We start from the raw sequence: 72089 nt of genomic DNA, 5'->3' as shown, positions 1-72089 counted from the left end.
AATCGATCAGCAATAAATCGGCATCATCTGGGATATATTATCATCAATATCTCTTTCTTATGACCCATCTGACCAATATGTTACTACATGTCTTTTGCATTTTGTAGCTCGGAGCCAGCAACGAGCGAGCAGTCGTTGCGCGCAGTTGGACAATACAGTACCTGTCAGATGCATGCTCAGCAGCGACTAATCTACACCCTCCATTCCAAAATACAGATTGTTTTAACTTTTTTAATTTTATTATGCAGATAGACATACATTATATATAGAGATATAACAAATACTATGAATCTAAAAATTCTAAAACAATCTATATTTTGGAACGGAGAGAGTAGCAGGCTGCTACGCTCCTGACCGGGAGCGAGTGGTAACTAGACGGCCATATAAAAATGTGGTTAGCCAGCTTGGTAATTCGACCCCAGTCAGCTGCACACAGTTTTTTTTTACCGATTGAACTGTAGCAAGCAAGCAACTGCATCTGGCCGTGCATGTGGAGACCAAGTAATTAATCCACGAAACAAATTACTGTAGGCGCATGCTTGTGTCCGAACCGAACCGACGACGGGGCATGCCATGCACCGAGGGGCCGGGGCCCCTACTTATAAAAAATGATTGCTAGGAGCAGGTAAAATAGCATTTGTAAAGGTGGGTATGGTATTCGTCTCTATTTCTCGCAGGTAAAAATAGTTATTCGTAGGACATGCCCTAATCCATCCGTGGAAATCGATGTTCAGGGGCAGCTCACGGAGTGAGCCGTCCTGAAAATCAATTTCCATGGGTGAGTTAGGGCATGACCTAGCCCGTCCTAGAAATTGATTTCCAGGAGCAGGTCATCTCCTAGAAACATCCTTCCTGCCTAAAATTTTAATAATTTGAATTTAATTTTTTCAAATCTATTTCCCGCTACCTTTTAAAATTTTGTTTCCCATCAATTTTAACCAATCAAACTAGTGCGCGATCTAATATCATAATGATCGACATGGAATATGTTTCGTGAATATAAATAATTGTGCACATACAAAATTAAATCATATAGAAATAAAGTATATATATATATATATTATTAGAGTGCATCATTAAAAGTTCTACTTGAATACATATTTTTATCCTATTTTCCAACGCTACTTGAGGCGACACGGTGCTGCTGGTTCTTCCACTCACGAAGAACAATATATTTAGAGTCCGTTGCTAATTCGTGGTCTTCCTTAAAAAATCTACCCCTTGGGTTGATCACTTCATGCATAATAAAATGACATAAATCGACTACAATTTCTAGGATTGTTTCTCATGGAGTTGATACTCAAATCTTTTTGAATGAATCTGCAATTAATGGATCAATGGAACGATTAAGCAAATGTCAGATAGATGCAAAAGTAATGTGCAGATATACATCTATCTCTAATAAAGAGTAGTCCCTTACGTGTTCAGGATCAATTGTGTATCTCCCTTGCACCCGCATATGCTCGCACATGTAATACCCGCAGTACACGGAATTTGCAGGTTGCTTGTGGCACGGAAAGTTTGTGCGTATAATCATTTCTTTATTTTTATCAACTGGATGAGCACCTCCATTTTTAATGTAGTGACTGTAAGCCCTGTTTAAAAAGAAAGAAATGAGAACTAAGTTTATAATATTTACTTTTGTGGAAAAATTAGAATGATGTAGGTATGGAAGGTAATAAATTCGCTTACATTTTGAGGATGAATAAGAATTCCGCGTATCTCTTCTTTGGCCGATCCAAGGAGTCCAATATGAGGACTCTTCCAATCTTTGGTTGTATCACAAAAGCAATCCAGTGACCTCTGCAAAAATATTATATACAATTTTTAGCCATACATCACAAAAGTATGTGTATATTGTAACAAAAGATTGAGATTAGACTTACCCGATGTGGTATAGCGTCATAACTCCTATATAGACTGCAACCCTCTTCATGGCTTCTCTTTCTTCTCCTTGGGCGTTTCACACCCAGCTAGCATGTCATCGTTGTCCTTCCACTTACTTGGCCCAGCGTGCCTGGTCTCACAAATAGCTGTAGGATCAAGATACCTCACCTTTTCACCTAAAGTAATGGCATCATTTGTTTGCAACCAGTAGAATTGAATGTATGACAATTAATTAGATATGCATACATGGTAATTAAGGCCATAGCATACAAGATATTAGTATTGATGAGGTATTTACATGCACCAAAGTCTAACCATTTTGATGTCTAGTTCACTGAGGTGGAATATATTGTGAATGTCTCAAAAGTAGAACATGACATCTATGATGCCATTACCTTGAAGTCCGAATAATTGCAGATGGTATGGAGTGCATAGGGTATGGAGCCCAAGTCTACATGCCCTCAGGTACCAATTATGCATCCTCTGCATTTCACTTGGAACCTTTGTGATAGACCACTCGGGTAGAAATGGTTTACTATACTCAAATCTTTGAGGACAATCCGCAGAATCTATAAGTGTATCAACCCCAACATCCTGTTTGAAGTCCATGTCAGTGCAGGGCAAGGAAAAGCTCCATCGTCTACTGGCACTAGAATTGGAATCATCCTTTGACTTAGATTTTGACCCTCCCTTTTTATTTGCGGCATGCCATAAATCTGCAATCTCTTTCCCTTTCGGATGGTCTCCGTTAGCCTGTTTCACTCACGGAACAGGCAACTGTGGAGCCATTAGCGGAGCCGCTGGCGGAATGGTGGAGTATGCTGTTGTGATCAGGCAGCCTGAGCCGGTGGTGATAGCGGGGTCGGTGGTGATGGCTCTCGTGATCGAGCAACCTGAGTCGGTGGTGATAGCGGGGTTGGTAGTGATGGCTCTCGTGATCGAGCAACCTGAGCTGGTGGAGATAGCAGGGGCGGTGGTGATGACTCTCGTGGTGGTGGAGATGGCGGGGCTGGTAGAGTATGCTCTTCTGCTGCCCCCTCTCATGGTGATGGTGATGATGGCGGGGCCAGTAGAGATGGCAGAGTCGGTGGAGTATGCTCAGGTGCTGCCCCCTCTTGTGGTTGTGGTGGTGGTGGCGAGGTACGATCTGGAGCAGCAATAGGTTTTGCACCAAGCAGTACGATATCTCGTTTATGCCATAGAATGGTACTGCCGACGCATTTTACAAGGCAACTCTTCCCATGTGTAGTGGGAATGTCTATCTCGTTATCCTCATAGCTTGATTTCAGGAGTTGCTCCACTTGTACGCATGCATATAGGGGCGGGATCGGTTTTCCCTCAAACAAAACTCCACCCGAATACACCTGGGCCTTGGCAACTTCCTTAGTCTTCCCAGCCCTGCCGATAGGATAAAGCAAAAAGCAGGGAGTAGTAACAGATATGCAATCTACCAGGTATGGCTGTGTTGTGGTAGATGCGACACTGCTCTGAGCACATGCCGTATTCACTTGGGCCAATACCAGAGGGGGCATCATCACCATCTGTTGTTTTCCCACCTCTTGCGACAGGTTAATCCATAATAGCTCGGACTACTGCTCCTCTACAATTGCTTCCCGGAAATATTGCCTAAACTTACTTTCTAGTGCTTTATCTGCTGCTTCTTTCAATTCTTCCTTGTAGCAGTCATGCTTCTTGTAGCTAACCCGGTCTTACTGGAACCCATCCTTGATGGTAAACTTAGAGAACAAGCCTCTGACACGGCCTCCATGCTCTTTGGACCCAATGGCTGTACTGAGCACATCCTTGTCCCTCTTGGCTTTGAACTTTCCTTGCTTCTGGAGCTCGTTAAGTTCGTACATTTTTTGCCACTGCTTCGGTCTAGGGTTGGTCAAACTGTGGCTTGCCATCCACTATCTTAGGCTTCCTAGCTTGAAGCTGTAACATTCCATGTTAGTATTTATAAGGTTTGTTTAACAAAAATTGTTGATTTCAAAAAAATTTTGTGAATGGTCTTGGTTTGAAGGGTTATTGCATTTTAATTGAGTTGGATTTTCGAATTTGTTTGATTCAAATGGTGTGGGATTTGAATTTGAAAGGGCCAATCAAATTCAAATCCAAAGAAACCACCCTCTAATACCCCTGTGGGCCACCGGCCCACGCAACCGGCCCAGCTGCACCCTTTCTCTTTTCCCCTTTCTCTTTCTCTCCCCCGCACGCGAACCGGCCCGCACGACGGCCCAGCCCAACGTTGCGAAGCGTCTCGCGCTCTCTCCCCTTCCCTTCACCCGGGGCAGCAGACGGGCGGACCCCACCCGTCAGCTTTCCCCTTCCTCTCGCCCGCGACTCCCGGCTCCCGCTCGCTCACCTCGCCCGCGTCGCCGCTCGCCCCGCCTCGCGACAAGGCGCCGTAACCGCCGCTCCCTCTTCCGCCCGCACCTTTTCCCCTTTTCCCCTCCGCCGCGGCCCCGCACCCTCGCGTCAGCCGCCAGCCCGCGCACCGCTCCGCTCCACGACAACCGGCGCAACCGCCCGCCCGCGCGCGCCTCTTTTCCCCCGCGCCTCGGCCGCCGCGCTGCCAAGCCCTAACCCGTGCTGCAGCCGCCCGATGCCCACCGCGTGGCCGTGGCACGGACGCCGGGCATCGCCGCCCTCGGTGTCCGGGCCCGCGCCGCAAACCCTAGGACCGCTGCCCCATAAAACCCCGAGATCGCCACCCAAAAACCCTAGCCACCCTCGCGTCCCTGTTCCATTCCGCCGCCGCCGCACCTGAGAGAGAGAGAGAGAAGGAGGTGGAGGAGAAGAGCCGCGCGAGGAGGAGGACGACGCCACCCGGAGCCGCGCGAGGAGGAGGACGACGCCACACCGGAGCTCCACAAGGCCGGCGACCCGTACGACGACATCGACGCTGCTGCTCCCCCTGCATGGCCTCGACCCACCGGCTTCGCCTCACCGCTGCCTCAAGCACCCTCTGCTCCAGCCCCGCCGGTGAGCGCCGTCGCCGCCGCCCTGTTCCTCCGTTTCCCCCTCTGCTGCCGGCGTGAGCCATGGGCCGCCGATGAACCCTCGGTAGTAACCTGTAGGATATCCCTTCCCTCCGGCCGCCGTGCCGTCCTTTCTTGCAGGGGCCCGACGCGCCGCTTTGCACCCCGCAGCTGCCATCGCCTTACCGCCGCCGCGTCGTGCCGCGAGCCCGGGATGCCGGTGCCTCGCGCACAGCACGGCCACGCCGCGGCCTTGGGTTGCCAAGACCCGCGCGCGTGCGTGCGCGCCCTTGCCGCGAAACCCGACCGTGCCCGCCTCCTTGCTCGCCACGCCCAGCCTCGCCACGGCCTCGCCGTGCACGTTCACCCCCGCGACACAGCCGCGACGCCTCGTTCGCGTCGCGGCCATGTCGTTGAGGCCTTTTCCCGAGCACCCTCCGGGTGCTCTCACTCGCGCACGCGCTGCGGCGCCCACACGCCCACACGCACACACGCACACTCGTCTGCCACACCGGACCCGAACCCCGCCACACCGGATCCCGCCGTGACCGACACCTGGGCTTGTCCTGTCAGTGATGAGAAGGAGAACGACGCCGCCGGCCCGAGAGGAGGAGAAGGCGAAGGGGCAGCCCAGCCAGAGGAGAAGAGGGGAGAAAGGAGACCCAGCCCATGGAGGAGAAGAAGCCGGCCCGCGGAGGAATCAAGCCGAGCTGTTCTTCACGCATAGCCAGCCCGCTGCCCGAGCCGGCCTGCTGAGCCGCAGGCCGAGCTGAATCCCGAGCTGATCTGCGAGCCTAAGCCGAGCCGATGGGCCTTGAGCCGGCCCAACACCACTTTCGGCCCAGAATCAAACCGTGACCCTTTTTCTTTTTCCTTTCCCAGACCTGACCCGAGGGGCCCACCTGTCAGCCTCGTGCCGAGGCTGACCAGTGGGGCCCGACGACCGCTGACCTGACCCTTGACCGTTGACCGTTGACCAGTCAACGCTGACGTCAGCAGGGTCCACTGCTGACGTCATCATCCAGGACCCCCTGATGATGTCATGCTGACGTCATGCTGACGTCAGCATGCCACGTGGCACGCCCTGGTGCTGCCACGTATCGCTGTTTTCAGGCTTTTCTTTTCTGGAACTCTTTTATTAATTTCAGAAATAGATTTTTCCTTAGAAAATTCATAATAAATTATCCGGACCTCCGAAAATTATGAAACCAGTTTCATAATTCTTCTAAAATCATGAACCACCAGTTAGAGTAGGCATTGTGGTGATTTGGATCTTATTTGCAGCATTTTGTGCATATTTGCACTTTGATCCCTACTCTTACCCGTATTTATGAATAGGCCCCGTCCGCGAGGAGCTGACCGACGACCAGGACTACCCGGAGGCTCAGGAGGACTTCGAAGAGACGCCAGGTTCACGCCCATCTATGATTTGAATCCCTATTAGGCATTTGCTTGTAGATATGCTATCGCTGTATGTGTATATATGTATGTCGAGATAAACCTGCATGGCCTCTTTACGAACCATACTCCTTGCCAACCTATCTTACTTGTTTATTATATGAAATGCCTTGTAAATCCTTGAATGTGTATGTGTGGGATATGGATGGATAGTCTTGGCGTGTGTAAAGTGGTTCTCTTCAGGAGTTGGTGATTAGGGTTTAGCCGGGAGTGGGCAACCTAACTCGATCGTGGATCGAGGGCTTGGGGTGTGTATCTTGGCACACCCTACGGAGTACCTGTGGCGGGTACAGTTCTGGTTACGTGTTTGAGGTGTTTGGGGCGCCCGTCAAGGGTGCAGTCGCGGACCACCGTGGTGGATACGCTTTTGACGAAGATGCCCGCTCCGGCAGATAAGGACCGGGTGAGAGTAACCATGACTTGTGGGAATTTGTTAAGCGTGCACACCACTTACCCATTATGAGGGTGGGCCCGGTCCGGGGTTAGCAAGCGCGGTACCAAGCCGGTAGGAGGATCGAGTATCGGTGCAGGGGGGAGGAGGTGCTGACCTCACGTTCCCCGAGACGCATGGGAGGCTTCACAGTCCCGGGGCGACCTCTCGTGGGAGGATGCGCCCAAGACCCGGGAAAGCCGGATGGTGCCATGGCTCCTAATTCCGTTTCAGTAGACCGGTGTTTCGTATACTAGTCGGCTAATCTCTGACTAGTGTCGATTCGAGTGGGTCCAGGTGTACAATCCCTGCAGGGTGAAAACTATACGTATAGCCGCGTCCTCGGTTATGGACATCCCTACTCCTCTGTTGCTCTTATTAGTTAGTGTTACTCATGATTTCTACCTCCCTCTAGAATATCTCCCTGCCAGGGGGCAGTTGAGATGCGAGGAGAGGGAGTCCTCGCATCGACTTGGTGGTTTTGGAAGGTGTGTGTGACCGGGAGTCCGGAATGCCGGAAGAGCCCGAGTCGGAAGCGACAGGAGATGTGTATTCTTATATATATATATTGCATACATAGGGAAACCCCAGCTTTACTCCTTGAACTCTTGTATATCCGTAGAATAGACCACAATAATGCTTGCATACAGATGGTGACGTGAACCTATCCCATTCCTTGGGGATAGTCTGGTACGATGCAGGATCCAATCCGGAATTCGACCCCAACGACGATGGATGGTACGACTGAGGCCGAGCTACGCTCAAGTCGCCTGTGGAGGTGGTTCCCGAAGATGGAGGACGGCCGAAGACCTAGCTACCGCTATGCGCCTTCTGCTTGTTCGATCTAGCCGAGAGGCTTGTAATAAATTCCGTACTACAGATCCTCTGGATTTATGTAATAATTAAACCCGTGGTTGACCTCTTAATGAGTATGACTGTGATATTATGCCTGAAATGAGTTCTGTATGTGATAGCGCTTGATCCAGGGACTATCACGACGATACAGGGAGTCGGATTCCTCAATTCGAGAATCCGGTTCATTTCAGAAGCCACATCTAGGCACGTTCGTCAAGGCTATTAAAAGGATCAGGTTGCCTGGCGGCTATTGCCACCTCTCTTTAAAGCTGCCACTTCTTGAGCTACCTTTGGTATCCACCCGGCCCAAGATAAACTTTATGTATATTGCTCAGTGCAAGTTCTGTATTCCTCTGGCGTAAGGCTAGAGCTTCCTCAGAGGCCTTTTGCCAAACAAACTCCTCGAATTGTGCCCTTGTGATTTTCCCGTAATCCGCACATGGCTCGGCCCTTCTGGACATACTTGGTATTCAGATCACTCTTCCACCGGTGGAAAGTTTCACCCAGCATCATCTTAGTATAATGCTTAACTCTTTCTGGAGTTTCTCGTGGGAAAATAAATAAATGTTTTGCTCAACAGTGCCCACATCGCTTCTTTCTTCCCCTCAGGAACCGTTAGCCGATCAGGTATCATTGGATCCAAAACCATCTTTGTTCTAATTATAGAACCAATTGCATTTTGAAACTTTGCACGCACCTCAAGGGGCTCTATGGGCTCGGCTGCTACATTAACTGCATTGACCGTCCATTGGCCTTCGGGGTAATGGTTTCTTCCTCGTTGACCCCGTTTCCTTTTACTTTGGCTGCCAGAGGTCGTAGTTTGACGTTCCGGACCGGAGCTATCATTGCCTTCAAGTTCTTCCTCTGTGGGTTGGGGGTCAGTGTCGGCGTTTACTCCTTCCTTTTGGAGCCACCTACACGGATCACAGCATTTCGGCTAGTCATTACGCGTAGTTTATGAAAAACATATACTAAAAGCTAGGTGGCAGTTAATCGCGTGTAGTCATTACCTGAACTGGATTTGGAATGTAATCTGGATCAAACTCCAACCTTGAATGGCGTTCTCTTGGAGCGATAGGATGTGGATCTATCGGATCATGCTATTGACCATCCACCCAACCCCCATGTCCAATCCTAGGTCCTTTGTTTTCCAGGTTGTCAGAATCATAATCCCCGGATTGCACACCGTCGTCGGCATCATCGTTCCCAACGTCGGCCAGGTCGTCCCACGACATCTGGGATGCAATTCGCTTGACCTCATCAATTTCTAGTGTTGCATCCTCCCTGTGCAGGGATGATGACGACGGTTGATCCATTTTTGAGTTCTACATATTTCAATAGAAATATATTTGAATACCAAATCTCAATAGAATCATATTTGAACACAAATTTTGAAAAGAATCATTAGAGTGTCACAATAATTCATTCATAATATAAAATAAACTAAGCTCAAAACCTTTTCAAAAAAATGCTTGAAATATACACTATCTCAAAATATTTGAATAAAACTATGGTATTTTCAAATTTTTACATTGAAATCAAAAAGAAAAGAAGTAACAATAGATAGACCTTGTTCTTTCTTATAAGGACTCCGCAATATCCACATTATCACTCTCTCTATGTGTCTCTCTATATATGTGTCTATGTATTTGTCTCTTGGAAAAGAGAGAGAGAGAGAGAAAGAATGGATTCAAATGAATTCACTATTCAAATGAATTCACTAATATTACAGTACTAAAGTTTCACCTTTTTTTGATGTGTTAAGCTATATTTTTTGAATTAATTGAAGTTTTTGAATCATTTTGAAAACAACTTATAGGGGCGGGTGACCCCCCACCCACCCCTGAAAATGATTTTTCAAAATTATACATTTAGAATACATGATTTTATTTAATGTCATATTTACTACCTTAAAAAAATATACCTATATGGATATAGGAATTTCACTCAATAAGTGATGATGCTAGAACATAAAAATTGAGTCCACATGTCATTAATAAGTCTCATATACATAATTCATTCAGAATACATTGATGCATGAGATATTAAGAGAGATTACATGAATCCAAAAATAATTTACTAGCTGCATATTTAAGCGGCAACAATTCTCGATTCTCCATCCTTGCATGCCATAGCTTGTCGTCTATTCTTATGCTTGTTTCAATAATCCTCATCTTCCATGGTTGGTCTATGAAGAGGTTTATTTCATCGTATTGATTATATTCTTCCACATCGTCAATACCATCAACTCCAATGATATCTTATTTTCCAGGGACAACAATGTGCTTTCTCTTCTTTGCGGGATCAGCTACATACAATACCTATGCAACTTGTGAAGCTAGTACCCATGGATTATCTTTGTAACCAACATTGTTGAGGTCAATAATCATGATCCCATAGCTGTCCACCTTAACACATCTTGGGTGTTTGACCCAACAACACCGAAACACTGGAATTTGTATATTGGAACCATAGTGCACTTCCCATATATCATCTATGACGCCATAGTATGTGATACTTTGGCATGTTCTCTCGTCTAAGGCCTCAATGCGAACACCACTATTCTGAGACACGGTCTTCTTATCCTTTGCAACAGTGTAAAATAGATATCCATTAATATCATACCCTTGCCATGACGTGACCTAGCTAGATGGACCAGCTGCCAATCTTTTGATCGTTTGTTCTTCCACGGTGTCCCCATCTAGTAGATCCAAGTCCTTTAGCCATGAAGTCAATTGACGCTTGTGCTCTCTCATGATCCAATCATCCGAGCGGCCATTACTTTCTGCACTAATCATGCTCAAGTGTTGATCGACTAAAGGTGTCATATCGTGAGATGCTGCAAGATGCTATAATGTGCTTGTTGCACACCTCTGAAATCCTTGTCGATGAAGGTTTTCCTCCCAACTGTGCCAACCCCTTCTAACCTCCCAAAAAAGCATGGAATAGGCAAACCAATGCCTACTTCATCCTTTAGGTAACCTAGGCAACACTCAATGATTTCCTTGGTACCTATATCCCTCTATCATAGACCCCTCAGGTTATAAATGATTCAGTATGTACCGGTTTAGAATGGACATGAAACTCTCATACGTTCACAATTTGTGTAGGTAATGATGTAGCAATGTGAGGGCTCAATTTGTTGTTTGGGTAAAAGTGGATGGGATAGTGGCGGAAATAAAAACAGCGACGGGGCGATTGAACTACGACCACGAACATACTAAACTAGCAACAACGACTCGACCATGGACACAAACTCAACAAAGCGAATCTAAAACGAAATTGCAAAGGCTAAAACAAGTGATAGTACAGTGGAATGTGTAATTTGTTTAGGCTTTTTATGGACGGTAGGTAATGCAAATGAGATGAATCTAAAGGGAAACACAAAGGTATACCTCATGGTTAACCTCAATCCTGATACCACTTGATGTAGCACTGGTCCAATCTTCTGATAGGTATGGTAAATTTAATTGATGGAGTCACGACGTTGGTGATCCGGACTTCAATCAATCATGATTCGAACCCTTGCAACTATTACGCTACTGCCCGGTTGGTTATGAACCGAGCACAACTTGATTGACCTCGCCAAGAAGGCTTTCCCTGCAAGCGAATCGAAGAACACAAGCAAGAAAGGGTAAACTCGCAATCTGCAATTGCAGATGTATATGAAGCAAAGAACAAGATGGGGTTCAAGCTCTGATCACAAAAGAACTAATCGCCACAATGGTGTAGAACAAGAACGGGGGCCCTGATTCATAGCAAAAGAACTCGACGTCACAGTTACAATGAAAGAGATCTGTTTCTTGATGTAAAACTAGAACTAAACAAAATCCAAACCCAAATGTGGCAGCTGCTACTGAGTTTATACCAAAGGGGGAACATTCTAGGGTTGAGGGTGAGCAAATGGGGGCATCCTGAACCTGAGCTTAAGGCCCGACACGATACAAGGTTGACTTGGTCCAAAATAAGTGATGCAGCAAACTTGTCATGGTCACATAGAATGATCCACGAATATTCTGGAGCTCACACCAGAACCAAAAGAAAGCTTTCATCATCTTCTTTCCAATGCATCAAAGAACGCCTTGTTTCAACATTGTATGAAGGAGATATCAGTGTTTTTGTTCAGGTGGTCGGCTGAGTCTGAACCAGACGTGAAGACCAAGTTGGAGACGACTTGTAACTCGTAGAAGACCAAATCTCAGGTGTATCTAGTATGGTGATGTCCTCATCAGGTAATGTGGACCAAGTGCACATATCTTGTCAACCATGTGAATCATTAGGTGCTCCATTATATCAAAAAATTCCGGAGCGAAGCACATCTCGAGCTGCGCCATAGTCTCGCCAATAAATTCTTGGTGATACTGCAATTCATCTTTGTCGATCACATTTTGAGAAATCTTATTGAAGAAGTAACACAATCGAGTGATTACCATTTTCAGGTATACTGGCTTGATCACTCTGATTGCAATAGGGAGGAACACCATCAGCAACACATGATAATCATGACGGTTATAGCCGCATAGCAAGAGGTCTTTCATCGAGACTAGTTTCCTAATGTTGGATGAGAAACGACTTGGGACTCTGATCCCCCGTAAGCTCTCGCTCATTGGCTTCTTCTCATCTTGTGTCAAGTTGTAGCTAGCTGGGGGAAGTTTATATTTTTCATTTTCTTTATCCACAGGGTGAAGATCTTGTCTTATCTTCATGGCTACCAGGTCTTGACGTGACTTCAAGGTATCCCTTGTCTTTGCTGATGTCTCCAGAAGGAGCCCAATTGTGTTACCAAACACATTCTTCTTGAGGTGCATACCATCAATTGCATGGCGGACCTCAAGATCCACCTAATACGGCAAGTACTTGTAGAAGATGGACTGTTTCTTAAATGGTACGCCTTCGATAGGTGCCTTATCTCTATTTTCCTTCTTCCTATCTTTCGTCATCTTCCCATAACTGACCTAGATGGTCCTGACCATTTTGTAAATATAGTGCCCATCTCGTTTTATTAAAGCAGAATGTAACTCAGGCTTGCCATTAAAAAAGTTGTAGAACTTCTTACTTCGGTACCGATATCCTTCCACCAAGAAGCGCCTGTACCCAAGGTAAACTACCTTTCTAAAACCTTCCAGGAAAGATGATACAGTGCCATCCACGCAGACAGTGCATCGTGTCCTACCTTTGACCTGTCCTAAAAGGACAAACAAAGCTGGGTAATCATGGATGGTGACCAAGATAATGGCTCTCAGATTAAAGGGCTGCCATGTAAAACCATCAACGATATCGATACCCTCCTTCCATAGAGTTTCCATCTCTTGCATCAGAGGCTCAAGAAAAATATCTATATCGATGCCAGAATGCTTGGGGCCTTGTATCAGGATCATAGCAAAATATACTTTCTCTTGTGGCACAACCATGTAGGAAGGTTGTACATCATCAAGATCACTGGGCATGTGCTGTGAGTGCTAGTTCTATCACCAAACCGATTCATTCAATCCATACTTAACCCAAACCGAACGTTCCTTGGGTCCTTTCCAAATTCCAGATAATACTGCTTATCGAACTTCTTTGATTGGTGAGCATCAGCTGGATGTTGGAGCTTTCCGTCGCCCTTCTTGCGCTTATCCGAATCCCACCACCGCATCAGTTCAGCATCCTTCGGGTTGGAGAAGAAACGCCTGAGGCGATTAGCAACTGGAAGGTACCACATAACCATCGCAGGAATTCTGCTCTGCTTCTCAGAAATGTCTAATGTAGTGTCTGCTGGCTCAACAAAGGCAACACTATTCTTTGCACCCTTCCTCTTCCTTTTATTCCCATCACCTGGACCTTGAATATCGCCACCACAATAGCCGGAATTGTTTTTGTATCAACTAGCAGAACAAATAGAGTATTTGTTCAAGTCTTTGAAAGTATCCCAACGATACAAAATATAATGATTTGGACATGCATAAATTCTTTCCACAACCATCGTACACGGACTGACAAGCTTCTTTGCTCGATGGGTGTTGGCGGGCACTTTATTTGGCTTTGGAAGCAACCAAGCCAACATACATAGGAGATCATTGAAACTACTATCTGACCAACTGTGCTTAGCCTTTAGAGTCAACTGTTCAAGTATGAAATGAAGCACGGTACAGTGTTTCGGACATCCCTTTGATTGCTCGTATATATTTTCCTCCGCTGATTTATTCACCATCTCAAAGTTTGCTAACCTCCTTTGCAGTACCTACCAATAGCTCTGCTTTGGTATGGCACAACAAATTTTTAAGGAAACCACCATCAACACTACCACCATCAATGGGCCCCTTGCCGACAACATCACCATCATCATCGCCGACATCCGCACAAAATTCATCATAAGTATCAAACTCAACGTCTTCTATCATTTCATCGAGTGTATTCTCCGTCGGAGGGGGGTGCTTTCTCGTCATGATACATCCAGATCATGTAATTCTCAACAAAACCGCCCACCAACACATGCGATCTGATTGTGTTGTGTCGCTGAATACTCTCATATTCTTGCATATTTTGCACGGGCAAGGTATCCTCTGTGTGTTCTTATTTCTTGCGTGGTTTTCCGCAGCTTGAATGAATTTATCAAGTTCTCCACGGAAATAGGCATCAGTCATGCGTGGTTTGTACATCATTGTCCTATCCATATCTGAACATCAACAAATAATTTAAATGGATTAAAACAAGCTCTACAATAATTTTGAAAATATATACCTTTATATACGCATAGATATGCATATAAAAAAAATTCAAATCTTCTTCTATCTCCTCCATGGATCTAGGAAATTGGTTAGTTAGAAATAAGTAAAACATAAAGATTGAATCCAAATGATTACATAATTTTGTTGTCCTACTAAAATAACATAACTTCATCCAAAAGTTTGAGACAAATAGAGCCCAAAATGACCATAAATATATACTTGTATATATATATGATATTCGAAAAAATCAATTTAACATGTAAAAACTAAAAAAATCAAAACCCAACCTATTATTGAACAACTAAATTTTGTTGAAAAAACTATCATGCATATATGTAAATATAAAAAAAGTAAAGCTTCCTCTCTCTCCTCCATGGATCTAGGAATTTGTTACTTAGAAATGAGACTAAAACATAAAGTTTGGACCCAAATGATTACATAATCTTGTTCTTCTACTAAAATAACCTAACTTCATCCAAAATTTTGAGGCAAATGGAATCTAGATCTAGCTAGAGTTAAGAGAGCTCCATTTGAGCCTAACACTATCCAAAAAGCTAAGAAACGACATGGGATTAGCATCAACTTATCTCATAGAGCCCCCAACTTGAAAGAAATCAAGTTTAAAACCTTCCCTCCCCTTTTTTCTTTTTTTAGATTTTCGGGCAGCACCTCCTTCGAGCAAGCAATGGATTGTCGGGAGTAGAAAGAAGGGTTTGTGCCTAGAATTTTATGAGCATCTTTAGGGGCAGGTGACGGCCTCATCCAGTGCTAAAAATGCATTTCTAGGGGCAGGTGGCGCCATCACCCGCTCCTGAAAATATACAGCCCTCTAGGGTCGGGTGGCACCATCACCCGCTCCTGAAAATACCTATTATTTTCAGAGACGGGTGATGGCGCCACCCGCCCTGAAGATGCATTGCCAGGGGTGGGTTAGCTGCTACAGTAACCCTGCTATTTTTGTAAAAACTGGTTATATTTTGATCCGTCCTAAAAAAATTGGTACTTACTGCAAACCATTTTTGCAGCAGTGCGCGGCGCACTCCGTGACTCAAAAGTGGGCACCGTCCGATGCTGACGGCACGGTTTTTCTCAACCACCCACAACCCCGTGTTCCCGTCGCCTCTCAAGCACAGTCCGAGCGAGCAAGTTTACCAAGCAAACGAGCACTACATGCACCAGCTGGAATGAGGTCTCGCCCAGACCGAGAGCACAGAAATTAATAAGCCAGCCATGCATGCCGGTTTGGGGAACACGAAGGAGCCGGGTTGCTCAACTCAAAAGTGCTGTTACCGTGCACATTCAGTGTTCTACTATATTGATCGAGGCTCATCGATCGTTGTCCCGAGGTCTCCACTTTGAGTCTCTTTCACGAATCTGCCTGCGTCGTCATCCGTCAGTCAGAGTCGTTCCAGCTTCGTGTATGTCGGTCATACTCATGCACTAGTACGTAGCTTTAATTGTTCTTTCCTTGGCCAGATTGGATCCGCGCGTGTGGATCCTTTGAGGTTTAAGTTTAATTAATTGACGCAAGAAAAGTAGTCTCCCGTACGTGGCAGAGGCATGTACTGGACCGCAAGTCTCTTGCGTGCGTGCGTACCATGCCGTGGGAAATCGTGCGTTGGGTTGCATTGCACTGCATGCACGTGAATTGTGCATCAGTAAAGAAAAAAATGAGGATGACAAGAAGGGCGATTAATCTTACGGCCGGTTGAAATGATGGCAGCCGTGTGGTACCCCTGAAAAGAGGAATAAAACGTTGTTAGCTCTTATCACACACAAGACCGGCTGGTTGTTCTCGCCAAATAATCTACAACAACTACTGATGTGCTCCTGCAGTACGTTCGTATTATATGCTCATCCCTCGCCCATGCGTATAGGCATATACTACGAAATAAACGCCAGGGAATGATATGCACGGGAATCTTGGGGTACAACACTAGGACTACCCTTCCTGCAAGTGCCTCATTATTCCCGCCAGCAAGTGCCTTTGTGTAATACTAGACTATATGGACCAGAAAGTTAAGTTGATGGTGATATTTTGAAATGGTGATCAAGATAGATGCTAAAGGTGTGATTAATTGGTAGCTCCAGTCTACAGAGTAGTAGCAGAAAAGGTGTCTTTGCCAGTTGGCTTGCCCGTTATGGTGCAAGATTGCAGGTTACTTGTCTGCAGCGATAAGTTCAATACCCATACTCTGCAATTGATTCTCGTCACCCACCTGAATTAATCTACGCAAAATCTGATGTGGGGGATACCAATAAAAAGGAGCTTGCATGCACCGCATCAGAAAAAGAATTAGGCCAATATAAACTTTCCAACAAATCGCTGTCAGGTAAGCCGAGGTGATGAGTCATCGTGAAGTGGATTCTTAACACTTAAGAACAAAGGAAAGCAAAAAGGCCAACCAGCCCTCCAAAGTCCCACCCAACATACCCATGTGACGCTGCATCCATCTCTCTCTCTCTCATCAGGGTGCAGGATGCAATGGATGTCGCCTTTTCCGAAATCATCTCGACCTCTTCGTGCTCCAAACTCTGAGCTAACATTGAATATTAGGGAGTTAAAGGAGAGAGAGAAAGGAGGTATCTGGGCTGCTGTCCATGAGAAAGTTTATCCCCTCCTGTCACACAAAAAGTAGTATATCGAATTGCACTTTCCATACATACTTGGCAATCACTTCTTGCCGAAGTATTTCAGGACATCTAACTAGAAACCATCGACCAATCCTAATTTCGGAGTACTTTCTAGAAGTTATCGACGACCGCTGATCCTCCAAAAAGTGGAGAAAAGTAACCATTTCCTTGCCATTAAACTTTGTAAAGTTCAATCCAAATGCTTCAATTAATTTGAATGCAAAATTCTCCAATCCAAATTCTATAAGTCATTCATGGAGCCTATATAAGCGTGCCCCCTCACCACATATTTCCTCCCCCTCTACTAGGTCCACCACTCATGCCACGCACAGCTAGGAGCGCACAGACTCGTAGCATTGCCTGCGTTGCGGTTTACTAGGTTCTCCTTGCGGACAGAGCCAGAAGCTGCGAGAAGACCCAAACTGCTGCTGCTGCCACTGTAAAAGAGAGAAACAGTATAGGTTGTTGCCTTAATCACAAGCTTTTGCTTGGATCTATAGAGATACAGTACTCTCTTAGCTTAGGGGCGAGTATTCAGTTGGTGGGTGGATCGATCGGGCTGCATGCGTGAATGCATGTGCTTGGGAATCCACGAGACCCTATTTTATTCCGGGCACACTGATTGCCGCAGGCAGGATCTAGCTACCTACTATCTCCCTTCACCGTCTGTAGTGCTGGTATAAGGAGCAGCACCTGCCCATTGGTCATATAGACTCTCCTGCTCGAGGACGATCGAGGCGTCTTCTTCCTCAATTGATTTCTTATTCGGTTTATCAGCCAAATTAGTTACTCATTATCTCCCTCCGAACTTTGAGTCACATACCACTACCAGAGCTCACAATTCTTCAGCTTGATCACCATGGGAGAGGAAGTTAAGAAGGTAAATATAAATACCACAATGAATATTAGGCAATTATTTTCGAATTATGCATATTATGAGCTTGGTTGGTTGTTTGGTCCGTGAGAACTTATGTATTCTGTACATGCAGGTGGAGGCGGCGGCAAAGGTGGAGGACCAGAAGAAGGAAGAAGCACCAGCGGCTGTTCCGGAAGCAGAGAAAAAGGACGAGGCAGCTGAAGCAGAAGGCGAGGACAAGAAGAAAGAGGAGGCAGCAGCCAAGGAGCCGCCCCAGCTACCTCACCCTTGCATCCTCGGCATCAACTTGCATTGCACCGGTTGTGCCAACAAGATCAAGAGATGCATCCTGAGATGCAAAGGTAACTAACCTTTTTTCCATTTTCCTATTGATAACTTTTTTCTTTGTTTTGTTCTGCACTGGGCAATTGATCACGATTAATTAATGGACTAATTAAAAATTTTCTTGATCCGGCAAGATGCTAGAAAGCTGATGTCTTACTGATTAACTGCTGACATGTAGGAGTGGAAGGCGTGGAGGTGGACATGGCACAGAACCAGGTGACAGTGAAGGGCATCGTGGATCCGCAGGGCATCTGCGAGCGCCTCCGCAAGAGGACCATGCGCAACGCCACCGTCATCTCCCCGCCGCCGCCGCCGCCTCCAACAGATGCCGATGCAGCCGCCAACCCTAAGGAGGAACCAGTCGTCGTCCATTCGCAGGTGAGCGAGGTCACGACGATGGAGCTCCACGTGAACATGCACTGCGAGGCCTGCGCGCAGCAACTGCAGAAGAAGATCCTCAAGATGAGAGGCGTGCAGAGCGCAGATGCTAACTCCGGTGACGGCAAGCTCACTGTCACCGGCACCATGTCAGCTGACAAGCTCGTCCAGTACATCCACCGCCGCACCGGCAAGCTAGCCACCGTCGTGCCCCCGCCACCGCCTCCCGAGGCCCCAAAGGAGGAGGAGCCCAAGAAGGAGGACGGCGAGAAGAAGCCCGAGGAACCGCCTGCAGACGGTGCCAACAAGGAGGATCAGGAGAAACCGCCTACGGAAGACGCCACCGAGAAGAAAGACGCCGAGGGACAAAAGAAAGAAGAGGAGGCCGCCAAGTCGGAGGATGGCACTGAAAAGAAGGAAGGGGGCGGTGACGAGGAGAAGGGCAAGCCTGACCTGCTGGCCGTGGACGGGTTTCCGCCGGAGGAGATGATGAAGCGGATGATGTACTGGCCATACCCTCAAAAAAACTACTACAACCCTCAGGTGGACGAGGAGGCTATGATGGCGAGAAGGATGACCGTGGTGCACCCCTACGCCATGCCCATGATGCAGTGGACGCCTCCACCTCCTCCCCCGCCTCCACCAGCGCCCGTGGCTCCTCCGATGATGTACCAGTACTACAACTATGGCATGGTGCAGCCACCACCTCCGGCACCGCAGTACTTCAGCGACGAGAACCCCAACGCGTGTGTCATCTCGTAGCTCCATGGATGACAATGGAAGTAATGATTAACGATGGTGGCACGGCATGCATATCGCTTGTATACTAGTATAATTAGCTACTAGCTTGAATGGAGGCCAGCCCTGGCTTACGGTCCAAATATTCTTCTTCCCATGATATATATGTAGTATATGGTATCAATATATGCGGTCGCGACAATAAACGATCACAAACCAATCTATGTATGGCATGTAGCATGTTGCACAGATAAATTAATTAATAAACTGGAAGTTTTTTTTCTTGTCCATGCAAAAGAGAAGAAAAGGCAAAAGGGCCTTCAGGATCCCGGACAGAGCAAGGCATGGCAGAGCATAGCATGCTTGCCAAGGGAGAATGATGCGATTTCAATCAGATGGCTCTGACACAAGCAGGAAAATGTAGTGCGGTTCATACAAAGACCACCCACCACAAGGCACCAAAGAAGAAAGGGCTTAGAAAAAGTCAGGATCCAATAATCAATATTAATGGTTTTACTTATTAATTTTTTATAGAATACATACAAAATATTGAACGAACAAACTGAAAATGAAATTGTCAGACTTGCCATCAACAACACTTGCGTACAACATGACGCATGCTTCTCGGCTTTATGTTATCCACATCCAGTCATATATAGTAAAAAAACTAAAAGAACAGAATACAGGGAGACTTGTATCCCTAATAGTTTGCGAGACCAAAATGACAGTAAATGCGTGAGAAGTGAGTCTCTCAGAGGACTCAAGCACTTGGAACTTGATGACTGAAATTAAACGATGATTTGTACATTTTATTTGTAAGTGAAGAGCAGGGAGGCCCCTTCTGAAATATATAAATTTTACAAGAAATATGTACAGGTACAGAAGGCCATAGACTCAACAAGAAACCCTAATGGAAAATGTTAAGTGAAATTATAAACCCATGAATCTAACATTTTCCTGAGTCTATTGCTGGTTGTAAGGACTAATAGAGCCAGCTCCTCGAAGGCAATAGGTCAATAGAAGTGTTACTGCGTCTCCTAGTAACACAAAGATGTTATTGTTCCTATTTCCAACGTTACTATAGTCTGATCTATTAGAACACAAGATATATGTTCCTTTACATGCAAAAAAAGTGTTACTACTTTGTAACACAATTACTTATCTACTGGATCATTTATCAAGTGTTACAATAATTATCTATGTAACACATTTTTATAGCTCTAGTAACACTTCCAGCTTGTGGTAGAGCATATAATTTCGAACATTGGAACATATGGTCCGTAACACATATCTTACCTATTGTAACGCATTCAGAATTTAAAATAAGTATTTATTTTACACTTGCATGTGGCATATAATGTATGCATGGAATTTTAGAGTAAACATAACATATTGCACGAACCAAATATTTTAAAAACCATAGAACCTTGCATTGGTTGTAGAAAAGTTTCAATTGTAGTACTCGTTCACATCACGTAATTACCTGATTGCTTAATTACATCTCTTATATTTACATGTTTTCTTAATTAAAAAATGATGTGAATCCTCCAAGTTGCTTGATTACGTAACTTATGTGTACTTATTTTTTATTTAAAGTTACTTATTTTTTATTTAAAGAAAAAACACTATATGTAGACTGTATTGAACGTCTTGGTACGGATGTTCATGTCATCTGCATACATCGAATCCAGATTCAAGTGTATGTTTTGGAAATTTCTGAACTTGATTCTAATTACCAATACTTTGACACTGTCAGGCTGAGAAGATAGCATCTGGGATGACACTTTGACACTATTATGCAGCAGCTATTTTTTTTAGCAGGCGCCTAGTATTTTCGTCAGCTACGAAAGCCGACGAAACTAACTAGTATTTTCGTCGGTCTTTGGGACTGACGAAACAAACTGTATCATTTTCGTCGGTTGTGCCGGCCGATGAAAATATGGTCTGTATTTTCATCGGCTGCTTTGGCTGACGAAAATGCGTTCATTTTCGTCGATTTTATTCCGTCGGCCTATTTTCATCGGCCGACCGACGAACATATGTATTTTCGACGGCTTTCTGGCTATTTTTGACGGTTTCTGGCCGATGAAAGTAAGCTATTTTCTTTCTGTGCACGTGATAGTATATATACATAACAATATGATTCAATAGAGCAACATAGTAGTGAACAGTACAAGTCTACACTACTGGAAAGCAAAAAATTTAAATATAAACATCTACTAGTATTCTTGAACTTCGTTGCTTCTGATTGGTAATTCAAACCTGCATAGAGAAAGCAGCTTGTAACATTAAATATTATACTATCCATATATGCTTCAAAAAACATAAACATAGCTGTATCAAACATAATTCGAAGGCCAAGCAATTGGTACTCCTTTGGTATGGGCATCACCACTGATGTTGTATCCGGTCATGGGCCTTACTGATAGTTCATCTTTTGCAATAGGGTGATGGCACACTATCTAGAAATGGTTTTTGATGACACCACCAACTATAGATTTTGGACTAGACCGTAATACGGCAACAACCTTTACTTATGGATCCAACCCACTTCAATTGACAGTCACTAAACGGCAAATGAGCATTAGTTATGTTAAGATCATGAAGTTAGAATAATTGCTATATATATGTTCGTCCATCTTAATTGGAGGTTGCATATGCTTTGAACGCTTGTGGCTCTTGTGTCAAGATTGTAGTAGCTCCCGGCAATCCTTGCTGATCCTTATCATCTCAAATGAGAAATGAAATAATATAAGGTACAAATATTACTAAATGAATGAAAAAATATCCTCCTTACATAGCTTTCAGTTTTTTGTTATTCTACCACCACTTGAATTCCTTGTATGTGCATCAAACTGAAAGAAAGAAAATGTAATTGCATTTATAAAGTGGTAAAATTGTGCAACATTAATTTTGAATAAATTGACCAGTATATCTTCTTCAATGATTTAGCTAAGGAGTACCTCTTTTTGTCTGGAATCATTAGCTAAGAAGGAACATCTTGGGGGTGATCCTTCTGCTTCCTAGATTTATAATTCCCTGTAATATAGGATCTTGAGCATCTTTCAAGGCGAAAAGGCGCATAATGGAATCTGAATTCAAGCTACTCGCAAGGATCACAACTGCAGTTCAAACGCAAAAAGATTTTTACTACAATTCAACAACATAAACCAAATTATGGACACGCATAGATTTTATTTGGAAATAGAGAATCTGGATTAAATTTGTAGTCGCTCCAGGTTTGGAATCGTTGCTACGGAGAAACAATATAAGCAAGCCACAACCAACCAAGGTGATAAAATAATGAAGCATACAACTGATTATCAAACTTGAAGCACTGACATTCGCATGGTAATACAATTTCATTTCTCTTGTATGCAATAAAAAAGAAGAAAACTAACAGTAGTTCCTGAAAGTGGATGAGAATTGGGAGAAATAGTAGATTGATTAATGGGGAGCAAAGGCTCGAGTACATATAGGCAAGGGTGTCCACGGGAATAAGAGATCAATCCTATCAGGGGAGATCCTTGCCTAATTTAACCAACTAACCAAACCAAGGAGTGGGCGCACATGGCAATATGCATGTGCTGCCGCACCTCCCTAAACCCAAAAGGGCTTGCCAAAGATAGCAAGAACCCTGCCTAATATAGACCATGCTAACACGCCCCCGCAGTCTGATCGTCAGCCACTGCGCACATTCAGACTGGTCCTGAACTCCGTAAATAGCGAAGAAGGCAGCCCTTTGGTGAAGATGTCGGCGTACTGTGAAGATGTCTGAACATGCAGGACGCGGAGATCACCAATGGCAACACGCTCGCGGACGAAGTGTAGATCAATCTCAATATGCTTCGTGCGTTGATGCTGAACCGGGTTGGAGGACATGTAGACGGCACTGATGTTGTCACAATACACCAGTGTGGCACGGCGAAGGGGAGCGCGAAGCTCCTGGAGGAGCTGGCGCAACCATGTCGCCTCGGCGACTCCATTAGCCACTGCGTGATACTCAGCTTCAGCACTGGACCTTGATACGGTAGTCTGACGCTTGGAAGACCAGGAGATGAGATTGTCACCAAGAAACACAGCATAGCCCGAGGTGGACTTGCGCGTATCCGGACAACCTGCCCAATCGGCATCAGTATACACCACAAGGTCGGTGCACGAGGAGGGTCGCAACAAGAGACCAAACTGAAGAGTCCCGCGGACATAGAGAAGAATGCGCTTGAGAGCCGCAAGGTGAGGCTCCCGTGGATCATGCATGTGAGGACAAACTTGCTGGACAGCATATGCAATATCTGGCCTGGTGAAGGTGAGGTACTGCAGAGCACCAGCAAGACTGCAAAAATCCGAAGCATCAGCTACTGGGGCACCATCAGTGGCAGACACTTTGGGGTTAGTGTCTACCGGAGTGGAGCACGGCTTGCACTCTGCCATGCCTGCTCGGTCAAGAATCTCTAGCATGTACTGCTCCTGAGATAGAAGAAGGCCATCACCACAATGCTGAACATGCATACCAAGGAAATGATGCAATTCACCGAGGTCTTTCATAGCGAACTCCTGCTGCAAGGCTGAGATGATCCGCTGGCGAAGACCGGTCAAGGAGGCAGTGAGGATGATGTCATCGACATAAAGAAGCAGGTAGGCCGTGTCGGAGCCACGCTGATAGATGAATAGTGAAGTATCCGACTTGGCCTCAACAAACCCAAGAGAGAGCAGGTATGTGGCAAAGCGACTGTACCAGGCGCGAGGAGCCTGCCTGAGCCCATACAAAGACTTGTTGAGCCGGCAGACATAGTCAGGATGAGCAGCATCCTCAAAACCACTGGGCTGCTGGCTGTAAACAGTCACTGTCAGGGTGCCATGGAGAAACGCATTCTTCACATCAAGCTGGTGAACAGGCCATTGCCGTGAGAGAGCCAGAGAGAGCACAGTACGAACTGTCGCCGGTTTGACAGCCGGGCTGAAAGTCTCCGCGAAGTCGATATCGGTGCGTTATGTGAATCCTCGAAGAACCCAGCGCGCCTTGTACCGTTCCAGAGTGCCGTCGGTGGAGAACTTGTGCTTGAAGATCCACTTCCCAGTGACAACATTGGCCTGGGGGGACGTGGCACCAAGTCCCAAGTGTGATTCTTCAATAGAGCATCATATTCTTCCACCATGGTGGACCACCAGGCAGGATCGGCAAGACCCCCGCGGTACATCTTCGGAACCGGAGACAGGTGCGTGGCGGTGAAGAGAGCGGGAACACGGAACCCGCGCTTGACCCGAGTCGCCATGGAGTGCTGGTTGATGACGGGAGGCACGGCGACGGCACCCTTAGGCAGTGGTGCCGGCGCAGGTGCAGGAGCTGGCGCCGGTGTAGATGCTGGCACAGGGCGAGGCCGGCGCGAGAAGACCTGCGTGACGACACGCTCTAGCGGCGGAAAACCAAGTGGCGGGCCGCGAGGGCCAGGCGACGAGGTGCCCCGGCCGGCACGGAGTGCGGGCGGGACGTAGCGCTCGGTGGAGGATGGTGAGGCCATGGCCGTGCGTGGCGCAGGCGAAGGGGACGCAGGAGACGGCGTGGCCGCGCATGACGCAGGTGATGAGGGCGACGGTGCCGCGCGTGGCGCAGGCGAAGAGGCCGTCGTGTAGGGGCGTAGAGCCGGGGCAAGAATCGCGTCCGGTTTACAGGTGCTAGGAGCACCGGGAGGGGCGCGAGGGGCAACAACAGCAGGTGTAGAGGCGCCAGAAGATGTTCCTGCAGGCAAAAACTTGTGTGGCGATCCAATAGGAGCGAGCACAGCATCAGATTCATCCAAACACTCAAAGGTCGCAGGTGTGGAGGGGCCATCACGCTCAGCGAAAGGAAAGGCAGTCTCATCAAAGATGACGTGCCGTGAGATGATTATCAGGTTGGAAGACATGTCAAGGCAGCGGTATCCTTTGTGGTGAGTAGAGTAACCAAGGAAGACACACAAGGCAGACCGAAGAGTTTGTGGGTGGCTGTGGTAGACAGGTTCGGATAGCATTTGCAACCGAAGACTTGAAGGTGCACATAAGCCGGCGGTGTGCCAAGGAGGGCAAGATGCGGCGTGGAGAAGCCAAGAGTCTTGGTAGGCAAAATGTTAATCAACGAAGTGGCTATGGAGAGGGCCTCAACCCAGTAGGAGGGAGGCATGGAGGCCTGAAACAGCAGGGAGTGAACGAAATTATTGATTGACCGAATGATGCGTTCAGCTTTACCATTTTGAGATGAAGTGTAGGGGCAGGACATGCGAAGATGGATGCCCCAAGAGAGGAAGAACGTGCGGGCACTGGAGTTATCAAACTCGCACCCGTTGTCACACTGGACGGCCTTCACAGGTGCAGCAAACTGTGTGGAGGCGTAGGCGATGAACCCGGCAAGTGTATTGAAAGTGTCAGATTTGAGACGCAAAGGAAAAGTCCACAGGTAATGAGTGCAGTCATCAAGAATAACCAAATAATATTTATAACCTGAGACACTAACAACTGGTGATGTCCACAGATCACAATGTATAAGATCAAACTTATTAGATGCACGGGACGATGAAACTGGAAAAGGTTGGCGAACATGTTGACCTAGCTGACAGGCATGACACAAATCTGAACAATCCTCTATGGAACAAGAGACACTAGACGCAAGCTTGGACAAAACTTCATGGCCGGGGTGACCGAGTCGCCAATGCCACAGTGGAGAGGAACCCTTAGCAACTAGGGAGTGTGCTGGATCGAGATGCAGGGGATATAGCGGCCTAGAGCTATTGCACCTGATGATCACGTTCCTGGAGTTGAGATCCTTCACAGAACAACCAGTAGGGTAAAACTCAACAGAACAATTATTATCGGTAGTGAATTGGCGAACAGAGATGAGATTCTTAATAATTTGAGGAGAAACCAAAATATTATTAAGACGCAAGGAATGAGGTAACTCTGTAGTGCTAGTGGCGGTGACAGGGATCATGGAGCCATTACCGACAATAATAGATGAAGGAGCAGGATACCACTGAGAAAAAGTTTGTGAAAGGAAGTGAGGGGTGGATGTCATGTGAGAGGAGGCACCTGAGTCGAAATACCACTCGCTTGACAAAGGCGGGTTCAGCGTCGCCGTGCTGAACGTGGAGGCAAGTGACTGTGCGTCCCAGGAAGGGAGGCCGGCCATGGGGTTGTAGGAGCCAGCCGGACCCCATTGGCCAGCCTTAGAGGCGCCAGGTGGAGCAGTAGGGAGGTGATACGGCTGTAGCTGTGGTTGGAACAGCTGCTGCGGCTGGTGCAACTGCTGTTGTTGGGCGACGAACGCTTGCTGCTGCTGCGGCGGTCGAGGTATGGGCGCCAAAGGAGGATGGCGAGCACCAGACCACAGCTGGATGGTGCCCGTCCAAGGGTTGAAGACGGTGGGCCAGCCCCTTAAAGGGAGGCTGACGGTCTTGGCGCCCCCGGCTTGCTGCTGCGGCTACTGCTGGACGCCGGTCTGCTGCTGCTGGGCGCTGTGCTGCTGCTGCGTGGGGCCGCCGCCGTCTCCGCTGCCACCGCCGCGCTTGCTGCGGCGGTTGGGTTTGGAGCCGGTGCCGTTCCCAGCGCCCCCGGAGCCCGAGCTGGGTGCAGACTTGGTGGTGGCGGCGAGTGCAGCAGCCGGCGATGGCTGGCGGCTTCCCAAGGTGAGTTCCTCCAAGGATAGATCCGAGGAAGGTGGGGAAGGGGTGGGCGCGCCTCAGCAGGGCACCGATGTGCGTGAAGCGCTCGTTGAGGCCACGAATCACGTTGAGGATGAGGGTGCGGTTGGTGACGACCTCTCCCAAGGCAGTGAGATCGTCGGCCATCTTCTTCAGACGGCAGCAGTACTCGGTGATGGAGAGATCGCCTTGCACGAAGTTGCGAAACTTCATCTCGAGCTGGATCGCCCGTGTCTCCTTATTGCCCAAGAACTGGGATTCGACGGCGAGCCAGGCGTCCCGGGCAGAGGCGCCCTGGGAGGAGACGATCTCGGCGAGGTCGTCGGTGAGAGAGCCGAGGATCCAGGACTGGACAACGCAGTCCATCTGAGCCCAGTCCGGCGAGGGGACCGGGGCGTCGAGGAGGACGTGCGCTTGGAGGGAGAATTTGCCGAGGACCAGCAGGAACTGATCGCACCAACGGTTGAAGTTGCTGGAGTCGACGTCGAGAACGATGTGGACGAGGCTCCGGATGTTGTTGACGGCGATGGCCTGGGCGTGAAGGTTTAGGAGGGCGGCGGCCTCCTGGAGCAGCAGCGCAGAGTGGAGGTCCGCCGGGCCTCCTGCAGGGGAGGCCGACCCGCCTGCAAAGGACTTCTCCTGAGGGGAGGGTTGCAGGGCGGCGGCGGCGGCGGCGGCGAGCGCCCGCTCCCTGTCCGCGCAGGCGATGGCGGCGTCGCGGGCCTTGGAGGTGTTGGCGGCCTCCTCTTCAGCCTAGGCAAGGCGAGCGAGGGCCGCATCGTAAGCCTCCTGCCGTTCCTTGGCAGCAGCGCTGGCCTGCTCCTTGGCCAGGTGCGCGGCGATCTCCTGCTGCTGGAGGTCGGTGAGGACAGCAGAGGCGGATTGGGTGGAGGGCAGTGTGCCGCCGCCGGCGGCAGCAGCGGCAGCCGCGTCCCGAGCGGCGGCCTCGGTGTCGGAGGCGCCAGTGGGAGGGGGGCCGGTCATGGCACAGCACGGCAGGAAGCCGGCGCGCACGGGCAGCGCGGCAAAGGGGCCGGCGCGCAGGGGTGCGGAAGCGAAAATCCGAGGTCAAGCTCGGACTCATGATACCATGAAAGTGGATGAGAATTGGGAGAAATAGTAGATTGATTAATGGGGAGCAAAGGCTCGAGTACATATAGGCAAGGGTGTCCACGGGAATAAGAGATCAATCCTATCAGGGGAGATCCTTGCCTAATTTAACCAACTAACCAAAACAAGGAGTGGGCGCACAAGGCAATATGCATGTGCTGCCGCACCTCCCTAAACCCAAAAGGGCTTGCCAAAGACAGCAAGAACCCTGCCTAATATAGACCATGCTAACAGTTCCTATTGACAAATACATAGCAGTAAATTTCTATCAAAATCATTACGCCATGGTGCTTGAATTGAGCATTATTGCACTGCAAGCTAAATGGCTTAGATTGAGCACTATTAGATTTAGGGGCAGTCGATGTTAGGAGTATCATGCTTGTGTTGCCTAAAAGTCTCTTCTTCGTGTCGATCCTCGCTGTAACGTTTGTGTCCTTTTCTCTACGGATCAATGATCTGGGAACAGCATGGCCAGTGGTAAATCATCAGACCAACAAATCTTAGCTGTATGTTGGACTGGTTTCAAGCAAATGTAGATCTGGCAAAGGTGGCCTGTCCACTACAATGTTAATGGTTCAGACTGCTAGATTGCTGCTACTGTGCCAAATATACTTGCTGCAGATGGTCGTAGACACAACTGATAATATTTTTGTTTGTTATTTGCTTGCTGGCTGGATTAAGGAGTAAAGGAAGGACATCCATTCAGACCTGTTCTAACAAAACCATCGATATTTTATTTGTTTGATTGATGTATTTCTGACAAATTAGAAAGACAACGGAGAAATAGAACTACGCTAAGGAAATTATTAAGAACATAAATTAGCTAACAAAAAGCCAGTTAATCAGGCATTTATATCGAACAGGTGTTATGCAAGAGAGAAAGACACCTCTACCAGCTAGAGATGAACCCATACAAAGAACAGATTTAATGGATTTCTAGCTAGGGTTTGAAAATTGGGGGGAAAAAGAAAAAAAACTAATTAGGAGATCTCTTACAGGAAGGAGAAAGTAGCCATCGCAGGTGCTGCACCTGGTTGAGTGGCCGGTAGGATCCCCACGCTGCCTCGCTTGCACGCCCTCTGCTTGGAACTCAGTTGTGCATGCACCACCTCCCCGTCATCCTCGCCCATGGCCGTGGCCTCTCCTGCTCTGCTTCCGCTCCCCACTTGTGGTGCGACGGCACGGCGGGACGGTGACGACCGACGGCTAGCGGGTCTGCGGCGCAGTGGTGGCGCGACGGCCGGACGTCACAATCCTCGGGTCGAGGATAGGGAGGCTGCGCAGGAGGCGTGGACACGCCGGCCTGAACTGCGGGAAGTACCTAGGAAGAGGTCCAACAGGGAAGGTGTTGATGGGCGTCGGCCCGGCGGCGATTCTCGCCGGCCGCAGCCGGTGCCGAAGGCGATCCTCGACGGCGCAGCCGGTGCCGGTGGCGTTGACCAAGCACGGCGCCCGGTTCTAACTAGGTCGTGGCGCACTACGCGGGAGGATTGATGGCCGGGGATCGAACGGCGTGGTTATGTGTTCTGGCAGAACGGAGGACGGTGTTTAGATCAAAGGGTTACCAGTTATTTAGCGGCAGGACCAGACGAGCGATCAGATGACGCGCACGACGCAGGCCGTACGCGACGCATTCCTGGATCGCAGGCGACATTCTAATTAGGGGCTTTTCGTGATTGGCATGTTCTAATTGAAAATGCAAAACAATTGACCATAAGAACACTCCCGAACTATGAATTGTTGGTACTAAAACAAGGCAACGTGCAATAAAAAATAGTTGTGAGATGAGAGGGGATCTCATGTACGTATTTGTTGGCCCGGTTCCCCTAGTCTTGACCCGCGACTGCAAGAACCTGTGACCTTGCCAAGGATCATGTTGCAGCGACGAACGGCAGGAGTGCTGGGCGGCGACATCTTCAGGCGCAGGAAGGGGCGGCGACGAGAGGCGCAACGGCGGCAGTGATAGGAGGTGGAAGTGTCGCGATTCGCGATCTCCCTTTGCAGACAGCACGGATGCCGGGGCACCCGAAGGCAAGAGCATTTTCTGTTTGAACAGGTTGTGGCCCCTTTCTTTTTCCCGCTCGTTTTCTTATGCTGCCCTTTCTTCAACTGGTGACCTAACGAATTTCGTAGATACATGTTTGGATCAAATTAGCATGATATTGTAGGCAACATTACAAGATAAATCCAAGAAAAGAGGAATCGTGCACGTTGGAACAAAATTTTAAGAAAAAGAAATATGGCATTCATCGAAGGTGTGGCTGTAGAACATAGTTTTCCGCAATCTAGCATTACTAATACATTCTAAAATATACTTACCATTTGTGCATAGTTTAATCGGAAAAGAGACATAACTTCATAGCCTCCGGTGGCGCAATGACTCCTGCAACGCCACCCACGACTACGGCTGACACAAACTCATCGTCCCCCGCTCCACCCTCATCCCCTATGCACACACCTCCACCACCTGTTGGGGTCTCCCACCGCCTGTCTTCGGCGACCCTCTTGCTACCTCTGCTCCCTCGCCATCTCTCCTGTCTTCATAACTGGCCAACGAGCCATACCAGATCAACTCTATATCCACATGACATAGGTAAGCCCTATTCTAAAAACCTCGGAATGCTAACCATTAAAGCTCGTCTGGGAAGGTCACCATTGCTTACTATACCACAGCCCTAAAATGCCGACTACGTTGGAGTCGGGAAAAGCATCTCTACCGACACACCATCTGTCGGTATAGAGTTATAGCGACACCAAGTTTCTGTCGTTGTAAGTGGCGTCGGTATAAGTTTATACCGACGGACACCCCTTTACCGACTGATCCTCAGACACTCTATTAAGATATACCGATAGACACATATGAACCAACCAACAACAACGCTAAGAATTCATATTAACCTATATCATCATGTAATTAATCACAAAGCATGCAGGACCAATCTTTTTGAAATAGTGCACATGAACAAAAATTTGTCTTGTCACATATCAGATGAACACAAGGTCATATTACACCTGAAAACACAGAAAAAGATGCACACAGCTCATAATTTTCAGAGATGCCAACAACATTTGTCTTATCATATATTTGGCTTGTCACTGTTCACAGTTCAAACAGACAAAGCCAACAACATTTACAAAAGAATTGGTGGTCATCCAAGCTAGACATGTCTACACAGCCATATGTTTGAGTTTTCACAGCTCTCATGTCACATGTTGGCTACAGCTCACAATTCACTTAACAAAATGTACCATTTTTGGTGAAGTCTATAAACAAAAGGCATCCATGAGCATTGCAGTGATCCATTTGCTGTTAACACAACGAGCATCATGCTACATCTTGAACCTCCCACCTGAACAACCAATAGTGTAAAGTGTTAAAAAAGGCTTTGATGATGAAATTAGTTACCTACAAAAGCATAAAAAATAAAATAGAATGCAAGACATTTTTTAGTATTATATGAAATTAAATTTCTTTCTGCATGGACTCAAAGGAAAAGGAAGAATCAATGATGAAAATAGTACCGATGAAGAAGTCACCTTGATGATGAGAAACTTCAAGAAGTTCATGAAGAAGAAAACCTTCAAGAAAGGTGACAAAGACAAAAGAAGAAGAAGAGAGCATGCTATGAGTGTGGTGAAGTAGGACATTTCATTGCCGATTGTCCTAAGAAGAAGGGTAAGGACAATGAGGAGAAGAAGTACAAGGAGAAGAGCAAGGAATATAAGAAAATATATCAAGGTCAGGCTCACATTGGTCAAGTGATGATGAAGGGTTGGCCACCATTGCTATCCAAAATCCCACTTCATCAACACATCTCTTCACCAACCTCTCCAACGATGACAATGAAAGTTCACCCATTTGTCTTATGGCGAAAGGTGCTAAGGTAGAATCCAGACCCAACTCTCATCTCTCTTCCTCAACACCTAGTCAGGAAAATGATTTGGATGATGAAGAGTCTATGATCAAAGAAAACATGATAAAAGAATTTGGCAAGAAAGGTTACAAAGGAACCAAAAAGCTAATGAGGAAATTAGAGAAAAAGAAAGAGACTCTCCATAGGCAAGAAGACTTGCTTATCCTTGAGAAGGAGAGAAACCTTGCTTTGGAGAAGGCTCTAGCCGAGGAAAAAGGGAAGGTAGAAAAGTTGACTATAGACTTGTCTTTATCTAATGATTCCTATGTGAGGATGTCGAAGGAATGTGCCCTGGCAAATGACTCATTAGGTCAACTAAAGAACTCTCATAGTATTTTTCAAGAAAGCTTCTCATGCTTAGAGGTCAAATACAAAGACCTTGAAGTGAACTATGGTGCTCTTTGGGAAAGCACTTCCTCTAATCCAAAAGCAATTCTTTACTCTAATGCCTCCACTAGTGAAGGTTGCTCAAGATGCTATAATGTTGGTATAAATGCTTGCCTCAATAACATTGCCAAGCTAAAGGAAACAATCAAGGCTAAGGACAATCAAATGCATAGATTGAATATGCTAGTGAAAAATAGCTATGAAGGAGATGTCAAGCCCGAACCAAAGATCAAGTTCAAGCCCTCAAGGCGTGCTCACCTTATGGATTGGCTTGGACACATCATGGGCGAAAAGGTAAATGGTAGGCAAGTGGTGAGGGGATGGGAGTGCGTCAAGTTCAAGAAAGTAACAAAACTTGGTGAGTTGATGGACATGGCACATGGTGTCACAAAGAACAATGTTATTCAACCCAAGCCAACCAAGATCAAGAAAGAAGCGACAACAAAGATCAAGAAAGTCACCCATGAGCCTTCACCTAGCTACACCGCCGACTACATGGTCACAATGGATCATCATGGTAAAATGGTGGTGATGTATATGTTGGGGCCTACACCAAGAAGACCATCATGAGGAGTGTGTGGGTTCCAAGAATGTTTACCGCTAACCTCAAAGGACCCAATTCCATTTGGGTACCTAAATCTCGAGCCTAAATTGTTTTGTAGGTCTACTCCTCTGGTGGAGCGGGATGGGTGCTTGATAGTGGATGCACCAATCATATGATCGGGGAGATCAACATGTTCACCTCTTATGAACCAAATCAAGAACCTAGAGAAAAGCATTGTATTTGCGAATAATAGTAAGGGGGAGGTGATTGGTTTAGGTTGTGTAGTGCACGTCAAGTAGGAAAGCAAGTTGGCGCTCCACATCTCACCAAGAACGTCATGACATCCTCAAGACCATTGAAGCTACTCCACATGGATTTGTTCAGACCCATTGCTTAATAAGCATTGGTGGTAACAAATATGATCTTATTATTATTGATGATTATTCTCGTTTCACTTGAGTATCCTTTTTGCATGATAAAAGTGAAGTGCAATAAATAATCAAGAAGTTTATTAGAAGAGCTCAAAATGAATTTGAGTTGAAAATTAAGAAAATGAGAAGTGACAATGGCATGGAGTTTAAGAACACCAATGTTGAAGAATTTCTTAATGAAGAAGGAATCAAGCACGAGTTCTCCGCTCCTTACACTCCACAAAAAATTGGCATTGTGGAGAGAAAGAACCGGACTCTCATTGAAGGTGCAAGAACAATGCTTGATGAATAGAAGACATCGGATCATTTTTGGGCAGAAGCACAACATGGCGTGTCATGCAATCAACCAACTCTATCTACACAAGATTCTTGAGAAGACACCTTACGAGCTTCTAACCGATGACAAGCCTAAGGTGCAGTATTTTAGAGTCTTTGGGAGTAAGTGTTTCATACTTAATGCAAGAACCCGCTAGGGTTTGTTCCTATCCTTTCGATAAGAGTGCGGGATAACTCAATTTGGTGAAGGATCGATATTGTGCTGCCCGTCTACAACACCACAAGGGGCTACGCCTTAGCGACAGTTACATTGCCTCCGATTTGTTGCTGTTCTTGCTGTGCCAAGAACAACCTTGAACCTGCAAGCAAATCGAAGAACAAATAAGAACAAGTGGACAAGCAAACAACACACAGACCTTGCCCAAAGGATGAATCTGATACTCACAAGTTTGGGATTCTGAATCAAGCAAACGGGTGGTCTAATCAACACAGGCGCTTACCAGGAAGTAGCAGAAGTATCAAGCAATCTTAATCTCCATGAGAAATGGACGATTCTGAATCGAATTTGATAACCTTGCAAGGGATCCTAACTCACACGCTCAGAAACTTAACTTTCCGGGCAACCGTTCCCGTCTTATTCCAGGGCGTGGATCAGGGCCACCACAAGCGACTGCAGGATCATACGCACATTCACTGTACGGGACGTACACCTACAGCACGACTGTATGGCCATACTCCCGTACGCTACGCGGAACATATTCCCACACGTCGGTGCGCGTGTGTGACAAAAACCAAAATTCAAGTGGTGGGGTAAGTCCACTTGCCGGGCCAATCAGGTAATAGGCTTACCGCATACCATATTTACGGTATGTGGCTAGTACTTTCAAATACTTGACCACCACTACCACACACTACAACCTTATAAAACTTACATCAACACAGACGGGGTATTCTTTCAAGTTATGATATCGTACATAACCCCGTCCGTTATCCTTATAGTAATTGCAGAATGGTAAACAATCAACTCCTATATCGTGCGAGTGACACGAAATCACTCGACTTCTGCGGTCCAATTACCAGAGCATCTATTGGGTAAAGACTCAGAAAAACATTATATAGGTTCCTAAGTTTCATGCATCTAGGGTTTCATTACAACTCCTAAAACTTAATGCACAATATAGATATATAACATAACAAGTGCATAATTTGAAAAACTGGGTTATGCACCGGGCTTGCCTTCTTGGGTGAGGCTGTGGTCAGGAATGTCAACAACTTCCGAACTTTGGTTCGGGGCTTCAGTAAGATCCTCGGCGATGTTCACTTGATCTTCAGATATACCCTGCTCGGGCTCCGGGACCAATTCGTAGGTTCCGTCTTCAAGCGTCGTTGATTCTACATGATATGCAATGATTTGAATTAAGTGATTATTAAGTCAATAACTTTCCTTCACGATAAGGTTGCAATCCAACAATTCACATTCAAAACACCACAAAGCAAAGGATTTGAATTCCAAGAATTCAAATTTACTTATTATACATTATTCCAATTAACTCTACTAGAATCATAAATAATTTCTATAACTTCAAGCATAAGAGTATTGAGGTTAGAAATATAATTACACACACTTGAAGTTGATACAAAGCTTCTGTTAATTTCTTATTTTTAAACCTAACAGGTTAGTGATACAAAAATGAACAAATTCGAACTTAAGTTAATAGGTTTTATTTTTAGTTTGAAATCTATAGGGGCTCTGGCTTTGAATTTGGGTGAGTGTGTTTACTTCTATTAGATGAGCTTGCCATAAATTTTTCATAAACTTTTGAAAGCAGAAACTAAGGTATTTGAATCAAATTCAAATTTCAAGTTTAAATCAAAACCTTAAGTTAAACAATGCAATAAACTATTCAAAAATTACTATCAATTACTCAACATCAGAAAGATATATGGTAAAAAGATCTAAGCATGGAAGCATCAGAAACATGCTTGAATAGTCTTAATTCATTTCAAGCTTAATTTGCACAAATTTAAATGAGTTCCAGTTAGAGTTTAGTACTGATGGTGAAATTTGCACACAAGTTCACTCATGGCACATACAAGTTGCATACCAAAGACTACATGAAATAAAGCTAGCATGCAAAAGATACATACAAGATTCCCTTTTGTTAAACTTTAAAATAACACTTAAAAAATTAAGTTTCAAACTAAACTTTAGTAACAAAAGTTGCAGAGCTAGACTCTTGGAGTACAACAAAACCAATTTGAAAATTTTTGGATTTTTCTACAAATTTCTATAGATTTTCAAAGTTGGCAGATTTGAATTGGGGGGGTACTGATATTGTTGTAGAAAAGACCCTAGAAAGAAAAGAAGACTTACAATTGGGTCCGTGGTCAGTTTGAACAAAGGAATCGAACGACGACGGCTAAATTCCGGCGAGGCGGCTCACCAGCGGCGAGGGGAAAGTGGTGGAAAAGGTTCAGGGCTCACGGCGGACTTGAGGATGACTGGAATCGAAGAAGAAAGGCTCAGAGGCAATGGTTCGACGGAGGTCCGAGCCAGTGCGGCGATGTTCCAAGAGCGGCGGCGGCGTTCCGGCGGTCAGAATGCAGGAGGGTGATGGAAAAGTAGCCAGGAAGCTTCTACGAGTAGATGTGGTGCTGGTGGTGAGCTTGGCGAGAGCTAAGACGGGGCAGAGCGCCGGGACGACGGTGAGACCGAGTGGCGGCGGTGGAGAGGATCGCCGGCGCGGCGTTCTGGGCGGCGCAAACTCGAGAGGATGGAGAAGAGCTGGCTAGGAAGTTTCAGTGGGATGTGGCGGTGCCCGGGGAGCACTAGGTTGCGGACGTGGGACGGCGGAGGCGGCTAACGGCGGCGAGCAGGACTGCGGCAGAGCTCCGGCGAAGGTAGTCGAGCGGAGAAGAAAAAGAGGATGTGAAAAGAAGTCGAGGAGGGCTCCTGGACACGCTGCAAGACCAAGAGGAGTCACGGGTGAGCGGGAAGCAGCTGCTGGCGGCCGGCGGCGTGACGTGGCGGCTTTGGGCGGCGGCGGTGCGACGTGGCTGGGTGGGGAAAACACCAGCGGGGTCGGGCGAGCAGCGGGCGGGCGAGCTAGAGGCCAGGTGGTGCGGGTAGGGCGGCGAGAGGGCAACTGGTGGCTATGGAGATCGCCGGCGAGGGGGCGGCGGGCGGCGCAACAGTGAAACAGAGAGGGAGGGGAGAGAGGACGACGATGAGGACTTATCCATAATTTTCCAAAAGTCCAAGGGGTTCACTGTAAAGTAAAATTTCTTTCAAACCATATCCCAAATGAAAATATGCCCAAAATCAAAAGTGTAGGACCTAAAAAGAACTACAACTTTGGTTTAAGGATCAACTTCAAAGGAGTTAGGGTTTTGAAACTATTTCAAAATCCGACAAACTATGCAATTTCAAATGAAACCTATTTAAATTTTCACATTTCAAATGAAACCTTAGGGTAATTCCACTTCTTACAGTGGTTTAAAAGTAAATACTTGCTTTTGCAACACAAACCTTCATACATTTTGAAATTACCTTTCATTCAAACACATTTTATAAAAGAACTCTAATTAATTTCATAATTACAAAAATACTCTGTAACTTGCATTTAGGTTTTAAACCCATTCACAAGAACAAACACAAACTTTACACTAGACTCTAGTGTGTCTTACCTCCAAGTACCAGAAATGTCACAGCAAGCCCTGGTCGATTGCCTGTGAAGTTGAAGCCTTCGTTTCTAGGATACGCTGTATAATTCTGATAGTCTTTTAATCGTTTATTTATCTTTTCGTGATACTATTGCTGATTATTCACTGATGAAGTCACTATATAGAGGAACTTGATCCTGGCATACATATAGTTATGCATTCGGTTTTGTCCTTAAAATCAGGTCTGACAGAGGTGGTATCAGAGCTGTATTGACTGTAGGATGTCAGCCTAGATCGCAATGGTCATTTTCTAAGATTTGTTTCGATATAAAAATCATATTTTACTATATCCTTGACCCTCTTGTTGTTTATTCCTAATCTTTCTTCATTTGTCTCATCCTTGATGCTGCTTTTATCTAACTCTGTATCCTTGTCTTTTATCCCCTCCTTTCCATTGCTCTTATATCTCACAATTTACTTGTCCACTTGTACCCTCATGGACATTGGTTACCTTGTATCCATTTGTTCCAATTTACCTCCTCCTTGATTTCAAGTTTGGCCACTTCGGAAATCCCCTTGTCTTCTATTCCAAATGGATTTTTTTCTCCTCTCCTCTTGTTTCAAACGTTAGATTGTTCGACCTTGTGCCCCACACGACGAATGGAAATAATGGTGTACTACAAGAAGTCAAGCTAGAGCAACTGAAGACTACTATGGACTCGCAAACGTTACAACAAAGAAGTGGATGTTGTGCCAGACTCCAAGACAAGATTAGAACGCCTACATCAAGAATGCTGAAGCTTTAGGATACGACCCATACTTAGGAGGTTTCCCTTTTCAGTTGTAAAACGTTAGTTTCAGTTGTTTGATAGTTTGTTTTGGTGTGCTAGTAATGCTTGTTGTTTTGTTCTTGGTTGTTAGATTCCTTGTCCTCTTTATTGGTGTGTTGCAGGACTTGTGCTTGCAATGACATCATTTATCCCTTAGTTTTCTCATCAACGATGTCCTCTCGTTCCAAAGCATAAGCCAGCACAGAAGACCCAAATCCAATTTCCCTCTGTTTGTCTCGATACCCATCTTGTCATTTCGCTTCATTTCTTGTGAGAAGCTCTTTGCCTTATCTCTCCTTTCTATCACTAGACTTTCTGAATCTCTCGTCAACACCTTCTGCTCAATCCAATTGAAAGCAAGTGAAGAACATCCAAATCTAAATTCTCTCCTTTTTTTGATACCCATCTTATTATCTTGTCGCCTCCTTGATGAAATCTTTTTGCCTTAACTCTCCTCTTTGTCACCAGCCCTTGCGAATCTCAAGATGAGATTCTATTTAAGAGGGGGTACTTCTGTCACACCCTAAAATATTTAATTTTAGGATGTGAGTGTCTTTTAAAATATGTTCATCTATCAATAGGGTTTTCTGAGAATTTTAAAGATTTTTCTGGAAATTATTCTCTTTTTCCGTAGAGCTAAATCCATTTATTGGAAAGCTCTAAAATCTTTTTTTTGGGCTCCGAGTATTTTTTTTTTGGACTCATCGTGTCCTACGTTTTACCCCGAAATTTTTGGGATTCTTCAGGATATATTTTTTGTGGTTTAAAAGATTTATCTGGACTTTTCTAGATTAATTTTAAGCTTGAAAATATGTTTTGGAAAATGAATTTTTTTCTTCTCATCTCAAGCTGGACTTAATTCATTTTTGGCCCAATTCACCCCAAGACCATAGAACCGTGCTGTTGAGCTTGGCCACCGCCATAATCTCATCATCTATCATGTTTTATCAATAAAAAGTTAATCAAAAACTTCCATTTAATGTACTGAATCAAACCCCCTGACACCGCGACCTATAAATTGGGAGGCCGAGCCCTTCCCTTGACCCTGCTACCGCACGACTCCACGCGCACCTACTTGCACCGTGCGCATCTATCACGCCTCGCGCTCTCCCCCACGCAACAGAGCACCGCCATCGCTGTGACCCCTGCGACCTCCTCCTGCACCACGCAACCCTCCTGCTCGCAAGGCTGAGCGCCTGAGCCCTCGCCCCCCTGCTGCTACAGCCAGCACCGCGTTGCCCCTCTCCCCTTGTTATCACCATAATTTAGCTGGGCCAGAAGGTGGGCCGCGAGCAAGATGGGCTCAAAGGATATTCGTAATGGGCTTGCGAAACGGCCCCTACACGGGCGTTTTAAGGCTAGGATTGGCCATGTATCTAGATAGGTGTGTGCGTTTAAATTAGTTTAGATAGAGGTAGCCAGGATTCATATCGTAGTCAGTTAGGATAGGTTAGGAGAGGCAAGTCTCCAGACTATAAATATGTACCTTGGACTACGAATGAAAAACGAACAACAACCATTCGCAAACAACTCTCAGCGCATCGCCACCCCTATTCTAGGGTTTCTCTCGGGTAAGTGCCTCAGGATGGCATCGTTCCTGCTTGTTTACCTTTGTGTTTCTCATACTGAAGCGTTGTTGATGGTGATTAACATTAGTTATCTTAACACTTAAAGGGATGCATTGGCTTTTATGCTATATTCATGCGTTGCTTGTTACCCGTAAGCGTTTAGCTATCCTCGTGCCCGATCTCGGGTGTAAGGGCAGAACCTTACTCTGTTTTCGATTAGTAGATCCAATCTGTTATGATTAGTCTTTGTTCATCAAAGATTTAGCTTGATATCCGCATGATTAGGCCCTTCAAACGAGTTAAATGATCCGGTAGTACGTTTGATGCTTTGTATTAACCTAAAGAGGGATTGTTCCGGGAATCAGCTTTCTGTTGGTTTTTAGGCCTCTGTTTAGGTTGTTATTCTGTTATCTTTCGTGTTTGTTAGGCTTAACTATGTGTAGGATGTTCCGGTTATGCATTGAGAGCTTAACCGTTGTAGATTAAATTAGCTTATTAATTACAAAGCAAGTTTTTATTACCATCGGATATATGCGCTTTGTTTAAACACTTAGATCTGATCTGATACTGGAAAACAATCGGCTCTTTACAGCCAATATCGGGAATCACCCGATGAGCCGATCACGGCTCGAACTAATGTTTGAACGTGTCTGTGCATGTAGGAAACTAACTGAAATTACTTCTACACCTTCCTGATCAGGTACAAGGTCAGGTGGCACGCCTAGCAACCCAGACGCTAGGTCGTGTGCCGGATCCTGGGCCGTTGACCGAGGGACCGGAGCCCACCAGCAGTCCCGGGAGCCTGCCGGCTCCTCGTTTTGCCTGTCACTGCTCGCCGGTGGGTTTTGACCAACAACACATTCTGTCACGCTTGGTGGGACCATCTTCATCAACTACATCATGTACGAGGAGCTGCCTGCTGAGTGCAAGCAGAAATACGATGAGATCAAGGCTCTCTTCAAAGCCGATCTCATCGGCTCTTTTGAGAGAACTCGCCACCATGGCGTAAGGTGGAAGGGGTTCTCACCTGAAGGTGCTCTTGATGACGTGGACCTATCCACTCCTTTAGAAGATCGTACCAGAGCTCTGCGCCAGGAGGTGAACTACATGGTGGCCCACTCACTGCATCGGCACTCCGAGAGCCTGGTGAACACTTTCGAGCGTGTTGCGCTACGCGTGGTCTAGGAAATCATGAAGCATCAGTAGTCTCGAACGGGACCTACCCTGGGGAGTCACAAAGGAGAATTGTCATTCCAGGCCAAGCCGCTGGAGCCTTATGCGTTCGCGGCTCCAGACTCACATGGCTCACCGTCCTACGTCGTCTACAACGTGGGGGGTGACCGTGTGGATCACCAGTTCTTCAGCGAGCCGCCCAAGGAGATCCCGCATTGGTACATGTGTGCTTATATACCGGACAGCAACAATTCGATACATTCGGTGCAGAGGGCGGCTGGAGGAGTTTTCGGAGCAGATACCGATAAACAAGCATGGCTAGCTGCTTACACCACCGGGCCGAGTCATGACAGTACGTATTCGGCCCCAGGAGCGCAGACGGTAGACCAGATCAGTGCCATATTAAGAGATCAATTTGGTATTCTACCAAAGAGGTGGGCGATTGGCTATACTAAGCCGTATCCAGTGACTATGATCTAATCCACCTTGCCGCCCAAATATTAGCTCCCTAAGTTCACCAAGTTCAATGGAGCGGAAGGATCTAGCTCCATCGAGCATGTGAGTTGATACTTAGCGCAATTAGGAATGATCTCAGTGTCGGATCCCTTGCATGTAAGGTTCTTCTCGCAGTCTCTTATAGAGCCAGCCTTTCGATGGTACACATCATTAGGTCCTGACTCGATCCACACCTGGAAGCTGCTAGAGGAGCAGTTTCACATTCAATACCACTCGGAAGCTGCGGAGGCCTGGATTGCCGATTTGGCACATGTCTGGCAGAAGCAAGGGGAAACCATGGCAGAATATATCCAGCGCTTCAGAGAGGTCAAAAACCGATGCTACTCCACCCGTATTGTGAAAGTTCAAGTACTTATAAGCTAGGTTAGTGTGAAGTATGTGCTTGTTAGTGTAAAGCTTATGCGTGTTTATGTGAAGCTTTTAAAAACTTAAATGCAAGTAAAAGGGGTATTTTTATAATTACGGAAAAACTAGGGTTGTTTTTGCAAAATGTATTTGGATGGGAACTTCAAAATAGGTGAAGGGTTGTTTTAACCTCTGTAAAAAATGTATTTACCCAAAAGTTTCATTTGAAATGTATGTGTTGAATTGTGTGAAAATTTGTGTAAAGTTATGAAAATATGGGTGTTTATGTAATTTTACAAAAGTACAAGTCCTTTTATATAAAAATTTTTGGAATTACAAGAGTAACTTTCAAAGTTACTAGGGCTCAAAGTGTAAAAATGTTTGTCATCATTACATTACCTGAACTTGCAATTCAGTCCAAAGTTATATGAAATTTATCTAACTAAGGACAAATACTTTGGAAAGTTTGATTTGAGTCCAAAGTTTTAAATAAAGCTGTACCCTTTGAGTTTTTGAAGTTGAATTCTAAAACAAAGTTGTAGAGCTTGAAAAGTTGTACAACTTTCATTTTGGTCACATTTTTGTTCGAGTCTTAGATTTGCGGGAAAACTTGGTTTCCAATGAGGTCCCTGTATTTTCTATAATTGCAGAAAAGTCCCTGGATTCACCCCCCCTTTCTTCCTCCTCTGCTTCCTCTCTGCGGGCTCTGCGCCGCCCGCCACCGCCGTGCTGCCGCCCTACCTCGCATGTGCCAGCCTCTACGCCGTTCCGCGCGTCGCCTCGGCACTAGGTCACCGCCTTAGCCCTCCCCTCTGGTTTCCTTCGCGGCCGCCACGCGGTCCTGCGGCTCGGCCGTGCCCTGCCGGCCGCTGTTTGCCGTCGCCTGCCGTACCGTGCCCTTGCTTCCTCATCCTTAAGCTAGTGAGCAAGTTGACAACGTATTCTCTTTTCTCTTCCGCACTCGGCTTCTCTTCTCCTTTCTACTTCAAACAGAGCTGTCAGCCGCCGGAGTGCCCTTCGCCGCGATGCTCGGACCTCCACGTCGAGCCCTAATCTCCGGCCATCCTCCGCCTTCCCGCTGCGATTCTTTGCGTTCCAGGCTACCTCACCTCACCCCGCACCTGCTCCGCTTCTCCTTGAGCCAGGCCGAGCTCCTGGCCGCGTGCTAGAGACGCCACCGCATGCCATGGCCGCCGCCGCCCCCTGCTCACCGTGGAGCGCCCCTCCCCGACCTTCCTCGGCTCCAATCGACCCCGCAGCTAGCTTCCCCACAGCGCACTAAAGCTCCCCGACCCCTTCCCCGCCGCTCACGACCACCGAAGCGCCACCGCCGCCACCCGCCGCCGCCGCCTGGAGTAGAGCTCCGTGGCCGGCCTGCCTCCGACCACCCCAACTCCACCCGAACGCCACCCGAGGCCCTCTCTACTTCCTTGTGCTCCTCCACCTCTGGCCCCTCGCCACCGGTGGCTCCCCTCGCCAGAACGCGCGCCGCCTTTCCCCGGCCCTCTATCAAGTCCATCCAAGGACTTGATTGCTTTGATTTGAAAAGTTCTAGGGTCCTTTCTGCAAAGTAGTCTGAGTCTTTCAAATCTATTTTAGTGAAATTTGAAAATTCCTAGAAATTTGTAGATAATTCCAAAAATAGCAAACTCAATTGTTCTGAGTTATACAAGTCAATATCTACAAGTTTTCTGTTATGCACTTAAGTTAGTTCTGTTTATTTTGTACTCTAGATTAATTGTTAGGAAATGAGTGATTTAATTGTATAACATGATCTATGCTTGTGCTGCCTGTGATTTTTGGAACATGAGATCTACATACCATGTGTAGATCTGTGTAAAATTTGTAGACCCAGTATTGATCTTTAACCAAAGATTTTAACTACCTTTGTACTATGTTGATTGAATCTTTAGAATTTATTCAGGGATGATTCTATTGATGTGTATAGCTGAATCTATTCCCATAGCTTCTACTTAGCATATGTAATCCATGATAAAAATCTTAGGAATAGAAGCACTGTGTGACTCAAGCTATGAAATTGGGCTTGAGTTTGAAGTTATTTCATGTATAAAAGTTTTGGTTCATGAAAAATTAGGAAAATATTCTGAAGTAATGTTTCTGAGTATTATAACTTGTCCACAAAAGTTTCAGCATGTGATCTTGTCTGAAACTCTTGATATAAATAGATCTTGATATAATAGTGTTGTTTGTGTTTATTTTATCAGCACTATTTCTTTAGGGATAAAATTCTGATAAATTGGCAGAAGCTATGTTTATGTTTGACCAGTGCTGAGTTAAATTTATAGCTCCAGCACTATAGGTGGTTTGTTCTATAAAAATAAAACATGTTCTAGGTGTTAACAGTTGGAAATAATTCTTCTGATTTATTTACTGCATAAAATGTTTTGAAAATTTTAGGGTAATTTTGATTCTGTTTGTTCTGTTTGTTATAATTTTTGTAGCATCGGATCTTAATCTTAAGATCAGATGCTTATAGTGTATAAACCCTATCTATTAGGTTAAAATGAAACCAGCCCTAGTTATTTTATAAATTTAAACATGTTGTTTAAGTGTAGCTAGTTAAGTTAGTCTATACTCGATAAATGACTGCCTAGTAGAAGAGTGAATGATATGTTTGGTAAATAGAATATTTTTCATTTTGCATTGTTGATAAGTTTGATAGTCTTAGCTCATATTTTTGTGATAGACATGTATGATGTTTAATTAACCCTTTCACACGAGTGCTCGTGCCCTGCTATCGTGACCTTGTTCTTGTCTGGTTTACAATCTTTTAGAGCCCCTTTTTGTATCAAAATCCTTAGTTACCCCTCTCTGTCAGCACATTTCTATCGGCCGATTTATCGGCTAAGATATTTGGCTACACCCCCTCAGTTATACACCCATAAAACACACCCCTATCGGCCATATGCCTTTTGGCTGCGCGTCTGTAAGACACCCATCGGCCATATGCCTACCCACCACACGCCCTCTTTAGCTACACATCTATCGGCACAAGCCCATCAGCCACATCCTTTTTAGTCTAGTTCCGCGCTTGTGGTCTCATCAGCCTAGTCCGATATTAGTGTTCTATTCCACTTGGTTCTTGTAGCGAGTTCGGTTTAGATGACCCCATCAGCTGTACGTCAATCGATTGTTGTACTGACGTAATCAAGCCGATGCAACCACACCTAGTTACCTAGGATAACACTTAAGCACATCTCAGTGAGGCACAGTTAGTGCAGAGTAGGACAATCAGCTACACGGCTGATATGCCCAGTAGATATAGGAGAACATTAAGGATGAAAACCGGCTACACAGCTGACCCACCAATCGGCTGAACACGCCGAGGCCCAGACCGTACGAATACATAGTTCGACTAGTCTACCGCTGCACCATCGGCTAGTTACTCGCACTAATCAACTAGCTATGCCGATACATCACTCGACTAGTTCTAACCGATGTACAAATCGGCTAATGTGCCGATGCACTAAATCGGCTAGTAAGCCGATTCACCAATCGACTAGTACATGTACACAAATCGGCTCAGCCGATATTCACTAATCATCTAGTTTTGCTAAAGCATGGATCGGCTCTGCCGATATGCACGCGATCGGCTAGATACGCCGATACTCACATAGATCAGTTAAGACACAGTTGCTTTAGGAAACACCCCTCTGCTAAAATAATCGATACCTTCATCGATCAATTAGGAAGTCGATACAACTATCAATCGGCTACACAGGCCAAAGTACACAACCCTAAATCAATAAGATAGCACAGTCGACATGCCTCTGTTAGGCAAAACCAAGGCACATCAATCGGCTAAATCTGATGCACCCTGATCGACTAAGGCAAGCCAATGCACCAACCAATCAGCTAAACGAAAACATGCTGATAACTAGATCCAATCAGCAAGATCCTTCCTTGTTCTATCCTTCAAGCACTGTACCTTTGACATTCCTATCCATATCAGCCAATTTGACCCCAGATGAACTCAAATCGGCTAATCTCTTCTGCTCATATACAGAGACCGCTCCTGCCGATTTCTCTTCCAAACAGAAATCAGCAGATTTCCTAAAACTGTGTAGATAGCTCCCTTCTTTACCAATTCTATCAGCTGAACCCCTGTTGTTTCCAATCGGCTCTGTTGTAATCTTCAACAAGTAGCTGATTTTAATTAGTTGTCCACCTAAAGCTCTATCCAAGTTTTGTTTCAGGTCTTTTTGGTTGTTATATAAGTAATATGCTAAATGAGTGTTGGATTGCAACTTTATCATGAATTAAGATAGTTTTATGTGCACACTTTGAATGTAATGTTGCATTGCATGTAGATACGACTACTTCCGCAAATGGTACCTACAAGATCTCCCAGGAGTCTGCAGAGGATGTTTCTGAAGACCAAATGAATGTCATCAAGGGATTATCTGAAGCCCCAAACCAAAGTTCGGAAGTCTCTGACACCCCTGACCCTAGCCCCGCTCAAGAAGGCAAGCCCCGGTGCATAACCCAGTATTTCAATTTACTACAATTTTATATTTCTATATTATATCTTGCATTAAGTCTAGGAGTTGAAATGGAACCCTAGATGCATGAATCCTAGGAACCTATGTATTGTGCCTGAGTCCGTACCGAATAGATGCTCTGCTAATAGGACCGGCAGAAGTCGGGTGATTTCCTGTCACTCGCGCGATATAGGAGTTGAATATTTACTATTTTGCAATCACTATAAGGATGATGGATGGGGTCATGTGCAGTATCATGAATCGGAAGGTTACCCCATCATTGTTGATAAAAGTTGTTAAGGTCGTAGTGTGTGGTAGTGGTGGCAAAGTGTTTGAAAGTACTAGCCATATACCGTGAAATATGGTAAAGCGGTAAGCCTAGTACCTGATTGGCCCGGAAAATGGACATGTCTCCACCACTCGATTATTTGGTTTCTGTTGTACACACGCACCGACGTGTGGGAGTACATTCTGCATAGCAGATAGGAGTACGATAATGTAGTCATGCTACAGACGTATGTCCTGCACAATTGGTGTGCGTACGGTCCTGCAGTCGCTTGTGATGGCCCTGATCCATAACCCGGAATATGAGGGAAACGGTTGCTTCGGAACGATCTTTGGATGTCCCAAGCGTGTTAGTTAGGTTTACCCTTGCAAGGTTTGGAAATTTGATTCAGAATCATCCGTTTCTCGTGGAGATTGAGACTGCTTATTCCTTCTGCCACATAGAGTAAGAACAGTAACCTTATGGAATAATCTGGATGGACGTTAACCTCTACCTCGTCTGTCTAGAATAGGTGCTTACCTAGAATGGTTAATGAAACTAGAATCTGAAGGCTAAAAGATGAAAGTAGATCATACTCTTTGTTGCTTTTCAGCTGAAATTAAACTCAGAACCATTACAAGCCAGCATAAGTCTAGCTACATGGCTTAGTATACCATGACCCGGTTAAGTCTTGCTGAGTATTAGTATACTTAGTCTTGCTAGTGAATTTTTCAGGTATGACCCTTGAGAACCCCACGGATAGTCCTGCATGGCCAACCTCTGTTCCGTTTGGCTAGTCCGTCGAGTGGGATCCGTCCCCGGCTGGCAGTGACCCTCCTGAATGACGCCATGCTTCGGGCTGAGTGTGGTGTCAACCTTCGCGACGTGTGTAGTCGCGTGTTAATTTTCTTCCGCTGTTCACTTGACAAGCATGTTTAGCTTGTTGTTTTAAACAATGTTTGTTTATTACCTTAAGTTTGAAACGGTTTGTAATAATGTTTAATATTCTGTGAATTAAAAGTTGATGAGCTGTTGTGCGGCTGTAAACTCGCTTTCGTGCGAGGTAAACCTGCTTCGATCCTGTTGAACCGTGGTTGCATCGGGCGGAGACCCGATAGACCAACGGGTTGTTCCGTTTGAAGTGCGTTGAGTTAGTATCGGCTGTATAGTGATGACTGGCGCACTTGAGCCAGAATAATTCAGGCGGTTCTGCCACAGCTGGTATCAGAGCTGTAGGTTTATTCTTACAACTGCAGCAGTTCTTAAAACATGCTTTCAAGATAAAAACATGCTTAACAAAAGAATTTATGAAGTACGTTGGATACGTTAAGGTTGGTGTTTAGAACGCAAAGCTCTAGGGATTTATGTGGGAATTATCGGGTGGCTGCTAATATAGTCTCGTTCTAACTCGCAGCACTACTCTCTGTCAAAACTTAAATTTATGTACAACCCAACTTTATATTCTGTAACGACACCTTCGTTCGTAAGGTAAGAAGGTAAGGATCCTCAGCTAGCTGGGGAGTTTGCCTTCCCGTCGGTGATGCGAACCGAACGCTGTTTCTCAAGCAGTGGCCTACTTGAGATGCTGCCAATATACCAACTTCGGTTGACTATATTGGGAGTATATAGTTAGGTGCAGGGTATGAACAGCAATACCCCCACATTTTGCGGTACCCCGTGAATACGTTGTTTCGATAACGTATGTTAACGTCGTCTGTACAGTGGTAATTGTACACATGCTATTTCTATAGTGAACAGTAATGTTTGAGGACGCTTTCATGACATGCTGGCATCAAAGGTTCATGATATATATTGTGGTTTTCTGCAGATATGGTAACCATGATTCGATAGGTTCTGAACGGTTAGGATCTGTCGACTAGATATTATAGGGAGAGACGTATGAATTATGCCACCATAATTAACTACGTAAGACCAAGATTACTTGGCAGTTATTTTTGTTTGTGAGGACGTGTAGTACGTGCATGCATATTTAAAACATTGAATGGAAGTGATCTTTGAGTTTAAAACTTGTATCTATGCTTCTTTTAAGGATGTCTAGAGTGACTTAAAGTGTTGGAGTGTTGCTTTGGAATAGTGCGCTTAGGTTAAGGCTTGCTTTTTATAAGTTTATGATGATAGGTATACCAGTCCCAGTACCGAACCCCCCCCCCCAAATTCTTGTTTTCCTAAATCTCGGGACGAGATTCTTTTTAGGGGAGAAGGCTGCAGTTCAAGTACTTGTAAGCTAGGTTAGTGTGAAGTAAGTGCTTGTTAGTGTAAAGCTTATGCGTGTTTATGTGAAGCTTTTAAAAACTTAAATGCAAGTAAAAGGGGTATTTTTATAATTACGAAAAAACTAGGGTTGTTTCTGCAAAATGTATTTGGATGGGAACTTAAAAATAGGTGAAGGGTTGTTTTAACCCCTGTAAAAAATGTATTTACCCAAAAGTTTCATTTGAAATGTATGTGTTGAATTGTGTGAAAATTTGTGTAAAGTTATGAAAATAAGGGTGTTTATGTAATTTTACAAAAGTACAAGTCCTTTTATATAAAAAGTTTTGGAATTACAAGAGTAACTTTCAAAGTCACTAGGGCTCAAAGTGTAAAAATGTTTGTCATCATTACATTACCTGAACTTGCAATTAAGTCCAAAGTTATATGAAATTTATCTAACTAAGGACAAATACTTTGGAAAGTTTGATTTGAGTCCAAAGTTTTAAATAAAGCTATACCCTTTGAGTTTTTGAAGTTGAATTCTAAAACAAAGTTGTAGAGCTTGAAAAGTTGTACAACTTTCATTTTGGTCACATTTTTGTTCGATTTTTAGATTTGCGGGAAAACTTGGTTTCCAATGAGGTCCCTGTATTTTCTGTAATTGCAGAAAAGTCCCTGGATTCACCCCCCCTTTCTTCCTCCTCTGCTTCCTCTCTGCGGGCTCTGCGCCGCCTGCCACCGCCGTGCTGCCGCCCTGCCTCGCATGTGCCAGCCTCTACGCCGTTCCGCGCGTCGCCTCGGCACTGGGTCACCGCCTTAGCCCTCCCCTCTGGTTTCCTTCGCGGCCGCCACGCGGTCCTACGGCTCGGCCGTGCCCTGCCGGCCGCTGTTTGTCGCTGCCTGCCGTACCATGCCCTTGCTTGCTCATCTTAAGCCAGTGAGCAAGTTGCCAACGTATTCTCCTTTCTCTTCCGCACTCGGCTTCTCTTCTCCTTTCTACTTCAAACAGAGCTGTCAGCCACCGGAGTGCCCTTCGCCGCGATGCTCGGACCTCCACGTCAAGCCCTAATCTCCGGCCATCCTCCGCCTTCCCGCTACGATTCTTTGCGTTCCAGGCTGCCTCGCCTCACCCCGCACCTGCTCCGCTTCTCCTTGAGCCAGGCCGAGCTCCTGCCCGCGCGCCAGAGACGCCACCGCATGCCATGGCCGCCGCCACCCCCTGCTCACCGTGGAGCACCCCTCCCCGACCTTCCTCGGCCCCAATTGACCCCGCAGCTAGCTTCCCCACAGCACACTGAAGCTCCTCGACCCCTTCCCCACCGCTCAGGACCGCTGGAGCGCCACCGCCACCACCCGCCGCCACCGCCTGGAGCAGAGCTCCGTGGCCAGCCCGCCTCCGACCACCCCAACTCCACCCGAACGCCACCCGAGGTCCCTCTCTACTTCCTTGTGCTCCTCCACCCCTGGCCCCTCGCCGCCGGCGACTCCCCTCGCCAGAACGCCGCCGCCTTTCCCCGGCCCTATGTCAAGTCCGGCCAAGGACTTGATTGCATTGATTTGAAAAGTTCTAGGGTCCTTTCTGCAAAGTAGTCTGCATCTTTCAAATCTATTTCAGTGAACTTTGAAAATTCCTAGAAATTTGTAGAAAATTCCAAAAATAGCAAACTCAGTTGTTCTGAGTTATACTAGTCAATATGTACAAGTTTTCTGTTATGCACTTAAGTTAGTTCTGTTTATTTAGTACTCTAGATTAATTGTTAGGAAATGAGTGATTTAATTGTATCTCATGATCTATGCTTGTGCTGCCTGTGATTTTTGGAACATGAGATGTACATACCCTGTGTAGATCTGCGTAAGACCCAGTATTGATCTTTAACCAAAGATTTTAAGTACCTTTGTACTATGTTGATTGAATCTTTAGAATTTATTCAGGGATGATTCTATTGATGTGTATAGCTGAATCTATTCCCATAGCTTCTACTTAGCATATGTAATCCATGATAAAAATCTTAGGAACAGAAGCACTGTGTGACTCAAGCTATGAAATTGGGCTTGAGTTTGATGTTATTTCATGTATAAAAGTTTTGGTTCATGAAAAATTAGGAAAATATTCTGAAGTAATGTTTCTGAGTATTATAACTTGTCCATAAAAGTTTCAGCACGTGATCTTGTCTGAAACTCTTGATATAAATAGATCTTGATATAATAGTGTTGTTTGTGTTTATTTTATCAGCACTATTTCTTTAGGGATAAAATTCTGATAAATTTGCAGAAGCTATGTTTATGTTTGACCAGTGCTGAGTTAAATTTATAGCTCCAGCACTATAGGTGGTTTGTTTTGTAAAAATAAAACATGTTCTAGGTGTTAACAGTTGGAAATAATTCTTCTGATTTATTTACTGCATAAAATGTTTTGAAAATTTTAGGGTAATTTTATTTTGTTTGTTCTGTTTGTTATAATTTTTGTAGCATCAGATCTAAATCTTAAGATCAGATGCTTATAGTGTATAAACCCTATCTATTAGGTTAAAATGAAACCAGCCCTAGTTATTTTATAAATTTAAACATGTTGTTTAAGTGTAGCTAGTTAAGTTAGTCTATACTCGATAAATGACTGCCTAGTAGAAGAGTGAATGATATGTTTGGTAAATAGAATATTTTTCATTTTGCATTGTTGATAAGTTTGATAGTCTTAGCTCATATTTTTGTGATAGACATGTATGATGTTTAATTAACCCTTTCACACGAGTGCTCGTGCCCTGCTATCGTGACCTTGTTCTTGTCTGGTTTACAATCTTTTAGAGCCCCTTTTTGTATCAAAATCCTTAGTTACCCCTCTCTGTCAGCACATTTCTATCGGCCGATTTATCGGCTAAGATATTTGGCTACACCCCCTCAGTTATACACCCATAAAACACACCCCTATCAGCCACATGCATTTTGGCTGCGCGTCTGTAAGACACCCATCGGCTATATGCCCACCCACCACATGCCCTCTTTAGCTACACATCTATCGGCAAAAGCCCGTCAGCCACATCCTTTTTAGTCTAGTTCCGCGCTTGTGGTCTCATCAGCCTAGTTCGATATTAGTGTTCTATTCCACTTGGTTCTTGTAGCGAGTTCGGTTTAGATGACCCCATCGGCTGTATGTCAATCGATTGTTGTACTGACGTAATCAAGCCGATGCAACCACAACTTTTATTTTGGACTTTTTCTTAGAAAACCATTAAATCAATGGGAAATCTTTCTTTCCTGTGTGGGTCCCTGAAGTTTTTGGTTTTCACAAACTGGTCCTCCGGACCTCCTCCCTCTCTTCTTCTTCCTCTGAACCCCCTCTGCTCCTCTACTTCTTCTGCTCTGCCGCCGGTGCAGCTCCCCCTCCAGCCGCCGCTGTGCAGACCGCCGTCATCCACCTCCTGCTTCTCCATCTCCCACGCGTCGTCCTCTCCATGCCCCTGATCTCTTTTCCCTCCTCGCTGTCCTGCCATGCGTGCGCCACGGCCACCCCGAGCCGCCGCCGGCTGCCACGTCGTCGCCGCCGCAATTTGAGCCCACGCTTACCTCCTCTTCTCTCTTCTCTCTGCTTAACCCAACCAGGAGGACACAGAGAAGTTATTTGCACTTCTTTGTCTTTCACCATGCAAGCTCCAAGCTCCAATTGCTTCCGCCGCCGCTCTTTCTCTCCGGTGAACCACGGGTCACCGTGGGCAGCAACCATCAGCCACCCTTTGTCCCCACGAGCTCCTCCGCAAGCTTCCCTGACCTCCACTCATGCTCCCTAGCCCCGGCCATCTTCCATTTTCAACCGAAGTACCCTCATCGACGATCACCGTCCACCGCCGCCTCCTGCTCATCGTGGGCAGCTCGCTCCGAGCCTTCCCACGCCACCACAACTCCTCAGTCAGCACCACATCAACCCCACGAAGCTCCCCGACCCATCAATTTGTTCTCCAGAGCACCCCACCGGCGCCCCGACGAGCCCCCGACGATCTCCACCGCCGCCGCCTTCTGTTCACCGTGGGACACTTGCCTCCGGCCCTCCCCGACCTCAATTGTCTCCACCCCGAGCATCCTCATCTCACCCTGAAGCTCCTCGACTAATTTCCCGCCCCTCTCGACCATCGGAGCACCCTTCCCGCCGTTCTTCCTCGTGCCGGCTGCACTGTCTCCGTCGAACCACCGCTACAGCTCGCCCCGACCCGATTCCAGCCACCCACAGGTGCGCACTGACGTGGTCGAGCCTCTCCACCCCTCCACCCTCGCCGCCGGCGATCGCCATTGCCGGGACAGATCGGTCAAACTCGAGTTCCCTTCTCTGACCAGGACCGAGGACCTCGGGTTAGAAGATACAAAAGTCTAGGGGGGTTTCTGCAAGGCCTGTGACTCGTAGGAATAGTGCTCTAAGGGCCTCTTGATGTAATTTGTGCTGTCTTCTTTGAAAATCCATATCAAATCAAACAAAAATCATAAAAATGCCAACTAAAATTTGTTGGAATCCTCTTTTAAAGATCTACAACTTTATTTAAGGGATAAATTTCAGTTTCTGAATGTTTTGTGCTCTAATTTAAATGCTAAGTTTAGTTAGTTGTAGACTTAGGAAATGCATAGTAAATGATAGAAAAATGATAAAAATGTAAAACCAATTGCATTACTCTTGTGTTATTGTGTAGTACTTAAGAAAAATAATTAACCTACTATTTATATAATATTTTCTTGATGTAGGATTTAATTATGAATAATGCATAGTTAACCTTGTATAATTAGTATCTATGGTTTTAAATGTTCAAAAATCATGGAAATATTTTTTTGTTCAAGTGCTGTTCTTGAGTGATATAAGTTGTCACTAAATTCTCATCTTAGGATTAGGTGTAAAATCACTAAAACAAATAAAATATGTTATAGATTATACTTTATCTAGGATAAGTAAATCAATAGTTAAGTAATAATCTAGGGTTGGTATCAATAATTAGTTAAGCAAATAAATGAAATTAGTAGTTATAATTAGTTTAAATATTTAAAGCTAACCCATCCTGCTACCTAATACCATTAGTTTAAGGTTTAAGGTAATCAACCCTGTTACTTCATATAACTACACAAAATGATGAGTACTCGATAAATGACTGCCCAGTAGGAAAATAAAAGATATGTTCAGTAGTGAAGTGATGCATTCTTGAATTGCAACTTTATTGTGAAATAAAATAAAAGAATATGCATCCCTTAAGTTATATCTTTGCATATCATGTAGACCCGATGATGAGGACATCAACTACAACACGAGTACGTCTACGCCAGCAGCACCTTTTCCGGCGACACCAGATGCTCCTCCACCCCAGGCGCCACCTCCTTTTGGGCCAATCACTCGGGCCCGTGCAAGAGAACTAAACTTCGTCATGCTACTGAAGAACGAAGGCCCAGAAGAATAGATGCTGGCCCAACTGAGGCCTTTGCGTGGGCGCCTAGGGCTGACCACCACTAGGGGCTGCGCCCCCTTCCTGGCCGCCCTTTCCTAGGGTTGCGCCCCTCTCTTCCTCTATTTAGATAGAGTCATCATTGTTTTCCAGACTTGAGTTTTGTTTTACATCTAGCTTTAGCTACTCTCGAACACGCGCAAATACGCGCTGTCCTCGTGAGATTCAGAACTCCACCTTCGAGTGATATTGTGATTGCTCGCATCTTTTTCTTGTTCGTTCTTCGATTGCGTGCAGGAAACGATCTTCGTGATCAGGCTGATCTTGCATCAACAAGGTCGGTAACCACAGGAAGTTGGTTCAGCGATTGCATTGGCGCTTCGGGCTCGCTCGTCGTAGTCGGATCGTGAGGGTCATCTTCCACCAGATCGAAATTAACTCCACTCACCGAAAGATCGGGCACTCCGACTCTATCAAGTGGTATCAGCTTTCCAGGTTGATCGGTGAGTTTATCGAGTGTTTTTCTTTTGCCCTTCCTACAGTCCACCAAAACCAAAACAAAAATTTATTTTCAGGTTAGATCTTGTCCCAGCAACCTTTTTAGCCTCGCGCATTCTTTCAATACTTGCGTTGTTGAATTTGTGTGCTGTACACTTCAATTGTTGCTGGTTACTTGTGTTTTTATTTTCTCATCGCCTTGTTCCTGTCTCTTCACACCTAGTGCGCCACCCTTCCATCTTGCTACTCGCCTTCCTTTTTGCCCCACGCACGCCGCAACCCTACCACACACGCCGCACCCTTCTTCCCTGATCGCGTCCTGGTCACACGTGCCGTAGCGCCGCCGGCCCTGTTTCGTCCTCCCGCACTCCTGTGTGAAAGGAAAGTCCAAAAAAAAAAAAGGAAAGAAAGCAATCAAAAAAAAAGGAAAGTCAAAAAAAAAAGAGGAACGGGCAAGGAGTCCGGGCACAGGACGGCCGCACATTCCCCTTACACACGTCGGGACCGAATCAGACTCGATCGCCTTTCCCTCCACCCCACCTCCACAACGCGCCGTGACCGACTCGGTCACCTGCCCAGGTCTTTTTTCCCCCCCCCCTTCCCCACGCCGTGCCAGTTTTTCACATCCGTATCTCTCTTTCTTGGTACCATATTCTGAGGTTCGCCTTACTCTAGAGAGAGAGAGAGAGAGTATCTTCTTTTTACCGGAATACCCCTGTACTTTCGGAAAAAGTGTGTGTCGTAACTTGCTGTTTGAGATCCTCTGTGTTCATATTATCGGTTTTGAGGACTCTTGGCAAAAAAAAAAAAACAGAAACGCCGAAACAAAACAGGGGGAAACCGAAAGGAGGTTACCTTCGTTTGGGCGTTCTCCGCAGGACGCCCAGGTTCCTTGTTTTCTCTCTTGTGTTTTTTTTCCTTTGCCCCCCATACCCTTGCTCACCTTTTGCACTTTGTTTCCAGCAGCTTTGATTATGTGTTTGGCACTATAATTCAACCTTGCAATATTGTTTGATTGTGCTAACCCTTGAATTGAGTGCAGCCTACCCAGAACTCCACATAGTTCTACGACGAGCAGACTTTGTTTCTCCAGGCAATCGCTCCTCCAATCTTTCGCCGGTTCTACCTGTTGATTGCAGATCACCCCTGTGTGCTTGGTACGAACGGATAAGAACTTGATAACAGCACTACTGTGAGCGCCTTGTGAGCCGTTACACCCTTGTCGTCGTCGGCTTTGTTTTTGTGTTTGCGCTAACTATGGCAGGAGACAAAGGCACAGCGGATGAACAGCTGCAGGACATGCGGACACGAGTTGACGGCCTTGCTGCGGACATCAAGACGATGCATGAACGGCTTGACTCGACGATCACGTCATCGACCGAGAGGTTCGATCAGCTCGACCTCGCTCAAACGGCCGCTAGGACCACGCTCGACACCATTGTGGCACGGCTAGACGCATTGAACACAACGATCACGGAGTTGCAGCAGGATTATGGCGGTGACACGGAGCCGGATGAGGGAGCTTGTCGCGGTCGTGCCCGCCGTGTGGTACGCCATCAACATAATGACCCATTTGCTAAGATTAAATTTAAAATTCCATCTTTTACTGGCAAATATGATCCTGCTGCATATCTTGATTGGGAACTAGAGGTCGACCAGAAATTTTCATGCCATGACATTCCTGCTAGTTCTCAAGTTAAAGCTGCTATTAGTGAATTTACTGATTTTGCTTTAATTTGGTGGCGTGAATATAAGCAAAAACATCCCCCTCCCACCACTTGGACTCAATTAAAAGCTGCCATGCGACACAGATTTGTCCCTTCATATTATGCACGAGATTTGCTTGAAAAAATGCAGTGCTTTCGACAAGGTCAACAATTTGTTGAGGACTACTATCAGGAGCTACAAAAAGGTATGATTCATTGTGGTTTGTTTGAGACAGACGACGTTGCTATGGCACGTTTTCGCGGTGGTTTGAACCGCGAAATTCAGGACATACTTGATTATAAGGAATATAATGATATGACCACATTGTTTGCATATGCTTGCAAAGCTGAACGTGAAGTGCAGGGTCGCCGCTCGAAGACATTTTCTAACTCTTTTGCAGGAAGAAGCCCGGCAACCAGCTCGGCACCTGCCCTGCATGCGCCATCCACGACCAGCACTACACCGCGCGAGAGGCCGGCCAAACCTGCAGCACCCCCGTCCACAGGCGCTGCTCCTTCCACAGGACGTACACGGGATATTCAGTGCCATCGTTGCAAAGGATTTGGGCACATGATTCGGGACTGCCCAAACAAGCGCACCTTGCTCATACGTGACAATGGTGAGTACTCGTCCGCTAGTGATTCCGAGGACACTCATCATACTATGCTTGCCACTGACCATGCAGCTAAGGCGGAGTTACATGTCAACCCGGGCGACGCCGATAGGTATGAAAGTCTTGTTGCGCAGCGTGTTCTTAGTACACAGGTCGTCCCGCCCGAGAAGAATCAGCGACACACTCTGTTCCATACAAAGGGCGTTGTGCAGGAGTGGTCGATTCGCATCATCATCGACAGCGGCAGCTGCAACAACTTGGCGAGTACCATGCTGGTCGAGAAGTTGTCCTTACCCACTCGTAAGCATCCAAATCCATATCACATTCAGTGGCTTAATGATGGTGGCAAAATTAGAGTAACACGGTCCGTGCGTGTTCCTTTCTCCATGGGTGCTTATTCTGATTTTGTCGATTGTGATGTTATTCCCATGGAAGCATGCTCTTTGTTACTTGGTAGACCTTGGCAATATGATACTGATAGCTTGCATCATGGTCGTTCGAATCATTATTCTTTCATGTTTAAGGGTCAGAAAATAATTATACATCCAATGACACCTGAACAAATTGTTAAAGATGATCTTGCTCGAGCTGCTAGGAATGCTAAACAACTTGAACCATCACCATCGACTTCTAATTCTGAAATCAAGTTGAATGCTCCTGTTTTACTTGCTCAACGTGCTGATTTTGATGATCTCCGCGATGCTCACTTGCCCTGCTATGCACTTGTATGCTCTAGTATGCTCGTTTCACTTGATGATGCACCGTCTTTGGATATTCCTCCTGCGGTTGCTAACCTTTTGCAGGAGTACGCTGATGTCTTTCCCAAAGACTTGCCACCGGGTCTTCCCCCGCTCCGTGGAATTGAGCATCAGATCGATCTCATTCCCGGCGCACAGCTTCCGAACCGCGCACCATACCGTACAAATCCGGATGAGACGAAGGAGATCCAGCGCCAGGTGCAGGCGTTGCTTGACAAGGGTTACATTCGTGAGTCTCTTAGCCCTTGCTCAGTTCCTGTGTTACTTGTTCCAAAGAAAGATGGCTCATGGCGTATGTGTGTAGACTGTCGCGCTATTAATAACATCACCATTCGTTATCGATACCCTATACCACGCCTTGATGATATGCTAGATGAGCTTAGTGGCGCCATTCTTTTCACTAAAATTGATTTGCGTAGTGGTTACCATCAGATTCGAATGAAATTGGGTGATGAATGGAAAACGGCTTTTAAAACGAAATTTGGGTTATATGAATGGTTGGTTATGCCGTTTGGTTTGACTAATGCTCCCAGCACCTTTATGCGTTTGATGAATGAAGTTCTAAGGCCCTTCATAGGATTGTTTGTTGTTGTCTATTTTGATGATATCCTTATTTACAGCAAGACTATGGAAGCGCATTTAGAACATTTGAGTGCTGTTCTTGATGCGTTGCGTGCAGCTCGCTTATTTGGTAACATGGAAAAATGCATCTTTTGCACGCAACGTGTTTCGTTTCTTGGCTATGTTGTGACTCCGCAGGGCATTGAGGTGGACAGCAGCAAGATTGATGCCATTCGGGAATGGCCTACACCGACGACGGTTACACAGATTCGGAGCTTTCTTGGACTTGCAGGATTCTACCGTCGGTTCGTCCGTGATTTCAGCTCCATTGCAGCCCCTTTGCACGAGCTTACAAAAAAAGGTGCGCCATTTGCTTGGGGCGACTCGCAGGAGGTAGCGTTCAACACTTTGAAAGATAAATTAACACATGCTCCCCTCTTGCAATTGCCCGATTTTAATAAAGTGTTTGAGCTTGAATGTGATGCTAGCGGTATTGGGCTAGGTGCTGTTTTGTTACAAGAAGGAAAACCGGTTGCTTATTTTAGTGAGAAATTAAGCGGTGCTAGCCTGAGATATTCTACTTATGATAAGGAGCTTTATGCTTTAGTTCGCACTTTGCAAACATGGCAGCACTATCTTTGGCATCGCGAGTTTATCATCCATTCTGATCATGAGGCTTTGAAACATATTCGTACCCAAACAAATCTGAACCGTCGTCATGCTAATTGGGTAGAATTCATTGAGTCTTTCCCTTACATTATTAAACACAAGAATGGGAAGGAAAATGTCATTGCAGATGCTTTGTCTCGTCGATATACCATGCTGTCCCAGTTAGATTTTAAAATCTTTGGCTTGCAAACTGTGAAAGATCAATATGTTGATGATGCTGATTTTAAAGATATCTTAGCTCATTGTATGGACAGCAAACCATGGGGCAAATTTTACTTGCAGGATGGGTTCCTATTTCGCGCTAACAAGCTGTGTGTTCCAGCAAGCTCGGTTCGTCTTTTGTTGTTACAGGAAGCACACGGAGGCGGTCTCATGGGACACTTTGGCGTCTACAAGACGCATGAGGTACTGGCCGCCCACTTCTTTTGGCCCCGGATGCGCCGTGATGTCGAGCGCCTTGTTGCCCGCTGCACTACTTGTCAGAAAGCTAAGTCACGACTGAACAACCATGGTTTGTATATGCCTTTGCCTGTCCCTACTTCCCCTTGGCTTGATATTTCTATGGACTTTATTTTGGGATTGCCTAGAACTAAGAAGGGGAGGGATAGCATTTTTGTGGTTGTTGATAGATTCTCCAAAATGGCTCATTTTATACCATGTCATAAGACTGATGATGCTAGCAGTGTTGCTGAATTGTTCTTTCACGAGATTATTCGTTTGCATGGTATTCCGAATACAATTGTCTCTGATCGTGATGCTAAGTTTCTCAGTCATTTTTGGAGATCACTTTGGAATAAAATGGGAACTAAATTGCTGTTTAGCACAACTTGTCACCCTCAGACTGATGGACAAACTGAGGTGGTTAATAGAACTTTGTCAACCATGCTTAGGGCTGTTTTAGACAAAAATTTGAAACGTTGGGAAGATTGCCTGCCTCATGTTGAGTTTGCTTATAATCATGCAACACATTCTTCTACAAAGATGTGCCCTTTTCAGATTGTTTATGGTTATATTCCTCGGGCGCCTATTGATTTGTTTTCGCTTGATGCTGCGGACGCCCCACACATAGATGCTGTTGCCCATGTTGAACACATGATTAATTTGCATGAACAGACTCAACAAAACATTGCTGCTGCTAATGCTAAATATCAGGTTGCTGGTAGTAAAGGTCGAAAACTTGTTACTTTTGAACCTGGTGATATGGTTTGGTTGCATTTGAGAAAGGATCGGTTTCCTACTTTACGCCGTTCTAAATTGATGCCTCGTGCTGCTGGTCCTTTTAAGGTGCTAACCAAGATTAATGATAATGCTTATGTCCTTGACCTGCCTGCGGAGCTTGGTGTTTCCACTAGTTTTAATGTTGCAGATTTGAAGCCATATGTGGGCGAGGATGAGGAGTTGCCGTCGAGGACGACTTCAGTTCTAGAAGGGGAGGATGATGAGGACATCAACTACAACACGAGTACGTCTACGCCAGCAGCACCTTTTCCGGCGACACCAGATGCTCCTCCACCCCAGGCGCCACCTCCTTTTGGGCCAATCACTCGGGCCCGTGCAAGAGAACTAAACTTCGTCATGCTACTGAAGAACGAAGGCCCAGAAGAATAGATGCTGGCCCAACTGAGGCCTTTGCGTGGGCGCCTAGGGCTGACCACCACTAGGGGCTGCGCCCCCTTCCTGGCCGCCCTTTCCTAGGGTTGCGCCCCTCCCTTCCTCTATTTAGATAGAGTCATCATTGTTTTCCAGACTTGAGTTTTGTTTTACATCTAGCTTTAGCTACTCTCGAACACGCGCAAATACGCGCTGTCCTCGTGAGATTCAGAACTCCACCTTCGAGTGATATTGTGATTGCTCGCATCTTTTTCTTGTTCGTTCTTCGATTGCGTGCAGGAAACGATCTTCGTGATCAGGCTGATCTTGCATCAACAAGGTCGGTAACCACAGGAAGTTGGTTCAGCGATTGCATTGGCGCTTCGGGCTCGCTCGTCGTAGTCGGATCGTGAGGGTCATCTTCCACCAGATCGAAATTAACTCCACTCACCGAAAGATCGGGCACTCCGACTCTATCACCCGACTACTCTCACCGACGGTGACTACGAGCTGATCTTGGATCAAGCCGTAGAAGTTTCTGAAGACCCCGAGAACGCCATCGAAGGTCTAACTGAAGCTCCGAACCAAAGTTCGGAAAACTTTGGCATTACTGCCCCCAACCCTACGCAAGAAGGCAAGCCCCGGACATAACCCACTATTTTATTTACACTGCAATCTATATCTAGTTATATAATTCCGTGCATTAAGTTCTTAGGAATTGCTTGAAACCCTAGTTGCATAATTCTATGAACCGATGTACTGAACATTAGAACTTGAGTCCAAATAGCTGCTATGCTAATAGGACCGGTAGAAGTCGAGTGATTGCCTGTCACTCGCGAGCTTTATAGGAGTTGTAATGTTTATATTCCTGCAGTCACTATAAGGACGACGGACGGGAGTTTTGTGAGGTATCATGGTTGAGATGATACCCCGTCTGTGCTGTTGAATTTGATAAGGTCGCAGTGTGTGGTAGCGGTGGTTAAGCGTTTGAAAGTACTAGCCACATGCCGCGAAATATGGTAAGTGGTAAGCCTAGTAACCAATCGGCCCGAGGAGTGGACATACCTCCCACTACTCGTATTTTGGTTCTTCCTGTTACTCGATTCGACGTGTGGGAATACGTGTTGCTGGGCAATCAGGAGTACGGACATGTAGCCGCGCTACAGGCGTACGTCCTGCACTTTGGAAGTGCGTTTGGTCCTGCAGTCGCTTGTGGTGGATCTGATCCACGAGTCGGAATGAAAGGTAAACGGTTGCTTCGGAACTATCGTTGGATGTTCCAAGCGTGTGAGTTAGGTTTACCCTTGCAAGGCTGAAATTCGATTCAGGAATCGTCCGTTTCTCGCGGAGATTGAGACTGCTTGATCCCTTTACCACATAGAGTAACAAGAGCAATTATATGGTTATCAAGGATGATGTTTGACCAAAGATTATACCATGCTTGCTTAGTTATAGGTGCTTACCTAGAATGGATAATCAACTAGAACCTGAAAGCTAAAAGTTGAAACTAAGGATCTATTCTTTGTTGCTTTTCAGCTGAAAACTAAACCTAGAACCATTATAAGCCTTCATAAGTCTAGGTACATGGCTAAGTATACCATGAACGGGTAAGCCTTGCTGAGTATTAGAATACTCAGTCTTGCCTTGTAACTTTTGTTCAGGTAATCCTCCTGACGACTCAGCTCTGCCTGTACCGTGGCCCTACCCTCTGCCTGATGGTTGGCCCGTGGCAGAGGCGGCGGAGAAAATGCGGGGGCGAGCCGGACTCGGGTTCGAGTCCGGTCCGGTGCGGGGGAGACGAAAGGCCTGATAGGTGGGCCCCGCCTATCAGCGCGAGAGAGAGAAGGAGGGGAGGGGGCGCGCGCGGCTGGTGGGCCGGGGAAAAATCGGCCGGGCCAGCTGGGCTGCGCGTGGAAAGGAAGAGAAAGGGAGAGGGAGAGAGAGGCCATGGGCCGGGTCGTGCAGGGAAGGAAAAGAAAAGGAAGGGAGAGAAAAGAAGAGAGGGAGATGGGCCAGCCTAAGAGAGAAGGAGAGAGAGAGAAAGAAAGGAAAAATTGCAAATTCAAATGCTTTTGAACTTTGAATTCAAATTTAAATCCAAATGAACCACAACCAAAGAAACAATGCAAAGGGCATGAAATGCACATATCCTATTTTCCCTTATATTTCTTTTTATAGATAATATAAATACTTTTAATTCACGATTAACCATTCTAAATTCAAAAGAATTTGAATTAAATATTGTGAATTCTAAATAACAACTAACCAAGTTTATTTTAAACATCTAGATTGAAATTTAGGGTGTTACAAACCTACCCCCCTTAAAAGGAATCTCGTCCTCGAGATTCGGTTGGGCTAGCAAAGAGCTGAGGAAATTCTGCATGTAACTCGTCCTCTCGTTCCTAAGTAGCCTCATTCTCTGCATGGTGACTCCACTGAACCCTACACATCCATATCCTCTTACTCCGGGTAATTCTCTCTGCTGTGTCCAGTATCTTGACCGGGTGGTCCGTATAATTCAAATCCTCCTGCACATCCAGTTTCTCTAGTGGCAACTGCTCCTCGGTTACCCTCAAACACTTCTTCAACTGTGATATATGGAACACATTGTGCACATCTGACAACCGCGCAAGTAACTCTAGTTGGTAAGCCACCTCGCTTTCCGTTCTAGGATCTTGAACGGACCAATGTAACGAGGCGACAACTTCCCTTTGACCTTGAACCTGCGCAAACCTCTGATGGGTGACACCTTCAGATACACATAGTCTCCTTCCTCAAAGGTCAACTCTCATCGTCGAGTATCTGCATAACTTTTCTACCTCAACTGAGCCACCTTCAAGTTCTCACGAACAATCTGTACCTGTCTTTCAGCCTCTTTAATGATCTCAGGCCCGAACAACTGACTTTCACCTGTCTCACTCCAATACAATGGAGTCCTGCACTTCCTGCCATACAATGCCTCGAACGGTGCCATCTTTAAACTGGCCTGATAACTGTTGTTGTAAGAGAACTCTGCGAACGGTAAGGTCTTATCCCAACTGCCTCCATGTTTTAGGGCACAAGCCCTAAGCATATCTTCCAACACTTGGTTGGTCCTTTCTGTCTGTCCATCAGTTTGCGGATGATAAGTGGAGCTGAAGTTCAACTTCATGTCCATTGACTCATGCAACTTTTACCAAAACCGAGACGTGAACTGAGTGCCTCTATCTGACACTATCTTCTTGGGTACCCCATGCAAACACACAACCTGGGAGATGTACAACTCCGCTAATCGTGCCCCAGTGTAGGTAGCCTTCACTGGTATAAAGTGAGCCACCTTGGTCAATCGATCCACTATAACCCATATAGAATCATAACCATCTCGGGTGCGTGGCAACCCCACGATGAAATCCATACCGATTTCTTCCCACTTCCATTCTGGCACCTTCAATGGTTGTAACAAACCGGCTGGTCTCTGATGTTCTGCCTTGACCCTCTGACACACATCACATAGCGCCACATGAGATGCAACATCACGTTTCATACCATACCACCAATATTTCCCCTTCAAATCTTGATACAACTTGGTACTGCTAGGATGGATAGAATAAGCTGAGTCATGAGCTTCCTGCAAAATTTTCTCTCGGAGATGATCCACATCGAGCATACATATCCTCTTTTGGAACCATACTATTCCGTGTTCATCTTTGGTAAATTCTGGTGCCTTGCCTCCTTCTATCATCTCCCTTACCTCGTGTATCTTAGGATCCTCAAGCTGACCCTTCCGTATATCCTGCTCGAGGGTTGGCTCTACCTCTATAGTGATTCCTTCCGTATGAGTGACAAACCCTAGATTGAGCCGTTCAAACTCTTCACACAACTCCCGTGGCATCTGGCTAACCATGATCGCATTCACATGACTCTTGCGACTCAAGGCATTAGCAACTACATTTGCTTTCCCTGGGTGATAGTGTGTCTCCAGATTATAATCCTTGATGAGCTCTAACCATCTTCATTGTCTCAGGTTGAGATCATTCTAAGTGAAAATATACTTCAGACTCTTATGATCGGTGTATATCTGACACTTGTGACCCAACAGATAATGCCTCCATATCTTCAGAGCATGTATCACTGCTGCTAGCTCCAAGTCGTGTGTAGCATAGTTCTGCTCATGCTTTCTCAACTGACAGGATGCATATGCAATCACATGTCCCTCTTGCATTAACACACAGCCAAGACCCTACTTAGAAGCATCACAATAGATGTCAAAACTCTTGTGAATATCGGGCATAGCTAACACCGGTGCGGTCGTCAGCCTTTTTCTCAACTCATCAAAACTGTTTTGGCATGCCTCTAACCATTCAAACTTCTTGTCTTTCTCTAGTAGCGAAGTAAGAGGTTTCACTATCTTAGAGAAGCCTTCTATAAATCTCCGGTAATATCCCGCGACTCCTAAGAAACTCCGGATTTCCGACACTGTCGTAGGTGGCTTCCAATTCAGCACATCTCTAACCTTCCCTGGATCTAATGCAATACCTCCCCTGGTGATAACATGACCAAGGAACGAGACCTCCTCCAACCAGAATTCACATTTGCTGAGCTTCGCATACAACTGGTTATCCCTGAGTTTCTGCAAAACAAGTCTCAAATGCCCCTCATGTTCCTCCTCATCCCTGGAGTACACCAGAATATCATCGATGAATACCACCACAAACTTATCAAGATACTCCATGAACACCTTATTCATCAGATACATGAAGTAAGCTGGAGCATTAGTCAACCCAAATGACATGACTGTGTACTCATATAGCCCTTATCTGGTAGTGAAAGCTGTCTTGGCAATATCCGAAGGTTGTATCCTCAGCTGGTGATATCCTGACCTCAGATCAATCTTGGAGAATACCTTAGCTCCCTTCAACTGATCAAACAAGTCTTCTATACATGGCAATGGATACTTGTTCTTGATAGTCACCTCATTCAAGGCCCTGTAGTCAACACACATCCGCTGTGTACCGTCCTTCTTGTCCACGAATATCACGGGTGCTCCCCAAGGTGAAGAACTAGGACGAATGTACTGTTTATCTAACAATTCTTTCAACTGTTTCTTAAGTTCTTTTAATTCGCCAACTGACATTCTATATGGCCTTTTAGCAATAGGTGCCGCACCAGGTAGAAGATCTATGATGAATTCAATGTCACGTTCAAGGGGCATACCTGGAAAATCATCAGGGAAGACATCCGGGTACTCGCTGACAACTCTGATGTCCTCAATCGAATTTGCCTTCAACTGATTCACTGCACAATCTACTGCTGACGGGAGCATTGCAACGAACTTGAATCTTTCACCTTCTGGGCTAGTGAGAAGTACTGATCTTTTGGCACACTGAATTACTGCATCAACCTTGCTCAGCCATCCCATTCCGAGTATGACAATTCCCTTGGAACCCAGCCCAAAGTTTGCACGGAACTCTCTGCCCACAATCTTGAAACTGACGCCTAAGCACTGATACAAGGCTTTCATATTTCCCCCAGGTGAACTAACTAGCATGTGGTTGGGCATGGAATGCACGGATATGCCATATTTTGCAACAAACTGGGCAGAAATAAAGGAATGCGATGCCCCGAAATCAAATAAAACAGATGTAGGGGCTGAGTTGACAAGGAACATACCGAACACAACGTTCTGAGCCTCCTGTGCGAAGCAGCCGTGCCATGGAATCGGGAGCTCCAAGTGGGCCATTTTTGGTAAGCAGAACTGACGATGCGGGATGAACCGGAAGCCGGGTTACGGTGCCGAACTGCGCGCTAACCTAGAAACGCCGTTAGGCGTGCAAGAACCGGCCGTGCCGACGACGGCTACTAGAGGCACCTAAGGCCCCCAGGCTTAGGCCGCCGGCGCAGCCGACAATAGTCCACGCCCCGAGCCGATCGGCGGACCAGCAGAAGCCGTTCCGCATACGACCGGGGCGCATCGCCGGCCCCCATCTGGTTCAATGGACTTCTCGCGATGTCGGGGGCGGCGAACCGCCTCCGTCGCCGCGATCCGAATACTTCACCGGACCATTCAATCGGTAGGAGTGACAGGCAGTGTGTACAAAGGGCAGGGACGTAGTCAACGCGAGCTGAGGATCGCGGCGACGGAGGCGGCTCGCCACCCCCGACGTTGCGAGGTGGTATAGGGGCTTGTTAAGGCTAGCCGGTGTGGGTTCGACGATTTGGATGGTCACTCGTGTGTCGTTGACCTCATTTCCCAAAACATGAAATCATATGCAAACGGGTAGAAACGGAAGATGGAGGGATGAATTCAGCCATCACACGTGTGTTGTAGGTCACGAGAGGCAAAAAACCTAGCCGAAAACCATGATGTTGCCGGCCATGGCCGAACACACCGTGGTTAGGAGGGTGCAGCTAGGAGTGCTGGAAACAACCCAAAACATATGGCCAGACATTGTTTCCCCATCACCCGTTCACCACATCGGCTCCCCGGGTATAACCGCGGTGACATGGTTCACACGCCCGCGAACGAAGTTCTGCTGACCCTTGTTGCTCTGCGGCATCTGATTGTTGTTTCTGGGCTACTGCTGCTGCGGGGTCTACCTCTGTCCGCTATTGTTGAACTGGCCTGGAGTGTTCTGGCCATTTCCTTTAGGACAACGGTTGGCATAGTGTCCCACCTCACCACATCTAAAACAAGTATTACCACCGGCGGGAGCAAGGATGTTGTTTCTCATCGGTGTGCCCGTAGGAGTGCCCTGGCGATTCTGCGGAAAGTTGGAACGCTGCACTGACTGACCTGTGTGCTGAGCTTGCTGGTGCTGCTGACCATGTTGGTTGAAGCGCTGGTACTGACTCTGCCTGAAGTTGACATTCTGTCCTCCTGGGCGGAAAGGTGTTCCTTGCGGAGGCGTGTAACGAGGGTAGGTATTGTTGTTGATCTACCCTGAGGGCTCAAACTTCCTTTTCTGCTCACCCATCTCCTGGTGAGCACGCTCCACCAGGATAGCATTGTCCATCATTTTCTGGAAGTTCTCGAAAGTATGCACCATCAGCTGATATTTGATAGGACCAATCAGACCCTCCCTGAAATGATCCTGCTTCTCTTCGTCATCGGCTACATCTGCGGGAGCGTAGCGAGACAATTGGATGAACTTGTCTCGGTACTAACTCACAGACATAGACCCCTGTTTCAGTGCAAGGAACTCTTTCTTCTTGAGCTTCATCAGACCCTTCTATATGTGGTGCTCCCGGAACCGATTCCTGAACTCCTGCCAGGTGATGGTGTTGGGAGTGTCGTGGGCTGCGGTGTAAGCATCCCACCAATCTGCTGCGGTCCCCTCCAATCTGCCTGACGCATAAAGGACCTTCTCCCTGTCAGTACACTGGGCGATGTTCAGCATTTTCTCCACTGTCTTGATCCAGTCATCAGCTTCTAGAGGATCAGATGAGTGCGAGAACGAGGGAGGTTTGTGACTCATGAACTCCTTGTGCCTGTCTCTTGCTAGTGGTGGTGGAGGTGGTGGAGCTTGGTTCATCTGAGCCTGCATGTTGGCGATGGTGTTCGCCATTTGGGTAAGCAGCTGAGTCTGGGCGGCGAGAAACTGCTCCATCCCTGCGGGTGGCGCCTGATGCGGTTGGCTTGGCTGCGGATTGAGGTTGGTGTTGTTGCGCATCCTCCATCGCGGCACTGCAGGCTGATCAACTCTTGACCCGGACCTGGTGTTCACCATCTAATTGGGTTAGAAAAATGAGACTCATGAAATCAATCATGGAAAAAGGGTAGGAGCAAGGGTAAGATAAAGATAGCAAAGGAGGTAGACAACCCCAAGATTTTACTAAACTATCTATTTGTATTAATAACTTGATATGATTATGGTCATCACTCCACAATCTATCACAATCATTACAAAGATCCAAATCACACCGTTTTCACAAAACCAAGCACACCTTCACATTAATCTAATTTAACACACTATTAAAATCGTTCGGACTAGCGATTACAAAAGACTCTTAGAAAACTTCTATCTAGAAAGAAAATATACTCCTATCTTAATTCCTAAATCTATCCTCTCTAACGATAGCTGGTGAGGTAGCCGGGCTCTCCATAGTGAACGCGCTTGCGAGAAGGTGACTTAGGTAGATACTCCCTCGGCTCATCATTGTCGTACTCCGGGGGTAACTCTGGATCTCCTCTCAGCCGAGCCTCTAGAATTGCCTTCTTCCTGATGGTCTTTATCAGCTTTTTCTTGACCTCCTGGATCTCTGCTCCGGCTGCATCTAGATCCGTGCTGAGAGCGGCGACCAACTCCTGTATAGTGTCCATGAGCAGGCTTCCTTCCCCAAGGGGTGGGGCAGGAATCTGCGCACAAGTGGCTCCCCTCTTGCACCGTGGAAACTGCTGAAACTCAGTGCCCTGGAGTTCATACTTGTAAGCATGGCAGAGATAGTAGAGCGCTCTCCTGGCAGCTTCACTAGTCCCTGCGGCCAAGGTCCTCCTGGGCACCTCGTCAATGTGCTTGGAGTACTCCACCCGGCAGCCAGGTCTCTCATCCGGAACACGGATCACCACTGCCACCAACCACTCTTCCTCCTGCTGTGCATTCTTGAACAAGTGGGCCTCATAACATGGCTTCAGCGGAAAGCCAATCCTCTGCATGGCCCTCCAGAGAAGCGCGGGGAATGGACTTTCGACAGAGTCCAAGTGAAGTATCTGCTTCTCATAGTGAGGCTCAGGTGGTGGTGGGCTTGTGGCGGTGGCTGGCTCTGGATCATCATCTGGATCGTCATCGTCATCACCTAGTGCACCTGAGTCGTCATCACCATCCTCATTCTCATCTCCATCTGCGGCACCTAAATCATCACCATCTCCTCCTGCAGGATCCTCATTGCTGCCACTTGAGACCTCGGGATGGTCCTCTGGCAGCTCCATGGGCTCCTCCTTAGTGTCGATGTCCGCCCATCCCCCATTAGGATGGTTGTAGTAGTAGTAGTCGTCGTCCTCTGGGTCAGACACCTTCTGTGGATGATGGATCGGATGCGGTGGTCCACGGGTGCTCTTACGAGTGGTCTGCTTGTTTCTGGCCATCTATAACAAAAGTGAGGGCAACGCAAGATAGAGGACATTTAGAAAATGCTATGGGTGACCTTAAAGCAAGATTGCATTTTTGTAAAACATCAACACACTTGGGAGACAAGCATGAGTTCAAGGAGAAAAAGAGGTAGTGACATAACCAAGAAATAAGCAGTTTTCAAAAGCAAGCAGGCAGAAGCTTGGTTCCTAAGAAAGATAAGACTTAAAATTCGACCACCACTAACTAGGCTAACGTCCTACAGTCAACACAGCTCTGATACCACTTCTGTCACACCCGGTTTAGGAGAGGAAACCGAATGCATCCCATATGTGCGCCAGGGTCAAGTTCCGCACATACAGTAGATGTCACAAGCGAATATCCGAAACAATGCATTAATGAATAGAGTATAATAGTACTTTATTACATGACCGACAGTCTTAGTCTTAAGCGAATAAATAAACATCGATAAATGGCAGCGGACTTCAACTTCACAGGCAGATGACTAGGAGACATACGCCTAGTATTCTTCAAAGTCTTTGGGGAACACCGGGCAATTATCTTGTTCTGAGCAGCATTGTTTTAATAAAGCAAGTGTGAGTACACTTATGGTTTGTACTTAGCAAGTGGAGTAAATTATATGACATGCAAGGCTATAACCAAGGAAAAGCTGACATGGTCTGACTACGGTACGCATTTTTAGTTGGTCGAGTTTTAATTAGGCGAGCATTAGCTAAGTGTAAGTTTATACCAGCCCTTAAAGAAACTATCTGAGGTGATTCAATCCATAACACAGAGATAAATAAACAAGAATCAGCAGTTTAGATTGTCTTTAAGTTTAATTATCATGTGAGTGTCCAAGCCGCTCTTAACCATGAGCACGGCTGATATATCAGTTTTCACTCTACAGAGGTTGTATACTTTACCCACAACTCATGTTTCCCTTGATGCCTGGGTTTGCAAGGCCCTTAAACACTTCCAAGGTGAGTGGCAGGGATTCACTACGAGGCCTTTACAAAGTTTCCCTAACTTATGACAAATCTGCTAAGGTTTCAAGTCAAAGCGGTCATAACTCTCCCTAATGAGGCAAAACCTTACCCAGGACCATATCTCACCCTCAAGAGGACCGAGCTATACCCCGACGATGCAACCCCTCTTGCCCTTTCGGTAAGATTATCATAAGCTAAAGTTTCTAATTAATTAGCCAAGACCAGAGCCATATAGTATTGTGGTTGTACTATTTTCCTGGGTGGTTCTCCATGTTCCAATTGATTCAATAATCTTATTTATCACCAATCGATATTCCAGAACATAAGTAAAACATTATCATGATGTCCAGGTTATCCAACCAAAATCTATGTAACAGCAACTAGCGTAACTACAACATGAATATAAATAACCAGGTTTAATCAAGGAAGTTCAATTGAAACTAGGCATAACCTTAACTTGGGGTCCATCATATTCTAGACACAAGCACGCATATAAAGTAAAGGTGTATTTGTAATATTAATAGGACCGAAACATGATCAAGTAGCACTTGCCTTCGTTAGCAAACTGTTGCTGCTTAGGAAATTCTTCAAAGCTCGGCTCTTGCAGACCTTCGAACTGCGTATCGTCTATCGTCGTACACAAGCACATACAAGCAAACAAATGCAAATAATAAGAAACAGTACACCAATCAATATAAACAAAACAAAATAATGTAATAAAACTACTGCTCATGCCGTAAGGATCGCGAGAGCGCAAGAATCGATGAAAATGGAGTTAAAATGGAGAAACTAGGGCTAAAACAGGATTTCAGGGACTTATTTGTGAAAGGTTTGAAACTAGAAGGGCCCTAACAGAAGAAACTAAGGGTTAGATCGTAATTAAACCTTAGACCTAGGGGCTAGATTGAGAAACAGAAGAGTTAAGGACGGCGGGTTCTATTTTAGGAAAAGGCAGGGGCCTAAACAGAAGAAAAAGGACCTAATTGCGATTACTTTTGAACTGTGGTGGACTGCGGGTTGATTTCCAGGAAATTTAAGGGCTAAACCGCAAAAAGGCCATGGGTTGACCGGAATCAGATCTATTGACTCAGGGTTAGATCAGATCTGGGCCGTTGGATCTTGATCCGACGGTGGGGACGCGGGGGACGGCTCGGGCGGCGGCGGGGTAACGCCAGCGGCGGCTCGGATGGCGGCGCGCGGCCGGACTTCGCCGTAGAAACGCGATAACGCGTTCCCGGCCATGGCTAAGGCTCGGATCTGGACTCGGAGGTGGCGGAGAAAATGCGGGGGCGAGCCGGACTCGGGTTCGAGTCTGGTCCAGTGCGGGGGAGACGAAAGGCCTGACAGGCGGGCCCTGCCTGTTAGCGCGAGAGAGAGAAGGAGGGGAGGGGGCACGCGGCTGGTGGACCGGGGAAAAATCGGCCGGGCCAGCTGGGCTGCGTGTGGAAAGGAAGAGAAAGGGAGAGGGAGAGAGAGGCCATGGGCCGGGCCGTGCAGGGAAGGAAAAGAAAAGGAAGGGAGAGAAAAGAAGAGAGGGAGATGGGCCGGCCCAAGAGAGAAGGAGAGAGAGAG

At 46.2% G+C, this 72089-nt stretch overlaps 1 protein-coding gene and 1 long non-coding RNA gene across 2 annotated transcripts; one reads left to right on the top strand and one right to left on the bottom strand.

The window, feature by feature from the left end:
• Positions 1–17254: 17254 nt before the first annotated feature.
• On the top strand, positions 17255–19554 carry LOC112902718 (heavy metal-associated isoprenylated plant protein 9-like). Its single transcript, XM_025971884.1, has 3 exons — positions 17255–17835; positions 17945–18173; positions 18335–19554. Exons 1-3 carry the CDS (start codon positions 17815–17817, stop codon positions 19294–19296), a joined length of 1212 nt encoding a protein of 403 aa, XP_025827669.1. The 5' UTR covers positions 17255–17814; the 3' UTR covers positions 19297–19554.
• Positions 19555–21519: 1965 nt separating this feature from the next.
• Positions 21520–22677, bottom strand: LOC112903210. The gene is made up of 3 exons (XR_003230756.1): positions 22236–22677; positions 22070–22127; positions 21520–21534 (listed from the first exon to the last, which is right to left on the bottom strand). It is a non-coding gene; the product is annotated as an uncharacterized LOC112903210 (long non-coding RNA).
• Between the last annotated feature and the right edge of the window lie 49412 nt (positions 22678–72089).

The sequence above is a fragment of the Panicum hallii genome, chromosome 8 (genome assembly GCF_002211085.1).
Source record: "Panicum hallii strain FIL2 chromosome 8, PHallii_v3.1, whole genome shotgun sequence".
Taxonomy (NCBI): domain Eukaryota; kingdom Viridiplantae; phylum Streptophyta; class Magnoliopsida; order Poales; family Poaceae; genus Panicum; species Panicum hallii.
The sequence above is the reverse complement of the archived record's forward strand: the minus strand, read 5'-3'. Positions and strand labels throughout refer to the sequence as shown.

Bases quoted from the DNA above. Each gene is read 5' to 3' on its own strand.
- LOC112902718 (XM_025971884.1), top strand. From the start codon at position 17,815: ATGGGAGAGGAAGTTAAGAAG. The intron at 17,836-17,944 runs GTAAATATAAAT...CTGTACATGCAG, and splicing joins TGGGAGAGGAAGTTAAGAAG to GTGGAGGCGGCGGCAAAGGT. The intron at 18,174-18,334 runs GTAACTAACCTT...GCTGACATGTAG, and splicing joins ATGCATCCTGAGATGCAAAG to GAGTGGAAGGCGTGGAGGTG.